Source organism: Cajanus cajan, chromosome 6 (assembly GCF_000230855.2).
Source record: "Cajanus cajan strain Asha chromosome 6, NIPB_CcT2T_4, whole genome shotgun sequence".
Taxonomy (NCBI): domain Eukaryota; kingdom Viridiplantae; phylum Streptophyta; class Magnoliopsida; order Fabales; family Fabaceae; genus Cajanus; species Cajanus cajan.
Genome location: NC_138522.1, coordinates 48,844,627 through 48,915,229, shown reverse-complemented (window position 1 = coordinate 48,915,229; position 70,603 = coordinate 48,844,627). Strand labels below are relative to the sequence as shown.

The 70,603-nt window shown below is 30.1% G+C and overlaps 8 protein-coding genes and 3 non-coding genes across 14 annotated transcripts in view; 6 read left to right on the top strand and 5 right to left on the bottom strand.

Moving 5' to 3' along the window:
* The first annotated feature begins 738 nt into the window (after positions 1-738).
* Positions 739-841, top strand: LOC114915878 (U6 spliceosomal RNA). The gene has a single exon (XR_003804067.1). It is a non-coding gene; the product is annotated as a U6 spliceosomal RNA (small nuclear RNA).
* A 1,716-nt stretch (positions 842-2,557) lies between these two features.
* On the top strand, positions 2,558-4,394 carry LOC109796314 (Protein phosphatase 2C family protein). Its single transcript, XM_020355998.3, has 5 exons — positions 2,558-2,830; positions 2,935-3,270; positions 3,369-3,483; positions 3,564-3,787; positions 3,880-4,394. Exons 1-5 carry the CDS (start codon positions 2,651-2,653, stop codon positions 4,084-4,086), a joined length of 1,062 nt encoding a protein of 353 aa, XP_020211587.1. The 5' UTR covers positions 2,558-2,650; the 3' UTR covers positions 4,087-4,394.
* Positions 4,395-5,253: 859 nt separating this feature from the next.
* Positions 5,254-12,278, bottom strand: LOC109797215 (phosphorylated adapter RNA export-like protein). Its single transcript, XM_020357172.2, has 5 exons — positions 12,115-12,278; positions 11,518-11,794; positions 8,941-9,046; positions 6,121-6,264; positions 5,254-5,723 (listed from the first exon to the last, which is right to left on the bottom strand). The coding sequence occupies exons 2-5, from the start codon at positions 11,778-11,780 to the stop codon at positions 5,466-5,468; spliced, it is 771 nt and encodes a 256-aa protein (XP_020212761.1). The 5' UTR covers positions 11,781-11,794; positions 12,115-12,278; the 3' UTR covers positions 5,254-5,465.
* Positions 12,279-19,682: 7,404 nt separating this feature from the next.
* LOC109798144 (uncharacterized) lies at positions 19,683-26,037 on the top strand. Of its 4 annotated transcripts, XM_083077458.1 has the most exons (7): positions 19,683-19,828; positions 19,931-20,071; positions 20,164-20,380; positions 20,526-20,599; positions 22,490-22,826; positions 24,853-24,930; positions 25,754-26,037. In XM_083077458.1, exons 5-7 carry the CDS (start codon positions 22,512-22,514, stop codon positions 25,874-25,876), a joined length of 516 nt encoding a protein of 171 aa, XP_082933584.1. In that variant the 5' UTR covers positions 19,683-19,828; positions 19,931-20,071; positions 20,164-20,380; positions 20,526-20,599; positions 22,490-22,511; the 3' UTR covers positions 25,877-26,037. The 4 variants fall into 4 exon arrangements, with proteins under 4 accessions (XP_082933584.1, XP_029126763.1, XP_082933583.1 ...); XM_029270930.2 differs by lacking the exons at positions 19,683-19,828; positions 19,931-20,071; positions 20,164-20,380; positions 20,526-20,599; positions 25,754-26,037 and adding exons at positions 21,252-21,305; positions 25,025-25,208; XM_083077457.1 differs by lacking the exons at positions 19,683-19,828; positions 19,931-20,071; positions 20,164-20,380; positions 20,526-20,599 and adding an exon at positions 21,254-21,305.
* Positions 26,038-37,212: 11,175 nt separating this feature from the next.
* LOC109797254 (protein neprosin) lies at positions 37,213-40,897 on the top strand. Its single transcript, XM_020357235.2, has 7 exons — positions 37,213-37,410; positions 38,809-38,895; positions 39,274-39,552; positions 39,638-39,799; positions 39,879-39,932; positions 40,023-40,169; positions 40,265-40,897. Exons 1-7 carry the CDS (start codon positions 37,258-37,260, stop codon positions 40,649-40,651), a joined length of 1,269 nt encoding a protein of 422 aa, XP_020212824.1. The 5' UTR covers positions 37,213-37,257; the 3' UTR covers positions 40,652-40,897.
* A 1,801-nt stretch (positions 40,898-42,698) lies between these two features.
* Positions 42,699-46,612, top strand: LOC109796315 (protein neprosin-like). The gene is made up of 7 exons (XM_083076258.1): positions 42,699-42,824; positions 44,492-44,584; positions 44,960-45,220; positions 45,268-45,513; positions 45,619-45,675; positions 45,752-45,898; positions 46,002-46,612. Exons 1-7 carry the CDS (start codon positions 42,705-42,707, stop codon positions 46,365-46,367), a joined length of 1,290 nt encoding a protein of 429 aa, XP_082932384.1. The 5' UTR covers positions 42,699-42,704; the 3' UTR covers positions 46,368-46,612.
* Positions 46,613-47,060: 448 nt separating this feature from the next.
* LOC109797255 (protein neprosin) lies at positions 47,061-51,857 on the top strand. The gene is made up of 7 exons (XM_020357236.3): positions 47,061-47,781; positions 49,541-49,627; positions 50,109-50,351; positions 50,432-50,593; positions 50,674-50,727; positions 50,823-50,966; positions 51,051-51,857. The coding sequence occupies exons 1-7, from the start codon at positions 47,623-47,625 to the stop codon at positions 51,435-51,437; spliced, it is 1,236 nt and encodes a 411-aa protein (XP_020212825.1). The 5' UTR covers positions 47,061-47,622; the 3' UTR covers positions 51,438-51,857.
* A 400-nt stretch (positions 51,858-52,257) lies between these two features.
* On the bottom strand, positions 52,258-52,337 carry TRNAL-UAG (transfer RNA leucine (anticodon UAG)). The gene has a single exon. It is a non-coding gene; the product is annotated as a tRNA-Leu (tRNA).
* A 78-nt stretch (positions 52,338-52,415) lies between these two features.
* On the bottom strand, positions 52,416-52,495 carry TRNAL-UAG (transfer RNA leucine (anticodon UAG)). Its single transcript has one exon. It is a non-coding gene; the product is annotated as a tRNA-Leu (tRNA).
* A 730-nt stretch (positions 52,496-53,225) lies between these two features.
* LOC109796135 (protein EARLY FLOWERING 3) lies at positions 53,226-57,923 on the bottom strand. The gene is made up of 4 exons (XM_020355789.3): positions 57,322-57,923; positions 56,261-57,099; positions 54,508-54,559; positions 53,226-54,399 (listed from the first exon to the last, which is right to left on the bottom strand). Exons 1-4 carry the CDS (start codon positions 57,535-57,537, stop codon positions 53,407-53,409), a joined length of 2,100 nt encoding a protein of 699 aa, XP_020211378.1. The 5' UTR covers positions 57,538-57,923; the 3' UTR covers positions 53,226-53,406.
* An 11,642-nt stretch (positions 57,924-69,565) lies between these two features.
* LOC109797838 (zinc finger CCCH domain-containing protein 23) overlaps positions 69,566-70,603 on the bottom strand; it is a 1,066-nt gene continuing 28 nt past the window's right edge. The window contains exon 1 of the mRNA XM_029271174.2: positions 69,566-70,603. This exon is cut by the window's right edge and continues 28 nt beyond it. Coding sequence (XP_029127007.2) covers positions 69,829-70,503 — 675 coding nt within the window. The 5' untranslated portion in view covers positions 70,504-70,603 and the 3' untranslated portion in view covers positions 69,566-69,828.

Below are 70,603 nucleotides of genomic sequence, written 5' to 3'. Positions count from 1 at the left end.
CTTGTATATCCATTCATATTCTAAAACTTTAAACCAATTCAAACTAAATTGCGCATTACATTTATATCGATCTTTTTTACAGTCATAAAGTCTCGGTCTTTAATTTTTGATTTTATGACTTTTTGATGGCATATGGCTACCTGCGTATTAATAATTCATATTTTACTTTTTTTACAAGAGATTTATAATAATGTTAATAATAATAATAATAATAACAATAATAATAATAATAATAATAATATTGTTGTTGTTTATCTTTATGCAGATGTTAATCTCAAGGTTTGATGATGACTAAATTAGTTTTTAGATTTTATATTGCGTTATTTATTTATTAGTAGTTAAGTTAAAAAATAGTTTTAAAATTATATAAAATAAATTAAAATCCAATAAAGCATAGTTAATACGAACCAAAATGTCAGAGTTATAGAGTAATAGATAGTGATAAATGTTGTCATACAATTAATCTATATGTATTTATTTAAGTATAAAATGATGTACTTAACAGAAGTTTTTTAGTTCTCTTCCGAAAAATTAGAGAATAAAATATACTAATCTATACCGGTAATTCTGAAGAAAAATAAATTATCAAATTAAATCAAATTAGGGTACAGTACGTTGTGCAGAGTAGGTGTATCTTTGGATTGCATGTTGTTACTGTCCCTTTTCCACTGAAGTCCCACATCGTCTGCAACTAATACAATATTAGTGCTTATAATTAGTTGTGCCACCGATGATGTTGTCCCTTCGGGGACATCCGATAAAATTGGAACGATACAGAGAAGATTAGCATGGCCCCTGCGCAAGGATGACACGCACAAATCGAGAAATGGTCCAAATTTTTTTTTCAATTTCTCCCTTTGAATTTTCTTCCTATTATTTTTATAAGTTTCGTTTTCATGTTTCTTTTGTAGTTCCGGTTCAGTTGAGAGCTTGTTTCAAACGAGTGTATGGCCAGATTTTCAAGCTTGGTTGTGAAGTGAGCGCACCTTTTCCGCATTGTGAATAATGTTTCGCTTCTTGTTCCTACCATTTTGGTGACACAGGGCTATATATATATTTCAAAAGGTCCAAATAAAATTTGCTTAAGAGAGTAGAGGTGTTCATAATGGAGCCACTAAAACGGTGAAACCCCACTAAACCAAGCTTCTTACAATTTATATGCAATTTCATGATTTCTCTAAAGCAAAACAAAAGCGTAAAACACAGACAAAATTTATGGCTACCTACCTTTTTTCTTTTTTTTTTAATATTCCCTGCATCAATCAATTGTCACCATTTCCTGTAGGTATTTTTAAGGTAGAACAAGTAGGATAGGTGTGGTGCAAGCACGGTTTCATTCATTGGATCATCACAATGAGAAGAAAAGTTTGAGTATCTTATCATTTTGAGTTGAAACTTATACATTCTCAAAGCATTCTGTCTTTTTTCTACTTTTGATGCTTAGTAAGTCCAGTTTAGTCTCAGTTTGATCTGTAAAATGATGCATATGTATCAGTGATGCAAAAGTAAAATATATATATATATATATATATATATATATATATATATATATATATATATATATACATCTAGTTTAGCTCTGTATTTCTGTGGGGTCAAAAAGTATGGCCTTTTGTGATGTATAGTGTCCTTAATACAAAGAGAATAAGTTGACGTTAAGAAGCTTCGAAATAAGGAAGTAAAGTTTTACCATATTACAAAGGTTTATGTGATCAAATATTATGAGATAATTGAACTATTTAGCTATGTTTATGTCTCTTTTATACTATATACTATTTTACTGCGGGCAAGGATTGTCCACTCATTACAAGATTTGGAAAAATCTTCATTTACCATCATTTGATAATTGATTGCAGCAGAAAAGAAGAGAATAACCCACTGATTGCAAAATAAAAGAATCTTGATATAGGTTTTGACTATTAATTAAATATTCGGAAACAATTATTTTCGAAGAAAATAATTTTCCAATTTTCAAAAACGTTTTATAAAACTGTCAAAAAGTAAACATTTTTTTTTTCAATCTAAGCTAAACCAAAATATACACTAAATTAATGCGTTGTTCTATTTGTATCCCATAATCACAAATCAAACCCAATGTTAAAATATTAAACAATGATACATGGAGATCTTTATCTTACAAACACCTATTTAATATCTTTTATTTTATTTTTCTCTTTTCTGATCATATTATATTACCCATCATATTTACACACCTCTACCTCTTCCTGTCTCTCAAGTATCCAATAACTTCAAGTTGTACACTGATTTTTTTCCCTAAAATGCTACCTCATCATGACTAGTTCAACAAAATAATAGTTTATGCCCGTGTGTAAGAATCTCTCGTAGTGTTAGTGATCTTAATTTTAAATATAGAAGGTCATACCCATTACATTATTAACAATAGAAGAATACCCTTACACGTCCCTTAAAGCTAGCATTGGGACATCCCAGTTAAATAAATAACCATTAAAAAACCGTCCATTATTGAGTTTACATAAGCTTAAGCTTCCCACAAGAATGAACTACATAAGCGACTCCAATTATTAAATTGCAAATGATTGCTATATATTCGGTCCTTAAATTCGTGAGTGTCAGACTTATTTCATCTCTTGAATATAATAAAGTAGAAGAGAAAAGTCTCCAAGTTGGAATGGGTATCTGCATATCCTCTGAATCTTCAGCGATTCATGAAGCGCCTGAAGAAGCTCGTGATGAAAACGTGATAGTGTTTAAAGCAAGCAAGGTTCTAAGCGAGACTCGGGGACTTTGCTCTGCTTACTCTAAACAAGGTAGCAAAGGACTTAACCAAGATGCTGCTACTATTTCTCAGGTATGTATGTTTGTTAATACTTAATTGTTATGTTCAAATACCCTCAACTAAATTGTATAGCTATATATACTTACTATGAAGCGTATAAAAATTATTGTAATAAGGGTTATGGGAAGGAAAAGGCAGCATTTTGCGGCGTTTTCGATGGCCATGGAAGGAACGGTCACTTAGTGAGCACAATAGTAAACAGCCGTTTGTCTTCACTCATACTGAACCAAAAGAACGTGCATGGAAAGATTGACACGATGGAAAAGGGTGATGATAAAAACATCCTTAACCATGTGGACACGGTTGAAGAAGATTCGTCTCCAAATAAGAATTTTCAGGAATGGAAAGAAGCTATTATTGGCGCTTTCAGGGTGATGGACAAGGAGTTGAAGCTGCAAGAGAATCTAGATTGCTCTTGTAGTGGAACTACTGCTGTAGTTGTCATAAGAGAGGTAAACCAACCGTGAAACTGTTTATATTTTGTCCCTCAGATTTTGCTATTTGTTTCATGGAAGCATAATAAGTAATAACCTTAAGGATAAATTAACAGGGTGAAGATCTTGTCATAGCTAACCTTGGTGATTCAAGAGCAGTCTTGGGCACAATCTGTGACGGTGAAATCATACCCGTTCAATTGACCACAGATATGAAACCTGGATTACCTCGTAAGCCTATTCTAATGACTACTTGGATGTAGCTTTTTAATTTCCATATATCGCCAAGTGATATATATTTTGAAATGCAGGCGAAGCGGATCGAATAAGAAGTTGCAATGGCCGTGTATTTGCACTAAAGGAAGAACCACACATCCAGCGAGTGTGGTTACCTAATGAGAACTCCCCAGGTTTAGCCATGTCTCGAGCTTTTGGAGATTTTATGCTCAAAGACCACGGTATCATTGCCATCCCAGATATTTCGTTTCTCACTCTAACATCCAAGGACCAGTTTATTGTACTTGCAAGTGATGGGGTATGTTTTATTTGTTTAAGTTAAGATAGTTTTATTTTGCATCTTAAGATTTATTTGCTTATTGACTTTTTTCTTTTCCTGCTTTAATTTAGGTATGGGATGTATTAAGCAATAAGGAGGTTTCCTCAATCGTGTGGGAGGTAAACAGTGAAAGGGAAGCAGCAAGGGCAGTAGTGGAAGCAGCAACCGCAGCATGGAAACACAAGTATCCTTCTTCTAAGGTTGATGACTGCACTGTGGTTTGTCTCTTCTTCCAGAAGAAACAACAGCTCTTATCCGTGAAAAGTGGAAATCCCTGATAAGGCCCTTTTTTTTTTCTTGGGAACAAAGTTATTATGTCTGGGTACATCACTTGACAGATGTATGTTAGTTGGGAAGTTAAATGACGGATCAAGTTAAAGAATGCTGATATGAGGTTCTATTGGTTTGCTCTGGTTTCTCTCTTCCACTTTATAAATATCCATGTATTTCTCGTATGTCGTATCATATCATTTAATGCAGAGTTATTTCCACACAACTCTCTTTTTCAGATTTATTGTGACACCAAGTCAATGTCACATGTATTTTCTGATAATTATTAACAAGGCTTTTTTATGTTATATTGTAATCTCAGTAGATGGATTACTTTTGTACAAGTTCATACAGAATTTTAAAAGGAGAAATATAAAAAGGCGATGTAATAGAGAAAAATTAAAATAAATATTATAAAAGATTACTATACAAACAATGCAGCTCATCACTAATATAAGCCATCTGATTATATACGTAAAATATGTTACGATTGTATGGAAAATATTAATCTCAAACTCTGCTTAGTCAGAAAATTCTGGACGGTAGGGGTTCAGTTAGTAATAGATATCCATATGGCATAAGTTCAGCGATTCATAGTAACACTAATTACAATTTTTCTTTTAACCGTGACATACACTAATTTCTTGCCAATGGTATCAATTTAAAATAATTATTTATTTTTTTATATATGAACCAATTTATATAACCTCATTGATTATTTTTTGATTTAAATATTTTTAATTAAAATGTTTTCTTAATTTGATTAAATATATTAATTATAAACTCTTTAAAAGTATGCACTCTTAACATAATAGAAAAAAATAATGAATACTAATTAAAAGAGAAAAATAGTATAAAGTATGTATTCTAATCATATAGATAATACATTTATTATCAACTAAATTAAATAATTTTTAATTTTAAATTAGATAAATGGATCTTAAATATAATAAGAATTACTTTTTTTAATATTACTGATTTATATAAATACAAACTGCTATTAAGGAAGCACGCACTAACTAGCCAAATACTAGCGACAACATTACCCAATCGGAATCACAACACATCCACCAGTAAATATCCTTTTTCTTTCTTTCCATTTTTAGGTTCTTGTTTTTTATTTTTGTCCTCATAACTACATTAGAAAGCAGAAAGGCAAATTAAATCAAGACCTCTTTCAAACAAAAATGCCAGATTTCCTTCAGCAATAAAAAATCAAAATGAAACAAAGCTCCAACCGAGATCTCGTTTCACAAAAGCGAAAAAATAAAAACGAGAAGTACGGGGAGAACGAAATGGAAAAGAAGGGGAATGTGGTATATCGGTAAACCTCCATCCAAGAGGGAAGAAAAACTTGTCAAGTGATAAGGCCACTTTACTTCCAGAGTCAGGTTGCTTCATTGTTTGGATTATGTCCAAGCAGATCGTCATCATATGATACCGGTACCCTTAACCTATCATGAACAGAGACAGGTTTTTCTTCAGAAGTTGCTGGTTCATGTTGATTTGGAATTTGGGATGCAAGAATACCACTGTCCGAAACATTGTCTTTATCCCTGCCAGAAAATGAAAAGGGCACTCCTTGAAAAGAATCCTCTTTCTTCAGCACAGGTCGTTGCTTCACATTAGGCTGCCTGAATTGTTTCTGCATTATGATAAACATGATGCACAATGGCCAAAAAAAAAAAAAAAAACTAGTTATTACAAAACAATGAACAGTTTGAAGAGTGTTGGTTCCTCATAATTAATTACAGTTGAAGGACGGGGTTGCTCCAAACAATTCAGTAATGTTGTTAGAGGTTTGAAATAAATATTTAAATGCAAACTAAAAGATATCTCAAGAAAAAATTATCCCCCAAATTGTTTGCATGTTTTTTGAAAAAATCTCAATCACAAATTATCCCAAAATATTCGCCTGCTATCTGAAAATTGTTCGCAAGGCAAAGTTATTCCTGAAATTTGTTGCCACTTAATAGGGTCCTACCGTCCTAGACAGTTGATACAACACCCTAAACACACAAAAAAAAGGTTAAATTACACACCTCAAACTCCCTTGCCTTTTTCATTATCTCTTTGTAGACATTTGGTTCCCTAACTTTTAAGATGCTCCACAATATGCCACCCCCATTCCGGAATCGTCTACCATCAGCAGTTTTCTGGCCTCCACAAACCTGTATTGCATCCACCTGCAACTTTCACACATCATTATACAAGTATACAATGTATCAACTTGACCAGATTAGAATATAACCAAACAAAAGGAACAAATATAGGTCCCTTTTGGTCTGAAATTGAAGTAAAAAAATCTCATTGATACATAATATGCAAATAGTGATTCTATGCAAAGCACAAGGTATATATAATAAAATATAACACCAAAATTATCAGAAACTAATGAAAGAACTTAATTGTAGCAATTGAAAATTTGAAAAGATTAAATTCACTAGGTGACAAAAATTAGCCATAGTAGAGGAACAAAATGTGCGAGCAAACCACAATACAACACCAAAGTCATCAAGTCAAATAGAAAAAGAAGAAACACAGTAACTGATAAAATTATTGGTTATATAATATTGCAAAACTGCAACCAATAAGTTACCAGTCCTAATAATTGATAATGCTACGTTAGTGCGAAAATCCTAGCACGGTAAAGCCAAAGATTTCTGAAGTGTCAAAGGATTTTCCATAAAAAAAAACTAGATGCACAGTTAAATACAACTTTCAGTGTGATTAGCCCACATTTAGGCTTTAGGGTAGACCCAGTTAAACTAAACTTGCTCCATCAAATAGAATATTTTCATAATTTAAGCATATTTAGTACTTGATTGGATACAAGTTTATAAGTGTTTTTAAAAGCTTCTTTATCGGAAATAACTCTTTATTTTCAGTAAAGAAGCTGTCAAAAACTTTTCTAGCTTATATCCAAACCTAAAAAGCACTGACACGCCTAGCAATAGAGGTTTCAATACTGACTGCCGACATGCCATGGACATGTGTCAGGTACAATTTTCCAGTGTCTTATGTTTTTTTTTCCAACTTTGACACGGCTCAGACAAACCTTAAATGGCTGAACACAGTCACCTTTTTTTTACCAATAAATTAAAAATAGAATTGTAATAAATAAATTTCCTATTTCCCTTTTTAAATATATCTTTATTAAAGATATTAGCATGTTTTTAATAAATTTTTTATGTAAAGTGACAAAGTTCTAGTATTGTGGAATTTTCTTTTCAATGATAACGATGCCTCTTAATTACCAAATGATGATCAATTTAGTAATTTTTATAATACACACACCAAATGTCGTATCCCCCATGTCTTATGTTTTACACTTACACTTTAGCCATGTTGAAGTGTCCGTGTCAGTGCCATGTCAAGTGTCAGTGTGGTGCTTCACAGATCCAAACAGGCTCTAAATCTAATATCATAATAGTACCAACAAATCAACAATGGCTCTTAATGTTTATTTGGCGATACAATTTAATTAAACAAAAAGGGAAAATAATGTTAAAATGTTAAAAAACAGAGATCATGTCTAAGAGATCATTGTAATGAACAAGCATGACTAATGGCTGTTTGTCTGTGCTTTACTACTTTATCTTTAAAGAAAAGACGTTTCCATTAATTAAAACACTTCTTTAGTTATTTTGGTGCCTTTATTTTCAGAAGCCAAAAAAATAGCTTCTGAACAAAAGCTCTAAAAGAAATTGCATCATAGAATAAACTTTTTAACCTTAAACTAACAGGCAATTGATAATCATTAGTTTCCCCTTGAAGAGCACAACAATGCACATGCTTAGTAAATTGGCTATGTGGCCAGAAAGAGAAAACATTTTCCATGTATGCACAATTGACAAAATGAAGCAACATATATTGACATCAACCTCCACAACTAGTAAATAATGAAGTGGATCGGCCAGGAACATCAAAGCTCAAGCAGAGGGTTGGAAGGAGCAAACTAGCATCCGGAAAAAAAATCTGTAAGGTTAGGGACAAAATTGCACACATCAGAGAATAACCAGCTCAAGGCTCGTCCAAATCTTGTAGACTTTTAACCCTACAAGTGAGCAAATATCTGCTCCCAAGCATAAGCACATTCCCGTTTACAAAAGGAAAAAAAATGTGCATTCGAATGGGAAATAACAGAGAAGACCATTAAGCCAGTGAGTGAAGCCAAGATTGGGAATATTCAGAAAGCAGCAATAGGACCTTGTTAACCCAACAACATTAGTAAGATTAGAACCAAGGCTGTGGAAACCACCACATGAGGAGTTTAAGTGGCTAGTATAATAAGACAGATAAAGATCATCACAACAGTGCAGCCTTAACTCAGTGATCCCATCAAACTAAAACCATCATAGACAATCAATCTTAGAAACAAAAACTTAAATATAAAGGGGAAAAAAAAGGGAAGAATTCAGGGTTATGAATCAAAGTAAGGAGGACAGAAACAACTTGTAGGAACTGAGACAAGATGCAAGGGCAGCAAATTCCAGTATGGGAAAGCAATCAAAATAAAGGTGTTTGATTTCTCGTCCAGTTCCATTCAGCGTGAATGACATGTGAGAGGTAGATTTCTGTTGAATGTGGTTTGGGAAGTGAGAAAGAGGCAAACCAAAAACACTCTAAATCCTTGGCTTGGCATATCTTGTGGGCAGATAGTATCATACCAGTCATTAAACACTAATATCAAATATCAATATTATTCAAGTCATATGACAGCAATATCATTGGGTTGTTCTTAAATTGTTTTCCAACTTCCAGGTGGCCATGGTATTTCATAGAAAACCTAAAAGAGATACTAACGTACACATAAGCTGGCTTATTAAACCAAAAATGAGTGCATGGCAGGGTTTCAATACCTCTTTGATGAGATCGCTTAATGCAGAGACCCCAAGGCAACCTACAGCAGTGTATACCATGTATGTCTTTTTCTCTTTAAGCCGTCGACAAGTATCTAACACAAATCTGAAAAACACACAATTTGTTACAAGTTTAATCATATGGACAGGAAGGCTGCTAAAAAATTGTTAAAGGTACAAACAGATAAACAACCTAATATCCATATTACATTCATACAGGGTTGAGGATTGTATATACTATATAGTTATGATAACAAATGAACAATAAGCAATGCTGCATTTAATTTTTTGACTGCGCAAAAGGAAAAACAAATACATAACTCTTGAATACTTAATATTAGAATTCCAAATTGTATTCAGTCACAAAGGTAAATGAATTTATCAAGCCTTCAGTAATACTTTTTTGGCGACACCAAATAAAAGACAGATACTTTTCCATGTTAGCTAATAGAACTTGCATGATTTGAATAACTGTGGAATTGCTATTAAAGCAAAAGACAATCATAAAAATAATAAATAATTATGAATCTATCCATCCTTAATTTTGGGATTCCAAATTCTATTGGGTTACAAAGGTAAACAAGTTTATCAAGCCATCAGTAATGCCAATAGGGCTACACCAATAAACTGCTGATACTTTACCATGTTTATTTATATGGTCTGAAAACAATATCTTAGGAACTTAAAATCCATTTGCAAGGTATGAGACTTGGTTCCCTCATTGTAAGTATGGGGTTGTAGTGCAGAGTTTATAGGGCCCTGAACTATCCAACCATAAAGGCTAGATTTTGTGGTGTGGTTCTGCCAGGGTTTTTATCAATTTGTATCAAAACATTCCACCATGTCTCAATTGTAAATAATTCCCTAGACTATCCAACTATAACTGCTAGATTTTGTGGTGTGGTTCTCCCAAGGTTTTTATCAATTTGTATCAAGACCTTCCACCATGTCTCAATTGTAAATAAGGCCCTGGACTATTCAACTATAATGGTTATATTTTGTGGTGTGGTTCTCCCAAGGTTTTTATCTATTTGTATCAAAACCTTCCACTATGTCTCAATTGTAAATGAGCAGCACAGATGATAATACTGGTATTGCAATGTTCACTTGAGACAAGTCAGCAGCTGGTGCATAGCAAGCCTGAGTGGGCTCCAGGGATGTGGAGCGTGGAGAGATGTTAGCATCAAATTGCCAGGTATGAACATAAGTCTCACATTGGAATTACGGGATTCTAATGTGGGATTTATAAGGCTTTTTCAGCTCTCTAACTACAATGACTAGCTTTTCTGAAGTGATTCACCCTAGGTTTTTATCACACATGGAATTGTTATCAAAGCAAAAGACAATCATAAAATCAATAAATAATTATGAACCAAATCATCCTATACAATAAATGTAATGAACCACATAAACTAGTAAAGTAACTTTTATGTACAAGTACATTGTCAACTCTAATCTGAACTGCAGTTCCCAAATTTTGGGGTTTGGTACTTCCTTGGTGAGCACCACACCAAAAGAAGCTCAACCTCTTCCAAATCCATGCCTTTCCCCTTGGCCTTACCATCCAAGGTTATAAAATTTAGATTCAAATAAAGAAATGTCAACCTAATTTTTGAATCATGAATAATAATTTCTACCAAATTGCAAGATTCAGAAACAATGAAAAATAACTACAAATATATAATATAGGTGATTTATAGTGTTAAAGTAATAATTCTAAACTAGAAATAGATAAAGACAGCTTAACCATAAGTCTCATAAAAAAAATTATTGGTTATTAGAGTTTGTGAAGCTTATAATGGAAATGCAACATTGAAATAGCCGCATATTGAACGAATGAGAGACAAATACAGTAATGGAATAATCAAATAGGATAAGTTCAAAAGTGTTCCTTCAACTCCGATTTATTTAATAACTTAAGTTTATATGACTTTTCAATTTCTTTCATGAGAATTGGCAAAAGAAAAGTTAAAAAATAAAAAATAAAAAATAAAAAATAAAAAAATTGCTGAATTGGGTTGATATTACGAAAATACACAAATTCATTTATGTATTGAAAGATACCAAATCATTTGAGAATCATCTTATCATACAAATTAATAGGTAGTCAAATTGTATTGAATAGTAGGATTCGAATAGTGAATCGTATGATTCTAATAATAATTATGTTACCATCACTGATGCTATATATATATAACACGCACACAACGTTGAAACAAAATGAGACAAAAATCTTGGACAAAGTGTGAGCAAAACAACTGAAAAAATGGAAGGCTGAAGGGATTGGAACTGGATGTTATTATTGTTGCTGAGCTGGTGATTTGGTCTTGGACGTCATGCAAAGAGCTTTGAAATTGGATGAGATATATTGAAACATTGTCTTTTTGGTGTCATTTATATGGATGACATTTGTGAATAAGGGATTCTTAGCTCGACTAATAAATTTTGTGACATTCTACTACACCTCAAAAGTTAGGGGATAAAACACGCATAGACTAACTAAAGTTTAAGCACGTAAATCATATTTAGCCAACATGAAAATTCCTTTCAAAACTCAAATTGAGCAGAATGTTAAACCTGTCTATGTCCATGGCGTTAGATACCGAACCCTTCCTCTTCTTCTTATTCTTCTTCTTGTTAGCTCTACGCTTGCGGTTTTTACTCTGAGGTTCTTGATTTGCTTCATTGATATCTCCAGCACTGCTTTGTTCCAAATCATTTTGGGTTTCAGGCTCCACTAACTCTCCTTCTTCAACATCAACCATGTCAACGTCGTCATCCAAATCATCTAAGTTGTCCCCCTCGAATATGGCATCCAGAATGGTATCCCCGTCCTCCATCACAAACAGTTAACCTGCATTCAAAAGCATTATCAATAAATAGTTGGAACGCAATAAACCCAGGGTATACACATAAGAACACTATCACAGGCACGAAACTATACAAATGACAAAAGAGACGGGAGTGAAACTGAGACTGTATATTGGCTTAGTATCGGAGGAAAAAAAAAATACAAACGTTCGCGTCCAATTCCATCAAACGGAGAAAAACAGTTGCCATCCAAACCCTAACGGTGTATGCATTTGTTTCTAAAAGAGCGATTTAGAAAAGCGGAAAGGGTGAATACAGAACAGAACGAAAAAATGAAATTGAAAGGATTGGAGGTTAGGTTACCTTGGAGTGCAGTGTAGAGGAAGGGTTGAGTGAAAATGAATACCAGAAGAACGATTGGCACTCTTGTCTTGGATGCGAGCGCAAACGGAGTAGGCAAGTGCAGCAAGTCGAGTACTACTCTGTAGAATCATAAGAATCAGAGTTTTCTCTCGATTGTGATGCCCAATTTAAATAAGGGTTGGCTTAAATACTTCTTCGATTTTTATTTCATGAATTTATTTTATTTTATCTATTTTTATTTTTAAGTATATGAAAATTTATTAATTTTAATCTTTAAATTTTTGTCAAGTTTTATTTATTCATTTTTTATAATTTTTTGATCTTTAGTGTCAAAAAAAAATTGTTCATGTAAAAAAAATTTTAAGACGAAAATTAAATAAAATTTATATAATACAAATAAAATTTACAAAAGTTCAAATATTAGAAATATATTTAATTTGTGAAAAAAGTTACTCACAAATTGTTGATAAAATATACCTTTAGTTTTTTATATTCATATTTTTTTGAATCAGAGAAATATAAGATAGACTTTGATTAGAAACAAATAAAAGGGAGGAATTTTTTATAAATTTTTATTGTTTAATTTAATTTTTAAAAAGAAAAAAAATGAAAGGGAGTAAAACATTTCCTAATCTAATTTTAAGTCTCTTTTAATATTGGAAGAATTTGAAAGAGAGTGAAAAAAATTTAAAGGGAATGAAAGAATTTTTAAATATTTTTAGTATAATGTTTAAAATATTCTTTTTTTTATCCTTTTAAATTTATAATTTATATATATTATAAAAGAAATAGTATAAGTATATAATCATTTTTTGTCTCAACTTTTTAGTGAGTCATTATATTTCTTTGATGTAAAAAAAAACTTTTTTATATTTTCTTTGAATAATTACACGCAATCTCTTGATATTCTGTGTATTTATATTTATTAAAGACACGAAAAGGGTCAACTCTTCCTTAAATAATTTGTTTAATTGTTTCACTATTCTAAAATTAACCATACACATATTTAATTTTATCATTTTTATTTTTTATCATTTTTTTATGGTGAGACATGGAGTGTTTCATTTTCATTAGTATAAAATTACAAGGATACAAAAAGTAATTTAACTTTTAATTTTTTCCCTTGTAAATCAAACAAAAAAAAAAGTTTGAGAAATAAATTTATACAAGAATAAATAAAAATAAAAATAAAAATAAAAATAAAAAATATGAGAGAGAAAGTGTTCTAAAAGTTAAAGGTAAAGCATTCAACAAAAATGTGTACATGAAAAATTTATATCACCTTTATTAATGTCTAGTGAAAACGAGATACTCGTGTACCGTTATAAAATAAAATGGAAAAATAAATAAAAAGAATGATTATAAAATCTATCATTAATTTTAGAATAGTTAGATAATTAAAAAAATTAGTTGGGATATATAAAGGCAATTGGTAAAAAAGTAAAAAAAAAATGGATACTGAATTAAGATATTTCCTTTATTAATTAATGTTATAAATATAAATATAGATATATGTTTTTTTAATTTTGAAATATATTAGTGGAGTATAAATATAAATATAAATGCTATATAGATATTTCCTTTATTGATGGCAAACTCAAGGTTAGAGTGCAGGATGATGAGGTGAATTTTAATGTTTTTAAAGCCATGAAACACCCAAATGATAAGACAGGTTGCTTTAGAGTGGTTGTGATTGATGAAGTGTGTTTGGAAGCTCAAAGAAAAATTTCTTCAACTACACCATTAGAAAAAACATTGGTGAATGCAGTAATTGATACCAATGAGGAGGAGGAAAAAGAAATTCAGAAATGTTTGGAAGAGTTGGACAAAGAAAAGGGGATTTCTCCTAATTCTACAAGTGTGCAAGATTTAAAGAAGGAAGAAAAGTCTCACACTCAAAAGCCAGAACTGAAACAATTGCCAAGCCATCTTAAATATGTGTTTTTAGAAGAAAATGGTGGCAAGCCAGTCATAATCAGCAGTTCCTTATCAGTGGAGGAGGAAAAGAAGTTGGTTGAGGTTCTAAAGGCGAATAAAGGAGCTATTAGGTGGACTTTGTCTGATCTAAAGGGTATTAGTCCTTCATATTGCATGCATCGGATCTTAATGGAACATGAATATAAGCCTGTAGCACAACCTCAAAGGCGCCTTAATCCAACAATGAAGGAGGTGGTCAGAAAAAGAGGTGGTTAAGTTACTTGAAGATGGCATGATCTATCCTATCTCCGATAGTGCCTGGGTTAGCCCTGTTCAAGTGGTTCCTAAGAAAAGAGGCATGATAGTGGTGATGAATGATAAGAATGAATTAATTCCTACAAGGACAGTCAATGGTTGGCGAATGTGTATAGATTATCGGAAGCTGAATCAGGCAACAAGGAAAGATCATTTCCCATTACCCTTCATGGACTAGATGTTAGAGAGGTTGGCTGGTCAGGCTTACTACTGCTTCTTGGATGGTTATTCTGGGTACAATCAGATAACAGTGGATCCGAAGGACCAAGAGAAGACAACATTCACATGTCCTTTTGGTGTTTTTGCATACAAGAAGATACCATTTGGACTATGTAACGCTCCAGCTACATTTCAGAGGTGTATGCTAGCCATATTTTCTAATCTTGTTGAGAAATGTATAGAGGTTTTCATGGACGATTTTTCTGTGTTTGGAGCATCATTTGATACATGTCTGGAGAATCTAAACACTGTACTGAGGCGGTGTGTTGAAACAAACTTGGTTCTTAATTGGGAAAAATTCCATTTCATGGTAACTTAAGGAATAGTGCTTGGCCATAAGATTTCAGAAGAGGCATTGGGGTGGATCCAACCAAAGTTGAGGTCATCTCTAAGCTTCCTCCACCAACAAATGTGAAAGGAGTCAGAAGCTTTATGGGACATGCTGGATTCTATAGGCAGTTCATTCAAGACTTTTCAAAGATCGCTAAACTGCTTAGTAATCTCCTTGTGAAAGATGCTAAATTTTAATTTGATGATAATTGCTTGTCTGCTTTTTCATTATTAAAACAAAAATTATGTTCAACACCCGTAATCACTAGCCCTGATTGGAATTTTGATTTTGAACTAATGTGTGATGCTAGTGACTATGCAGTAGGTACTGTTCTAGGTCAAAGGAAAAATAAGATTTTTCATGTCATACACTATGCAAGAAAGGTTTTGAATGAAACTCAAATGAATTATGCAACAACAGAAAAAAAAAAAAAAAAAAAAACTACTTGCAATAGTGTATGCACTTGAGAAATTTCGTTCTTATTTAATTGGTTCAAAAATTATTGTGTTCACTAACCATGCAGCCATTAAATATTTGTTGACCAAATCTGATTCAAAACCAAGGCTAATAAGATGGTTTCTCTTGTTACAGGAATTTGACTTAGAAATCAAAGAAAAGAAAGGTTGTGAAAACCACATTGTTGATCATTTGTCAAGACTAGAGAATGAATAGGTGACCATACTTGAAGGTGCAATCCATGAGGAATTTCCAAATGAAAAATTATTCTCTGTACAAGAAAGACCTTGGTTTGCTGATATGGCAAATTTCAAGGCAGCTGGAGTTATTACAAAAGATCTCAATTGGCAATAGAGAAAGAAATTCTTCAAGGATTCCACTTACTATGTGTAGGATGATCCTTATTTATTCAAGATTGGTGTTGATGGTTTGTTGAGAAGATGTGTTTCAGGTGCAGAAGTTAAGGATATTTTGTGGCACTGCCACAATTCACCTTATGGAGGTCACTACAATGGAGATCGCACAACAGCAAAAATTCTTCAGTCCGGATTCTATTGGCCTACCATATTTAAAGATTCTCATGAACACTACAAAAATTGTGACAAGTGCCAGAGAACTGGAGGAAGATCTAAAAGACATGAGCTACCCTTGCAGAATATTCTTGAAGTTGAGGTTTTTGATTGCTGGGGAATTGACTTTGTAGGGTCACTTCCATCTTCCTTCTCTAATGAGTACATTCTTGTTGCTGTGGATTATGTTTCTAAATGGGTGGAAGCCATAACAACTCAGAAGGTTGATGCACGTACGTTGATCAAGTTCTTAAAGAATAATATCTTTACCAGATTTGGAACACCGAGAGTGCTCATTAGTGATGGTGGTTCCTATTTCTGCAATACACAACTGAAGAAGGTGTTAGAGCATTATGGTGTGAGACACAAAGTAGCTACACCTTACCATCCTCAAACAAGTCGGCAAGCAGAGGTTTCTAATAGGAAGTTAAAAAAAATCTTGGAGAAGACTATAGCCAGTTCAAGGAAAGATTGGGCTTTGAAGTTAGATGATACACTGTGGGCTTACAGGACAACATATAAAACTCCAATTGGACTCTCTCCGTTTCAGCTTTGAGTTCTTGGGCATTATGTTGGAAATAATTTTTTTTTCAGATTTAGTTCATAATATTTCCTGTGCAATACCGCAAATAAATAGTTGAAGAAGGTTAATAAATTAATCTTAATTAAATTTTTTATCTGTGTTTTGACATTGTTTAGAAGTCACTTTTCTTCCAATTTAATTGTTGATGAAGCAATTGCATATTCCTTCTTTACCAAGTAAGTCTTCACTATCTAGTCCAATGAGTCATCTAATGGTAGAAGTGTGACAAGTAGCTTTTATTTAAATAACAGGCTAGGTCTTGATGATGTTGGCAGCGAAGACCTTGCAAGTATTCAACCAAGAGGAAAAATAGGTATTGTACCATTGCCTTCCCATAATGTTGAATTTTTTGGGTTTCCAGGCAATTCTTATTCAAAGTCGATTGTCCTGCCACTTCTATCTCATTTATGGGAGGTGAGTCGTGTCTCTATGAGTGTGTATCTCTCATTCTTTGTGCTTGTATTTGTGTGTGTTCATTGTCTCTATGTTTCTGTTTGCTTAGTGTATGTGTTCTATATGTGTGTATCTCTATCGATGTCCTTGTGTTTATGCTTATGTGTGCATTTCTTGCCAATCAGCAGTGTTGTTTTAGATGTCCATGAATTATCTTTACTCAATTTATATGTTATAATTGTCTCTTAATTCAGGGAGAGAATATTTTTTATTCATCAACATAAAAAAAGATGGTATTTTGTTTATATTTTTGTTCATTCAAGAGCATACAAACTTGTCAAATAAGAATTAGGTATATAAACTCTATATTCCTAATAAAATTTGTTGGCAATTGGGTTTTTGATCGGTATTAGACTTCTCAATTTGAAGAGATTATTGCAGCCAAAAGATATCATTTGGCACATAAGTTTCAGTGGTTCCTGGTTTCCTTGAACAGCCTTGTGGTGAGTTAATTTTTTCTTGATTGCACCTGTGAAATGGCTATCAACATGGAGGAGTTGATATTGCTCTCACAAATATTTTTCTAACATCACTCTCAGTTATGGTGGCTGAGACTACAACTTCCCCATAGACTTGATCAAGACCAAGCTTTGTGTAAGTTCCCTTTTATTCCTTCCTTTTCTTTTTATGCCTAATTGGCTCACATACATTACATTTTTCCCTCATCCAAAAAGAGATTTTATGTATTGGAATTTTTCTTGTTGTTTTGATGTTCTTTTTGTGAGGTGCAACAACTAGTGAATATGGATATTATGGTTCCTCACGTCGGTGACATTGTACTAGTGAAAGGTAGAAATTAAAGTGATGTTATGAACTGCATTTGCTTCTTTGCATTTCATGTCAATTTCTTGTATGATTTCTTTTTTATTCTTGTTTCATTTTTTTTAATTCTTTTTTGTCTTTGTTTTGCACTAGGTTTTTCTTTTTGTTTTGATGTTCTTTTAATGTGGTGCAACAACCGATGGAAATGGATATTACGATTCCTCACTTTGGTGACGTTGTGTTTATGGAAGGTACAAATTAAAGTGATGTTACGAATTACTTTTGCTTCTCTACTTTTCAAATCAATTTCTCGTTTCATTTCTTTCTAATTATTGTTTGTCTTTGTTACTTGCTAAGGTTTTTCTATCTATTTCTCAATTTGGTTACCTTGTGCCAATGGAAGGTAGAAATTAAAGTGATGTAATCAGTATGTGTGCGTGGAGTGGTAGAATGAAACAAATGTCGTTATTTGAATTGATTTTTCTTTTTTTAATTTTAACAAATGTGAATTGATAAAATTTAGATTGAAGTTTAACATAATTAAATGTATAAAGGTAATGTAATTTTTTATATTACCTTTTTTTTTTAGTTTTTTTTGTTATATTTGTTTATTTATTTAAAGGACTTTTTTAGTTAAAAAAAATCTTGTGAATTTTAAAAGACTTTGCAGGATTTTCATGAGTTTTAAGATTTTGTAAGACTTTTAATCAGGAGGATGGTTAGAGGGAGAAAAGAAGAAAGGTGAGAAATTATTGTGAAGAAAAGACATACATTAGAATAAAAGGTTAAATAGTCTTTATAAAATATTAACACTTTTTTAATAGTGAAGTAATAACACTAATAGCAAAAAGTGTAAGAGAAGAGGTAGACAAATCACTCAATAATTTTTATATTAGTTTATCTCAACTATTAATACTATGTTTAGTTCTTAATTCAACTATATTAAATTTAATTATCTTAAAAAAAGTTATAAGTACTTTTTCAACAAATCACTTATAGATTCAACCAAGTATTATTTTACCAACAAACTTTTCCAAGTTCAAATGAGTATTCTTTTAACAAATAAATCCCTACAAGTTCAACTCGAAAATCTTAAAGATATTGTTTTATCTTATAGACAAGATGTGATAAACCAATTGAAAACAATATTTTTCCAAAAAAAAGAATAATAATTTGTATAAAAATTCTTCATTTTTTTTCTTAAGTTTCCTTATACAGTAGCTTGAATGAAAATGATTGTTGCAAAACCTTGAAAGTTCCCTACAAGTTTGTTTTATCCATCTTCATTATGAGTCCCTTGGGATGACACTTGTCAATTGAAGGATTAAATGTTTGCATTAATTACATTTCACCAAATTATCATTTTTTTTTCTAATCAAGGAGGTTATTTATTAATTTTAAGATATCAAATTGTCCTCTTTTACTAACTTTCTCAATAATTTTGGGGATTTATCTGTTCTTATTTATTGTGTATAACATGACTTTATTCACTTTCACGTATTTATGAGTTCGAATAAATTTTCTTTATTCAATATGTTAAGGAATTGATTAGTCATGTACCAAATAATCATTATTCATTTCAGTAAACATGCATTAATTATCAAGAATAAAAATAAAAAAATTAACAAGTCATTAATTTTAAGAAAGTGATAATAAAAAAAATAACAAAATTTGACAAAATAACTATAAAAAAAATGAAAGAAATATGTATTTAAGATTTTATAAAATAAGAGCATATGTTTCATCTCACAACATATCATTTATCTAAAATTTTGTGTTTTATATTTCGTCTGATTTTGTATTTTATAAAAATAGTTTTTCTTTTAAAAAATATTATATTTATTATCATTATTGGAAGTTCGATGGATTGAAGATTTTTTTGACCTAATAATTATTCATCTACCATCATCAACTCTGAAAGTGGACGGTTGGTGCAAAGGAATATATATATATATATATATATAATGTCATTCTCTTCAATGGAAACACACCATTTCGTTTTATCATAACCCTTTCTACTCTTCTCTCCACAACTTTCTGCCGCTCTCCAATTCTCATAACCCAAACTTTAATGTTGAGGATCTGACATTTTTTTTCACAAAGAATGAGGTCTACCATTTACACATCTTTCTTCTCCTTTTGGAGCCTGTTTCTATGCAAATTATTTTTTAATATTTTTGCTTCATTTTGTTTGCAAATGCATGTTCGAAGAGTATTTGTCGGACTTTGTTGAAATTTTCAAGTGAATTTCGTTTCCTTGGTTCATTGTGGTTTTAAAGAGGCGCATAAGATTTCCAGCTTGGAAAACAAGAGAGTCAGAGTTTCTGTTTTGTCCATTTTCCTCTAGCAGAGGTTGGAAAAATAATATTTTCCTCTATTTCCATTTTCCCTTTGGCGTCGGTCTTCTCTTCTAAGTTATTTTTATTCATTTATTTTTTTTGCAGAGTAAAAAAAGGCAGATTTTGGAACTATGAATTTGTGCCACAGGGACGATCGTTGCTTCCCTGAGTTCATAGCCATCGTCGCCGACACAAGTTCCGAAATGTCATTATTAGTTGAATTTTCAAAATAGATTTGCATTTTCCATAGCTTCAGAACTTAAATCCGAACACCACTCCAGTTTTCCCATGTTGAACGGAGTTTTAGCAGAACCAGATTTAGGTGAGAGAAACTCAAACATACTTTATCAAAATTAGAACTTCATAATCGATTGTCATCGCAACCTTGCAGATTCCAATTCAGTTTTGATGTTATTTGTTGTTGGCTATTATTCTCTAATTTCTCTCGGCTTCTTCGTTTCTTGCAGGAAATAAAAAAAATCGGGTCCTTTCCCCTTTGTTTCAAAAAAATTGGTTGTTGGATGAGTGTTAATTTTTCAAGGTATAGCACATTGATTTTCATGCCTCCTTACAATTTTTTCTGGATCTTTTCCCCTAACTCATATTTTTGGTGCTCATAATACAATACCAGTGTGGCTTTGAAAAGAAAAGACGAGCCTTTCAAGAGCAGTTTAATCGAGGCAATTGATCCTTCGTTTTCACATTGTCTTAGCTCTTAACAAAATATTTTGAAAAAAAAAAAAAAATTTCTTAGCGACGACAAGATTACTGTAGATATAATTTGAACCAAGTAGCAACACATGGTTTGTGTCTAATATCTAATGAACTCATTGGAAAAAAAAAAAAAAAAGTGTTGGTGTGTGGAAGTAGTGATACAATAAAAACAAAAGTAGCATAAAAAAGCATAGTGTGCATGGCCATTGGCAGGAGTCAAAAGTGTAGTGAATTGTGGAACTATCCATCCATCCTCATATTTGCCAGCGTTTTTCAATTCGTTTAGTGCCATGCCATGTCTGCAACGAAATTTTGTTCGCATTGAAGGCAACTTGTAAGTAACATATGTCAGGCAAAGAATCTTAAGCATCAAATGTCACTTGTTAAATTTGGGCGACAAGTCAAATGAATTTTTTTCTTCAAAATCTCATTTGGGCTCAATACATGAATAAGGCTTATATTTTGTCCACTTTCTAATTAGGCAGATCCTTGCAGAAGTCTCATCCAAATTAAAGAATGAAGAGGAACTCATGGTAAGTGCATGAGATCCCCATCTTTACTCCCCTCAATTGTCTTTTGAAGATATCATTATGACTAAGACGGGAATAATATCTCATTATAGATTATAGGTTGTAAATTTGGCTTCCAAGTTTGGATTAACATAAAAGAGGACATAAGAGTTGGGCGATGATTCTAGCTTAATTGGTTGGATCATTAACTTTTTATGTCCTCAATTACTTAAGTAGTAGGGGTCTAGTTAATTTTTAATTAAAATAGTTCATAAGCGTTGCTTTACATTTTAACTTGGAATAATTGGTAGCAATTGGCAAGTCTGATAAGCTAAATCAGGTTAACATGGTAATCTAAACCTTCCTTCTGACGTCAAACGGGGAATTTGAGCTTTCTTAGCAGATTTAGGTTGATGTTCGTGAATACTTTTGTCGTTGACATATTTTCTATATATATTTGGTGAGTTTTCCATTTGTAAAAACAAGTATAGATTATGGAAATAACCGCCTGGTATTTTATCTATTGAGAAATTGAATTTCATGGTTTTGTGTTGTTAGCATTTAGATGAGAGGCCATTTGCAGCTTCTGGATGCGGAACTAGAAGCAGCATGAAATTACTAGTTACTAGTTGAAACATGGAATGGACAGATTCCTTTCACGTGTTGAGGAAAAGTGGTTTTCCATTAGGGCCGTCGGATAGAGGGATCGGATCGTAGATCTGGCTCGTCTCCTTTAATATTCGAACACGTATTACCTAATAAAACTCCTCTAAATCCAACGGTTCCAATCCCACCGTGGAACTGGCTGTGTTCGTTACAGGGAATCTGAATCGCACACTTTTTTTTTCTTTCTTTTCTAATAAATTAACTATCCTCCTCCTAGAAAGCAAAACACAAATTACAAAGTGCCGAGAGGAGCCAAAAACCAGCCCTTATTTTACGCAAAAAAAAAACCAGTCTAGATTCGAGCTTCTCCCACCCTTAGATCTAGATCAAACCCCAAGGTTAATTCCGTAAACTTACCACTCCCTAGTTACTTTTGATATGCATATATATTTTATTTTTTACTCTAAAGTCTAAAATAACCCACCTCTCAATTGCGCTATTTATGATGTGATTCACGTTCTTACGATTAAGAAAGACACATAGGATAGGATAATTACGTGTGGGTTGTGGGTTGTGTTTTTAATTTTTGGTTTGCAATTTAGGAACTGAGAAAATTCAAGTGCCATGAGAGGAGGACAAAGCAACGGGGGTGTTAGGGGAATTGCCTCACCGAACAGGGGTGCGCACGATAAGAGGGGGACCCATAACAACCACCTTAATGACAATAACAAGTCCGCAGCCTCGTCGGACACCGCGCACGATAGCAAGAAGGGAGGGTCGCCGTCCGGCAGCGGGGAGGCGGCTCCGCCGGTGTGGCCACCCAAGTTCGTGATTGCCTTGACCAACAAGGAGAAGGAAGAAGATTTTCTCGCCATTAAAGGCTCAAAACTGCCTCAGAGACCCAAGAAGAGAGCCAAATTCATTCAACGCACCCTCAATGTAAGATCCACTTCTCTTCCCCTATTCACTTTTTCCACATAATTATTATTCATTATATCTCAAATCTTAACTAGGATGCTCTACAATGACTATAATAATAATAATTCTCAATGAGGGATCCAAATTTAGAATTTGGACCAAGTACTTACTCAACAACGGATGCTATACTTTTAATTTGTTGCAGAAAATTGGTGTGAAAGTTTGCTTATAATAATAATATTAGTGTGAAAGTAACTAAAGCATATTTTAATTTTAGTATGGGATTTGTGGTGAGTGCCCCTTTTTCCTTTGGTATTTTACTTTGCCCTCCCTTTTCCTGGAAAAGCCAAACGGAGCCATACATGTGTGGAGTGGCTTACACGCGTCAAGGGGAGCTTGGCTCACACCGATTACTGAGTAGTTGTAGTAACCAAGGGTTTCTTATAGCTGTCTACGCTGAAAACATTAGCCTACTCCGCACGCGCACCTACGTACGCTGAAAAACACATCAACTTTAAATATAAAAGAAAAAATGATAGAGAGTAAATAAATTATAAAATTACAAGTTTAGGAACTAAAATATCTATACTAAATTATAAAGACTAAATTTTTTTTAAAAAGAAGCATAAAAGTTAAAAATTATTTTAAGTTATGAAAATTAAAAAGTAAAGTAAGTAATATTATATAAATTAAAAATATTTTAATCTAAAATAAATTTCTTTTAATTAAGGTAGGAGAGAGAGAATATTATAGAATAATTTGATGCCCTTGATAATAATCTGTGAACTGTACAATGTTCTTATTCAAATATTTTAATAATAATAATTATTATTATAATTAAGATTAAGATAGTGACACATAGGTTGATTATTATTGTGATTCGGCCACTTGAGGTGTATTTAATCAGCAGCACATTAGTTGTGGGCTTAGGGAAGAAATAGGAGACGATGTGTGTGAAAACACGTGTGGGTTGCATTCTGTGATTAGAAAGAATGAGTGGTGCCAGTTGTAGTGGATGGTCCTGAATTCTGATACAAAGACCTACTAACCGACAAATTGAAATGGAACCGGTTGAGCTCTCAAATTCTCAATAGCTGGCTGGAGACTAGAAATTCTCGTTTTAATACTACCCCTCATGGTCATGCTGAAAAAATTAAATTTATAACCTCGTCTTCATTCTTACTCCATTTTTTGTATCGCTATTTTAGAAATTATTTAACTGTTTCATTTACTAAATTATTGTTAGTCTTGGTTCTTAAATAATAAAAATGTCTCGCATCACGTTTTTTTTAGTTAATCACCTATAAACTATCTGAGTAAAGTTTTTTTACATTGGAAACCAATTATATATTTTAATTGTGTCATATTACTGTAGATATATTTACTTTTAACAGTGACATGATACAATTAAAAAATATAATTAGTTATCAGTGTAAAAAAAATTTATATTATAGGTGATGAGTTTTTTTTTAATGTTATGTTTGGTAGTTTTTAATGCTTTATTTTATAAATAGGAGATGGTGAAGAGATCAAAGAGAGAGAAAAAATAAGGAAGATTGTTTCCTCCTATAAAAATAAAAACTTAAAAAGTGTGTGTGAAGTGGTTCATGTTTTTTTTCTTCTTTTTATCCATAGAAAAGATTACACGAACGTTGAACCGAATTTAACTTCTCTCACTTTTACTCCAAGTTTTCAACTTTTTTTCTCTCAATCACTAAGCTAACTAATAAAAAATATAAATGAAATTGTTTGTTTTTTATTTAATTGATTAAATAAAAAATTATTATTTAATTTAAAAATCAGTTTGAAAATATTTTTATTTTTTAGTTTACTCCCATTTCGTTTTTTTTTTTTACTTATCTCTATTTTTTATTATTATTTTCATCCACTCTTTTTTTTTTTCCACCTACCAAACTTGGATGAAGTAAAGATGAAAGTCATTTGTTTCAACCCTACATGTTCAATTTTCTTGAGAACTTACCATTTACCATATCCTTTATTCTTATTTTGAAGGTATGCATTGAACTTGGTTTGATTTGTTTTGCAGCTCGTCAGTCCTGGCGCATGGTTATGCGATCTTACCTTGGAACGATATGAGGTTAGGGAGAAGAAAATATCCAAAAAGGTAAATTGAAAAAGAATATCTATCTGTCTTGTCTTATTTTTATGGCATATATTTAAAATGTAAATAAAGAAATATATTTAAAATTTTGATGCAGAGACCGAGAGGTTTGAAAGCAATGGGAAACATGGAGTCGGAGTCTGAATAGAGAGAGAGAGTGTGTGAATGATGCTTTATGTTTGCTAAGGATGTAGGATAATGTAAAGCATGGCATGGCATCTCAGCTGCGTGCAAAAAAATCCAAATCCAAATACTAATATTTTAGCTTTGCCTCCGCTTAATTTCCTCGCCTTCATCATTCTTTTACCTGTCACGAGCGACTAGGTGCCAATTTTACGGTCTAGGATGGGCATTTTCACTAAAAAATTGTTATTTAGTTTAAATTCTCACAAATCTACTTACAATACCTTTTTCCTTTTCTACCTTTTATATTATACTAACTTTTTTTTATACCACATTTTTGTTTCTCATTTTATAAGAATATATAAGTTAAAATAATAATATTTTTTTACCGACTTTTTACAAAATTTGAAAAAATTGACAATGTAACATTGTGAGTTATAGAATGTTATATATATTTTTTTAATAAAATGTTATTGTGGTTGTTAAGTTATTTAGTGTTTAAAAATTCTAGAATTGAGTAATTTCTCATGAGTTGTGTTAGAAGTGAAGTAAAGAGCAAAGATTAAGTTGAATATGTAGGAAAAAAGTATTTAAGACTTTTATTTAGAAATGAGTTTTATTAGTTCATTTCTTCGGAGAAGTTAGTAGGAGAGTAGTGAGAAGAGCTATAAGAATCCTAAAAACATTTCTTTCTTCTTCCTAGATTCCTAAGCAGAGATTCAAACTTGAAGAGGGGGGAAACTGTTTTCAAGGGTTGGTGTGGAGATTTCGTGAAGCTCATTCTTCTTCCTCTTCTCCTTCTCAGTTTGGCTCGGAGTTGAGGTAAGGAAAGTTGGATTTCTGGTTGATTGAGTTGAGTTGATGTATAAGTTGTAGGTTGCTTGAATTCCCTTGAGATTCATCGATATGTTGATCAAATCGAATTGGGTTACAAAGGGGATTTGAGATTTTGGTGATCTTGATGAAAAAGTTAAGAAATTGATGGTTTCCATGAGGTGTTGTTGATGCATGTTTCTTTTCCTTTTATTTATGAGTTGCATGATGTTATAATGGGGAGATTTTTTAGGTTACATGCATGGATTATTGCATAAGTAGAGAGAATTTTGAAATTTTGGTAGTGTTTATAACTGTTGGGGTGTTCTTCATTGATGCAAAAGTTTCTAGGTTTATGAGACTAAGTGTAGGTTTTCATGCTTAGCGTGAGAATTGGGAAGTGCCTCTGAAAGGTTGAGGCTAAGCATGAATTTTCATGCTTAGCATAACTCAGGCTAAGTGTAAATTTTCACACTTAGCATGGCTAAGGCTAAGCATGAGTTCCACACTTACCATGAGAACTAGGTGTACCTTTGGAGGGCTGATACTAAGCGTGAGATTTCATGCTTAGCTTGAGAACTTAGTCAAATTCTTTATTTTTTAATTGAGTTGGTTGTTTACTTGATGAACAAGTTGTATGTTGAACACTTTTTGTTTGAGTTGTTTTATGACTAAATGATGATGAATGAGTTGTAAGGATGGCGTTGCATGATAATGAAATCAATATGTTGAAAGTTGATATATTGTATGACGAGGATTATATTGTGAGTTGCTAATTGAAAATTGAGTTTAGTTGTAGGTTGTGTAGCTATGTTGAATTTGCTAAATGTATAACATTTTTGTATTTTTGAGATGATAAATGTTGAGAATGTTTTAGGAATTTAGGCATGGTGTTGTTGAGTTTTGATAACCAACCTAGGAATACAGGAGAACTTGTTTTAAAAGTTGCATATCTCATTGTATGAATATTGTGTTGTGGTGTTTTGAGAACTGAAATTTGTTGAAAATCCTTTGTGGAAAGTTAACCAACGAAAAGGATTGATGTGTTGAATCTCCTCTATGACTTAGTTGGTATCATGCGTGGATAAGGTTGAGACACATGTATAAAGTGATCAAATTGAGTAAAGTACGAAGTTAGAATTAGTTTCTAAACGAGTATCAAAAAGACATAGTATTTCAAGGATAGTCGGTAGACTAATCCTCTAAGAAGCTTTGTTAAGCTAGCTAATGTTGTGGTAGACTTATACCTAGTTATTCTTCCTTGATAATAATACTAGACTTCCTTATTTGAGTGACAATATTTGAGAAATCAAGTTATTGTGTTGATGATTGATATTCAATTTGTTATTGATCTAATAAGCCCAAAAAAATCACCCTGTATTGTTGCTTTGGTAGGGTTAAGTCACTTAAACTACTTACTCTTTGTTGTAGGAGATATCCTAATAGAAATGTGTGATGACTAGGGATGACAAATAAACTCGTACCTGTGGGTAATACTCGAACCCGTCTCGACTTTGACGGGGAATACCCGGTTTGACCGGGTAAGGGAACGGGTACGGGTAAAACCCGATAAATTAAACCGGGTACGGGTATGGGTATGGGTATATACATACCCGCCCCGTACCCGTACCTGTACCCGATTTAATTATATTTAAAAAATTTAATATTTTATTACGTGTAATTATTTATTATAATGTGAAACATTTATAATTGTGTAATTATTAAGAAATCTCTTGATTAAAATATGAAATAAAGAAATAATCTAATTATAATTATAATATAAAAGAAAAATCATTTAAAAATATTATGTATTTTTTTTTTTGCAAAAAAAAAATAATTTTTTACGGGTACGGGTATGGGTATACCCGGTACCCGACGGGGATGGGGATGGGGATGAAAATCACATACCCGATGGGTACGGGTACGAGTACGAGGATGAGTTTGTGTCGCGGGGACGGGGACGGGTATCATAAAACCCGTACCCGACCCGCCCCGTTGCCATCCCTAATGATGACACATATAATTGTTATATTGTGCTTATGATGCATTGTTTAAACTGTGTTGTTTATATGAAATATTAAATTAAAATGAATCATGTTGAGGTGTTAAATTATGAGATGATGTGTGTTGCCTATGCTAACCTTAGGCTATTACATAGTAAGTTGCTTGTGTTAATAGTGTTGGTTGCGTTATGATGCTATACATTAATAGTGTTGAAGATGCAATGAATAAGTGTTGATATGCTCAATGTTGTTGATGTTTTTTGTTGTATTCATATTTTTTTCTTTAAATTCTAGCTTATCCTTGTGTGTTTCTATGTGATTTGAACTGTGATATCATACGTAGTATATGAGAATAGGACAAAGATAGGTTAGTCTTGGGAGTTGTGCAGTGGAAACCACTATAGGAGGTGTTGGAGCTAGTTGTTCCTTTTGAGGCTACCCTTAAGTATAAATTGTATAATGATGTATAGAAGTTACTTGACCGGTAACATAAGCTATATAGTTTACTTTTAGCTGGATTACTGTATCTATAATGTATATACATGCTTGTGTAATTGATGTATTGTTATATGTCTTATATTATGATACATATTCAAGTATTAGTATACTTAGAATCCTAAGTCATTAGATAATTTTTCATCGCTAATAGTTGTGTCACCTAGTGTAGAGACCATTGAGGAGTCGTTACAGACAACATAAGAAAGTATACATTCATCAAATGGTTAATATGTGACTTTCAAAAAGTAATAATGGTTTTCGAGTTATACCATTTAGACCATAAAAGAAATATTAAGAGAATATGTTTGGTAGAGTAAGAAATTATCACATTTAGTCAATGTTTTTACCTAAACGATAATATGTGGATAAATAAACCCAAATTTATATATCAATGTAAGAAAGATAATATTTAAATGATTGAGCTTATGGCAATGTTTTGCTTTCTCCATTTGCACAAAACACCTTAAATCTCAATACTTACCATGTTTTGTATAAGGTCAGAATGAAAAATGAGTCTTTAAAAGTGTGAAAGAAATCCAAATCCCAGTCTATTATTGAATTAACCCATATTAAAAATCCAACTAGTTTCAATAAAAAGCTTAATTGATCCATTTTACAAAATCGATTTGGTTATCTGATCCATTTTTATAAAATTGATTGATTCAGTTCAATTCTTTTAAAAAATTGACTCACATATAAGTATAAAGTGGATAACCGCACCAAATCGATTCAATTTTTAGAAAATTGATTATTCTAAAATTGAATTGATTCACTTTATAAAAAATGAATCGATTAACCAATCTATTCTTATAAAATGGACTAGTTCGGTTCAGTTTGAATTTTCCAAAAATTCAAACCATAAACACCTTTAATCTTACTTAGTAAATTAATTCTAAAATTTTGCTTATTTTTGCGAGATAGAATGAGATTTAAAACTTGCAAACATTTTTTTTAAAATGTTTAGATAGGATAACTTTTCAAATGATCCTAAAACAAGTAGAGTGTGGGTTAATAGAAAATCAAATTGGTTAAAAAAAATTTCTTCTCAATTCCAAAATAATGTCATATGTGTGACAAGGATATTATTTATAATTTATCACTCCTTTTCATTTGAGCTTTTACACTCTTTGAAAAAAAAAATTGCACACCATCCTAATCTTTAAAAAATAAATAAATTATGACCATATTAATCCTTAAACATCTTATCCAAAATTAGTCTTAAAAATAAAAATGAAATGTTAAAGGATTGATAAAATCATGTTAAAAAACTAATTTAGTATAAGTAGGGATGACAACGGGACGGGTCGGGTATGGCTTTCATGATACCCGTCTCAGTACTCGCGACTCAAACTCATCCCTGTACTCGTACCCGTACTTGTCAGGTATATAATTTTCATCCTCATCTCCGTCCCCGTTGGGTATCGGGTATACCCATACCTGTACTCGTCAAAAATTATTTTATTTTATTTTTGTAAAAAAACACAATATTTTTAAATTATTTTTCTATTATATTACAATTATAATTAGGTTATTTCTCTATTTCTTAATAACTAAACAACTATAAATGTTTCACATTATAATAAATAATTACATATAATAAAATATTAAAATTCTTTAACACAATTAAATTGGGGGTGGGTATTAAGCTGGGGACGAGGCGGGTAAGTATATATCCGTACCCGTACCCGTACCGGTTTAATATATTAGGTTCTACACGTACCCGTACCCGGTCAAATCGAGTATTTTTCGTCAAAGTCGGGATGGATTCGAATATTACTCATGGGTATGAATTTATTTGTCATTCCAAAGTATAAGTTTAAACTCATTTTTGTCTCCATATTTTTACAAATGTATTTGGTCCCTTAATTTTCTTAAATTAAATAATATTGATTTATCAGTAACATGTATTTCAAAATTATACAAAAAAATGCTGACATTTTCATAAATAGCACCGATAATTATTTAACTACATTAACTTTCATATAAGGAATAATTTGTTTTCTAATAAAAAATATTATATTTCTTTTTTTTCAATTAAAATTTATAATCTTTTAAAATGATTTTTCTTTAATTTTAATATTATTATTGTCTCACTTGACTAACTCAATATAGTATCACTCGCATATATTCGTTAATATTTTATTTACTTTTAAATGACATATTAACGATAGTTCAACATTATTTATATAGAAAACGATGAAATTAACTTTTGTTTTTCTTAGTTTTTTGTACAATCATTTAAAAATAAGTGTCAGTTTTGTAATTATTTTGAGAATTGCTGATTTTTTTTTTCATGGGATTGATTAATCTTTTAGAACAACGTTTGTCAACGCCTCTGAGGCTACACTGTTGATGGTATTCTTGCAACAGATTAATGGTGCAAACAAATTGACTGATTATTTTGAATTTAAAAAAATATGAATACAATTTGCAGATTTACACGTTTCTCGTAAATACATCTTCTGGTGTGATTTTACTCCTGTATAGATTATTAATCCTTTAATAAATTTCATGAATATAATATATATTTATTTTAGAATTAAGAAAATAAAAAAATAAATGATGAGACCATTACGTTTCAATTAGAGAAAATCTATTGAAGCGTGTTTCATTCTAATTTGACTACTATGCTCTAAAGATCTTTATTTTATTTTTTTTCACAAACTCATTAATCAATATAAGTGCTCTCCAAGCAAGAATGAATGTAGATCCTCCAACAATAAAAAGAAGGACAAAACACGAGAATGTTCTTGTCTATATTGAAAAACTAAAATAAAATTAGACAAATTCAATAGTCACACAAACTAAATTTATTAAAAAAAAATACTAAATTACTTGATGTTTGTTTGTCCTTTAAAACACTACGATTTAACTATATATATATATAGAGAGATAGGAGGGTTCAAACGACACCGGTATAACTTTTATTAAGTATTACACTGTTCAATAACTTTATATTAAATATGAATTTTGTAAATTTAACCGTTAGATTGAAAATTCATATCACTTTATATGTGCATATCAAATTTTGTTAAAATTGAACAACAACTTGAGGGTAATCAAAATGTTCATATTTTAGTATATTTTGAAATAAATATATTACGTCAATTTTGTTTTATAAGAATGAAGTATCAAATCATCTTGGATTAATATAAAATTTTGTATATATGATCTAAGAGTAAAGAACTTTTAATCTAACGATTGGATTTACAAAATTCACATTTAATATAAAGTTTTGGAGCGGTGTAACACTTGGTAAAAGTTACACCGGTGTCGTTTGAACCCTTCTCTCTTTCTCTCTCTCTCTCTCTATATATATATATATATATATATATATATATATATATATCTCTTTCTCTCTCTCTCTCTCTCTCTCTCTCTATATATATATATATATATATATATATATATATATATATATATATATATATATATATATATATATATATATATATAGAGGAGGGTTCAAACGACACTGGTGTAACTTTTACCAAGTGTTACATCGCTCATAACTTTATATTAAATGTGAATTTTGAAAATTCAACCGTTAGATTGAAAGTTCATATCTCTTAGATCATATATGTCAAATTTTGTTAAAATTGAACAACAACTTGAAGATAATCAAAGTGTTCATATTTTAGTATATTTTGAAATGTATATATTACGTCAATTTTGTTTTATGAGAATGAAGTATCAAATCATCTTAGATTAATATATAAAATTTGATATATATGATCTAAGAGATATGAACTTTCAATCTAACGGTTGAATTTTCAAAATTCACATTTAATATAAAGTTATTAAGCGGTGTAACACTTAATAAAAGGTACATCGGTATCGTTTGAACCTTCTTCATATATATATATATATATATATATATATATATATATAAGCACTAGTCAAGCAAGGCGATGGTTGACCCTTAATGGACAAGCTTCCATTTTGAGCAGAAATTTAACTTAAACACCAGAGAAAAAGGTACAACAGTACAACCGCATATTAGAAGCATAATTTAAAAATAAAATAAAATAACGACCACAAACTCATATTCTATTCTGTTCAAGAAGACTTTAACTACAAGTTTTAAAAAGTACGAATTCGTGCATCACAAAATCAGTGATTATTTATTTATTTTCAAATTTCAATAAAATTCAAATGGAATAAATATTTGTGTTTCGAAATAAATGGCATTCCTCTAAATACTACGATAAGAAATGCGAAAGAAAATGCGTTATAAACTTATGGCAAACTTGTCCATGAACTAATTCCATTACAATTTGCATCTACGCATACACTTATGTCTGATTACTTGTATTTTACACTTTAGTATTTGATAACGTCTGTATTTTATAACTTTAGTTAATTAACCTTGAACACCGTGCTAACATATTTAATGAATTTTTCCCCATTTTGTTAAGTGCAAATTATAAAGAAACTTTAGTTGAATAAAAAAAAAAAGAGAATTGTTACTCTTTTTTTTTTTCAAGTTGGTTTAAAAAGTTAATTCAATTCAATTTAGTATCAACTCTCTATATTAAATAAAAACCGTGCAATACTGTGAATATTGTTAGTAATTGTTGATTTTGTTAATTCAATTGGTATTGTGGTTAGTTGTTTAATAAGTGTAAAATTTTAAGAATTTAGAATTTTTTATGAGTATAGTTGATTAGGAGTTATTTTGAGTTAAAGTCAAAGTTAACTAAATTTAGAGGAAAATATATAAAATTTTCTTTAAGATTTGAATCTCATAAGTTTTTTTCTTAAGAAACTTAGAGAGAATTTCGGGAGAGAAGATCTGGAGGTAGAGGAGAACCACCTTTCCTTCCTCTAAGTGTAAATTGTGTTGTTGTTTGGTGATTTAAAGCTTCAGAGTCAAGAATCAAAATGTTGTAATTGTTGTGCAGAGTTGGTCTGAAAATTCCATTTTCTTCTTCCTCCTTTGTCTTGGGTGATCTGAGGTGAGAGAAACTTGTATGTTTGATTTTTGTTGTAGTGGATGAGTTGTATGATGCCTAAGTTCATCAAAATTGCAGTTGTATTGCTACTTGAGAGGTGAAAATCTTATATTTTGGGTTAACGTTTAGTTGTTTCTTGAACGTGTTAAGGAGAATTTGGTGATGTAGTCAAATTTTGGTTGCATGTTGTTATTCTGCTTGGAAACGAGTTGATTGTGTTGTATAATTGCATTTTCTAGTATTGCATGTTGTCTTGGACTAATTTTCAGGTGACGAGAGCCAAAATCATGATTATGCTTAGTGTACAAATCTTCATTGTTTTAAGGACAGCTTCACAGCGTTAGGTGTAACTCAAGTTAGGACTCTCTGCCTTGACAATGTCGGACGCAAGAATAATAGCGTTGAGTGTAAGACTAATTATAGTGTTGAGCGTGAGTTAATGAGAAACTCTCTAACTTGGTCACACTAAACATAAAATGTGAGACATCGAGTGTGATTGATTGAGGAACTCTCTAACTTAGAGATATCGGGCCCAAGATGAGTGACACTAAACATAATTAATACAAAGACTTTTTACTTGGACAAAGCTAGGTGTTGGCATTGTGACACCGGACATGGATCAAGTAAAGACTCTTTGCCTTTTAGAAGTTGTGTCTAGGTTTAGCTATGCTAGCCGTGATTAACATAGCGACTCTCTACCTCATTCGAATTCACGTTAGACATAAGTGTATTGATGTCGGGCATGCACAAGTCATAGGCTTCCTATCTCAATAGCGTTTGTCGCAGGGAGAATTATGCTAGACGTTGATTGTTGAATGTTGAATGAAATATTATTGTTTATTTGAATAAGTGTTGAACACGTGATTAGTAGATTGAATAACTCACATAATTTATGTTGTTAAATGAATCTAATCCCTTATACATTGATCTAAAATAATATATAATGAGAGATTAATATTTTTTATATAAAACATTATAACTAAAATCTTACTACTAATAGATTTGAAAAATCCAAAATGCATTTAGGTTAATATTTTATTAAAAAAATATAATATACTATAAAAAATATTGTCACAACATTCACCTTATAATGATATAATCCTTATCAATAAAAAATTGTTTTTACATATATTATAAATACAACATTTATTGGTATATTATAAAAAGTGTTGATATATTCAATATATATTATCAAATTTTATTTAAAAATAATAATAAAATTATATATTATTATATATATAAAAAGATTAACACTAACATTTCTTGTAGTGATGTTATTATTATTATTATTATTTACATATTACTTTAATATATCTTGATCTGATTAAATAAATTAACTGTAAAATTAAATAGGAATATCATCGGTCTTGATTATTTAAAATGAGTAATATATGAACATTATAAATAATTGTATTATCTTTATCAACCATTCTAATAAATATTCATAATTCTAATTGATTTGCTACTTAGATCCATTTATTTAGTGTTTTAGTAATCAACATTTTGATTCTTTTTATCCGGACAATCTCTGTTATTTATTAAGAAAATCGAAATCATAATAATTTACTAAAATACATCTTTTAAGAAACAAGAGCCTATTTTGAGTTCGGGGTCATTTAAGTGACTAATTTCCAAATTTATTGATATTCATTTAAATTATTGATTACTTTAAAAAAAATTATATATACTATAAAAATTGAACCTTTGATTATATATTTAAAAATGAGATTATGCATTTAAAAATGAGATTATCTTTTTTTTTTATCCATTAGAAAGAATGAAATTATCTAGCAATCATGTTATACATAATTAGTTTCTAATCATTATTTTAATTAGATTAAAAAAATTGTTGATTTAATGGATAAGTATTCTTTTATATACCAATTTTTTTAATAGAATTAAATCTTATTATCATTTCTTTATATAAAAAAATAGTATTATTATTTTTTAACTCAACATAAGTGATATTGTTCTTACGATGATTATTATAAGGCATAATTTTAAAAAATAATTGTGATCATTTTTATAAAATATTTTATAATTTCTATGACAAATTAATTTTATTTTTTATCTTTTGTTTATATTAAAAATTATGAGTATATATGCTTGTTGTTAAATATTGAGAAGAAGCTTTAATAAATGAATTTTTTTTCTCTCACCTCTATAATTATTCAATTCATCAATTATTATTTATCAATTTATTAATATTAATATATAAATTTTAATATAATAATATTTTCGTTTATTTCATAACAATTTAATAACAAATAAAAAGGATAATATTAATATATCATAATCTTATTTTATAAAATCAACTAAAATAATAACTACTTATATAAATATATGTGATTCTATTAAAAAAAAACATTATAACAAACATCAAACTTATTATTACAATACCTTTTTAAGATATTGTCCAAATAGTGAGTTGTCAATATTTATTGATGGTTGGTTTTATATTAAATGTTTAATAACTTACAAAAAGGGAGAGCGAGAATTATAACTACATATTTAAAACAATAAAAATATAATTAAATAAATAATATTAATTATTTAAATATAATTATATATTTAAGATTTATTTATGGCTCTTTTCACTATAAATATAAGTTATAGTTAGACTAAATTAAATTTTTTTAATCACTATAACAAAATTTAGTATTACTAACAATTATTTAATGGTAATAAATTAATTATCTTTATTTTATTATTTATAAAAATATTAATGACTATTATATAATAGCCACTAAAAATGTATTTACATCACAACAAAATTTACTATTAGCGACAATTATTTGTTAAAAAAAACTTAAGTCCCACATCGACTAGAAAAAAAATAATTAAAGAGTATATAAGTGAATGATAACTCTCACCTTACAAGTATGTTTTATAAGGTTGAGTTAGGCCTATAACTTACTATTCTAAGTTAATATTTAGGAGATAAGATAATTAAAAAATTAAAGAATATATACTTAGAAGATAACCTTCATCTTCTAAGTCCCACATCAATTAGAAATAAGGTAACTAAAGAATATTTGTACTCATCTTACAAGTCCTACATCGACTAGAAATAAGATAATTAAAGAGTATTATAAATCTTTTTAAATGTCAGTAACAAATGACACAAAAAATTATATATTTTTCCCGACCATTATGAGGGTCTTTACCAGCATATAGAATTATTACCGGTAAATATTTTAGCGACACTGCATACAATGACTAATGTGTGAAATGTCAATAAAAGATTTTGTAGCGATTTTTATTGTCACTAAAAATCATATTAAATGCCACTAAAAGTTTATTTTATTGTAGTGACTACAAACTTTGATTGCTAATATATAGAAATTTATTTTATTTACGTTATTTTTAAAATTTTAGACAACATTAATTATCTATTTTTATTATCAATTTTAATCTTTATTTATATTTAAATTTTAATTAATTTGGTTATTTACAACTAATATTCACTTATTTGTAGAATGAAAACAGAAAAGTATAATAGAAAAAGTTAAAACTATTTTATAAAAAATAAAAAATACTATATACAAATAGTTCAATACTTATCGTCATTAATTAAAGATCAAGATTTAATCTCTTATTTGAGTATGTGAGGTATTACTTTATAAAAATGGATCTCATGATACTGAGTTATACTTTTTTATTAAACAAAAAAATATATATATATATATATATATATTTATTTGTGTAAAAAAATGTTAAAACAACTATTAAAAAGAAAAATAAAGTCAAACTTATTAATGATAGTTAAATTGGCCTTTAAAAGAATTAAAATGAAACAAATGAACAAATTTGTTAGTAATAAATAAATACATTATTGATACCCACTACTTTCGAAGGCATGTCTTGTATATATTTTGGTTCGATTTACGACCTCAGATGTCTCCTTTTTACTGAGAAAGAAATCAAAGGAAAGTAGTATGCAAGTTGAGATGGGGAAAAGTAAGGTTGCAATGTTGCTGCTTTGGATCTTGTTTGCGTCGTGTTCCGCAGCAAAAAGATTATCCCTCTTAGAAATTGAAATCGAAGCTAAATTAAAACGTCTCAACAAGCCTGCGCTGAAAACTATTAAGGTTCTCAATTCCATCATCTCCTTTTTATTTACATCTTTCATTTTTGCATATTCAAATGGAAGAATTATATTCTTCATATATTAAAAATAATTAAATTTATATGCACTATAATCCTTTTATACTATTATCTAATTAGAAATTATTATTATGTAATGTTCTAAATATTTAATCGTAAAAGCTAACAAATTTGTCTTATATTATAACAAGTGAATAAAATATACCCTTTTCTTTCGTAATATAAGTATTGTATAAAGAAAAAAATTATAAAATAAATGTTATTTTATTTTTATTATTAATTACTTTTTCCTATTTGTACTATTTTTTGGTATATTTTTATTTACATTATTAGTATGTATATCATTTAATCATTAAAATTTTACAAAAAAAAATGTTGAAAAGTAATTAGTACCATCACAAAATATATAAATTTAGTTAAAATGTAAAAAGCTTTGAGTACGAAATAATGTTAAAAAAATATATTCACTTTATGTACACTCATAATTTTTTTTTGAAGGGGTACACTCATAATTTTTAATAAATATTAATTACTGTTTTCAACTATAAATATTTTGTATTAGTATTATAATTTTTAAAAATATAAATTTAGCATGTATTTGTTATGATGTTTGCACACCTTTCAATAAAGTTGAAAGAAAATAGTGGATTGGTGGTGTATGACTTTTTTTTTTTTAAAAAAGAAAAGAAAAAACAACAACTTTAATATAATACGTTTATTATATATTTTATTAAAAAAAATGCTTTCATGTTTAAAATATGAAAAAGTTGCATTCACCTCCTCTAAAGTCTATTTAAATGATAGACATCTTCTCTTAATTAGTCTTTAAAAACCACTCACATATCTTAGAATAATTTTATTAGTTAAAGTAAAAAAAAGAGAAAAAAAATAATAATTAATTTATATTCTGCCAATTATATATATGTTGATCATGCATTCTTTATATATAAAAAAATTTATTTTTTAATTTTAAAAATAATAATTTCTTAGCTTGTTCTTTAAAATTAATTTTTATAATTGGTATATTTTTAAATCACAACATGTGTAATACTTAGGATATAATTTGAAAATTAAAATTAAGTAAAAAATCAAATTTCATCAATTGTTAATACTTATATTAATAATTTGTTACATGTTAAACGTATACAAATAGTATCATCTTATATAAAAAATTATATGTATCACTTAAATAAATAAATAGGAAAGATTAATATTCTTAAAAATTAGAAGAAAAGTGTATATCATTCAAAAAGACCTCAAGAAAAATTTGTGAATTTTTCTTTAAAATATTAAACGTAAGTAATATTTATGCCTTTAGAAATATAAAAACAGAATATTTAATTATTATATTTAATTGCCATTTTTTTTCTTTTTCTCTGCAGAGTGAAGATGGGGATATAATTGACTGCGTGGATATCTACAAACAACCGGCTTTTGACCACCCTGCCTTAAAAAACCACACTATTAAGGTAAGTCATTTATTTTTAGAATTGAATAGAAGAAGTATTAGCAAAAGATATTTAATTAATTAACTTGGCAGGCAATACCTGATTTTCTGCTAAAAAGCCAAAATTCGAAAACAAAAGGAGCATCGGAGTCAAAGTCAGAGATATTTCATACCCTAAACCCTAAACCTAAATATTTTATGTTTTAGTGATTAGAGTATGCCAAATGATACAAAAAGATTAATAATATACGGAGATCCTCTAATAGTCTATCGTTAATCACATATCATATCCTAATGTTAAATAAGTAATTGAATTAGATTATGATCATTTAATTAATATCCTCTAAAACTTAAAACTAGTAAAGTTGTGCATCTCTAATTTAACGAATGGAAAGCACAGATGATGCCCGATTTTCTGCTAGAGTCCCAAAATTCAAGCACAGAAGAAGCATCGGAGTCAAGGACAGTGATATTTCAGACATGGCAGAAAAGTGGAAGTTGTCCAAAAGGAACAATCCCTATTCGCAGAATCCTAAAGGAAGACTTACTCAGAGCTGCTTCTCTTGATGGTCGCTTCGCCCAGAAACCCCCAGCAGTGTTTAAGAATTCAACCACCGCCTTCAACCTTAATTTCATCAACCCCAATGAGTCCAAAATATATGTTCCAGAAAATCGCTCGGTATACATATGTAACGCAATTAATATTAGTTCCATGATTATGATTTCATGAAATGTAGGTATCTAATCGAAGTTGTTGCATGCAGGCAGCATATCTTGTGACAATGGGATACAATTATATAGGTGCAGAAGCAGATATTAACGTTTGGAATCCACGTGTTCAACTCCCAGGTGATTTCACCACTGCTCAAATCTGGCTTAAAACCGGCAATGGTCCTGATTTTGAAAGCATTGAATCAGGCTGGACGGTTAGTTTAGCAATTCACATCATTAATCAATTAATGCATGCGTACGTGATATTATAAACTAATACATGAAAATGTTCAGGTGAATCCCAATTTCTATGGTGATGCAAGGACTCGGTTATTTGCCTACTGGACTGTAAGTAGCTATTTACGTTAGGATTGTTATGATTTTTGTAAGGGGGAAGGGAAATGAAATGAAGCATTGATTTTGGTTTGGTGGGTGCAGAAAGATTCATACAAGTCAACAGGTTGCTTTGATCTTGCTTGTTCTGGGTTTGTGCAAACAGCGAGCCAAGCAGTGCTTGGTGCCGCTTTTGAACCTGTGTCATCCGAAGATGGCCCACAGTATGTCTTCAACTTTGGGATGTTCTGGGTAATTAATGATGCTTTTGTAGTTTGTAGTATTTGATGGATTTGTCCATTATTAAAAATAGTGACATATACAGCATTTTGATTTTATTTAAACAGGAGGATTCGGGGCGTTGGTGGCTTAGAATAAAGAACAACGTCCCAGTGGGTTATTGGCCAGCGGAGTTATTGGGGAATTTAAAACACAGTGCAACATTGGTGGAATGGGGTGGACAAGTATTCAGTGGACAGGTGAAAAAGCAAAGTCCTCACACGGCGACAGGGATGGGAAGTGGAGATTTCGCAGATGGTAAATGGGGGAACGCGTGCTTCATGAAAAATGTGAGGATAAAGGACTATTCGCTTAAGCTTAAATACCCTGATTTTGTGAATGCAGTGGCTGATGAACCCTACTGTTACAACTCTCTCAATTACATGGAACACTATGGAGAGGAGCCCATCTTCTATTTTGGAGGACCCGGCCAAAGACCTCCCTATTGTCCTTGATTTATATCCCTCAATGTAATCCACACATAAATAAAATATATACATTGTACAAATCTCTTCCTCTGCATTTTGCCTCAGCTCTTCCTCACAACTGTCTCTTAGTTGAAACCACTTTTTCAATTCTAGGTGCTAAAGCTCAAACCTCTCTCTCCCAGTGACCCTATCATGGCACGATCATTCTCCGTTTTAAAATTGTAATTCTTCAATCATTTGCGTTCTTTTGCTAAATAAATTTCACTTTTTTTAAATGAAAATATATAATCATTATAATACAATGTCAGTTCATGAAATTGTAACTCAATGTCATTTTATTTTCTAAATTTTCATTCTTTGTCATTTTAGCCTCTAAATGTGATCATTATTTTATTTTAGTTAAGTAATTATGATTTTAATATTTAGATAACAAAAATAGATAATTAAACTAATATTGTAAATATGTTGATAAATATATTCAAATTATATTAAAATAATATTAGAGGACTATCAAACTAAACAATTAAAAGAGCCTTCCCCACGCTGGGCGCGGGTTAGGCCACGCTGAGCGCACAAGACTCCTTAGAATCTCTGCCTGGCAGGCGCTGGGCGCAATTAGAATTGCGTCAGGCGCGTGAGAACCTTGGACTCTCGGGTTTAGTCTCGCCGGGCGCGAGTACTCTTGCGCTGGGCGCGATGGCCTCTTGGTGCTCTCAGGTTGAGCTGCGCTGGGCGCGACCTTGAGTGCGCCGGGCGCGAAAGGAGATATTGAAATATATGATGTTGGTTGTTGAATTGTGCTGAGATTGTTAATCAATGTTGTTATATGTTGAACTAAGTTGTATTTGATGAATATGTTGTGATGACTAGATGATAGTGCTGAGAAAATAATGTGAGGCTGTATTAGAGGTATATGGTTGAGCTGGAATCGATGAATTAAAATGTAAAATTTTATAGTATAGTGGAACTATAGAGGGTTGGGCTGAATTGTGAAAAATAAGTGTGTTGAATTGTTGTGTTGTGCTGTGCTGTGCTGTGCTAAGTTGTGTGATATTATAGCCGCTAAGTCGGTGCTGTTATTAGCCACATATGTGGTGCTGTTATAGCCGCTAAGTCAGTGTTGTTGTTGCCGCTTTGCGGTGCTATTATAGCCACTTGAGTGGTACTGTTATTGCTGCTAAGCAGTGCTGATATTGCCAAACTGCGGTGCTGATATTGTTGAGTGATATAAGTTGTACAGGTGTGCTGATAACTGTAGCTGTTATTTATCATATTGCCATATATATGTATGTTGATTTTTAAATTACACTAGCTTACCCTTTTTGTTGTTTCCATGATGTTTGGACTGCAATGATCATACTATGTATGGGAGCAGAGCAGGGATAGGTGAGGGACTAGTGGTGAGTCTTCAGCGGACTGGCGGAGCTGATTTTCTTTTGTGACTATTTTGTTGTTGAGCTACTTGGGATAGTAGCATTGGATTGAAATTTTAGTACACTTTAACTCTGTTCAGATTTGACCATGTATATGTATATTCTAGACTCTATATGTATACAGTTGTTCTTTTCTGTGCGGTGTTTCTAGTGTGTTGTGCCATGTGTAGTGACCAGCCGGGTCGTTACAATATTAAATCTATATTTATTATAAAAAAGATATATAATCATTTTTATATTTATTTTTTAGTGAATCATTATGTCCTTTGAAAGATAAAAAAAATAAAAAAAAATCTCATATACTTTTTAATAATTACTCATAACTATCTAATATCTTATCTTTACAATTAAGTGTTTTAACTCCTCTTATATATAATAAAAAAAAGTATATTTAATACTCTATTAATATTGTAAAATAGCAATTAACATAAAATAATTTTTTTATCAATTAAAAGTATCGACAAAAATTCTTCAGTAGAGATTGATGATTAAAAAATTGATGAACATTTTCCAGCAGTCAAATTAAAAATGAATAGAGTACTTTCTTATCTTTTTGTGCACACATGTCGTGTATATATTTTGGTGAAGGGAATCATAGGAAGTTATCAACATACAGTAAGATGGAGAAAAGTAACGTCGTAATTGTAATGTTGGTGCTTTGGGTCTTGTGTGTGTCGTGTACCAAAGCAGGAAAATTGTCACCTTTGGAAATTGAAATCGAAGCCAAATTAAAACTTCTCAACAAGCCTGCGGTCAAAACCATTCAGGTTTGCAATTCCTTCATCCCCTTTTTCAATTACGGTTATCATTCTTTTTATCATTCAACGAGGAATAACTTTTATCCTATCTTTGTGTCTATATATTTTGTAATGGAATTTGAGATCAGAAAAATAGCATAAACATCATACAGTTATTACTGCTTGTTCGCGAGGGTGCTCACTGTATTTGATTGTTTGAATGATACCATGAAAACGAAAATCAAAACAAAAATAATTCATTTTTCAATCCATAAAAATAGCTGTCCCGATCTTTTATTTAAACACTAAATTAAACAAATTATAATTATTTCAATTAACAGATATTATTATTTTTTTAACTCATACCAATTCAATAATATGATCAACTTTTTTTTTTTAAACAAAGTTTTTTGATTAATATATATATATATATATATATATATAGGAGAGATTTATTTATTCTAAAAGTAAGTTTGATTTAATGTATAGATCAAGTTTTCAAACTTTTTAAAAATTTGAAAATATACTTCATTTTATTAATTCAAATCAACATATAAAATAATTTTGTGAGTTTTTATTAATTTAAATTAATGAAATAAAGTATCAAATAATTTTTAAAATTTTTAAAAATTTACAGATTTAATATATACATTAAGAACTTTAAATTCAATTGTTAGATCGTTAAAATTTGATGTAAAATATAAGTTATTAAACGGAATAAGTCTACATAAACTTATTCTTGAAGCTAAAAGATCTCTCCTCATATATATATATATATAATTACAATATTTGATAAAGACATTAATTAGTGAGATATCTTAATTGTTAAGTATTAAAAAAAATAAGTATTAAATTAGGTTAATAATTGACCATTAAAGAACAAAGAAAGAAATTAATTTTTAAGTTTAAATATGCTTCTAATTAGGGATGGCAAAAATACCTGCACTCGCGGGTATCTACGGATAAAATTCGCTACGAATAATAAATGAATAGGCTAATTGGGTACCCGCGAATAATGAGAACAATAATTTTTTACCCATTTATAAACGGGACTGGAGCAGGTATGATGATATCCATACCTGCGGGTACCCATTTAATAATATTTCTTAAATATATATCTTAATTATCCTTGTACCACATAATCCTAAAATTACACTCTCATCTTTGTGATATGAGACTTTCACTTGTGAGATTGATGTATTTTAAGTTATTGATTATCTTGCATTTTTATTATTATTTCAACAAAATTAACGTTAAATACAAGTTTAAAATTAACATTGAATTTTTATTTTTAATATTTTAATGACATTAAATATAAACTTAAAATTATTTGTAATACAATTTTTTTAATTTCTTAAAAAATTTATAAATATTCATGGATATCCGTGAATATTCAAGAAATTCATGAATACATGCTTAATGGATACCCGCGTGTGTATAGGGTGGGCATGGGGCTAATTTTCATCCAGCGGGACAGGGACGAATTTACTATCCCGCTTCCATGGGACTCCATTGTCATCCCTACTTCTAATCTCTTAAATTTACTGTAATTTTATTTTAAAATTTTCAAATTTAAAATAATCATTTTTGCCTTTATAAGTTTTAAAAAAACATGTTTTAGTTTTTCAGTATCATAATTAATCATAAAAATTGACCCTTGCATTAATTAAATATAATGTGATTTTTTTTTCCTACAGAGTGAAGATGGAGATATTATTGATTGTGTGGACATCTACAAACAACCTGCTTTTGACCATCCTGCCTTAAAAAATCACACTATTCAGGTGCGTTATTTATTTTTAGAAATAATTTTTCCCCATAGATAATTAGAAGGATTTGAAAGTGTCGTAGATAAAGTCTTGACACGGTATAATTTATGTTTGAAAAAGGCAAGGGAAAGAAAATAGTATTAGGGAAAAACTAAACACTTGTTTTTACTGAAAACATCTCATCTCAATAACTTCATAAAAAAAAAAAAAAAAGAGTCGTAATACTTGTTTCTTCTTTCATTCTGGACGGACTTGTATGTACATTATGCCAAATTGCCAATGACACCAGAGCCTGGTGGTATCATATAATCCATCTAGCTAATATTTGTTTATTTCCTTTTAAACTAACAGATTTATGCATCTTTAATTTAAACATGTGATGAATGAACTGCGCAGACGGTACCCAATTTTCTGCTAGAAATCCAAAATTCAAGAACAGAAGAAGCATCGGAGTCACAGTCAGTGGTATTCCAGACATGGCAGAAAAGTGGAAGCTGTCCAAAAGGAACAATCCCTATTCGCAGAATTCTAAAGGAGGACTTGCTCAGAGCTGCTTTCCTCGACCAATTCGGGCGAAAACCCTCTGCAGTGTTCAACAATTCAACTAAAACCTTCCACACCAATGACTCCAAACTATATGCTTCACAACGGCGCTCCGTATGTAACGCAATTAATATTAGTTACGTCATTATGATTTCGTCTAGATAACTCGGTGCTTGACATATGAAAATGTAAAAGTTAATGTTATATACTATATAGTTATTACATGTATTATATATGTTGCATTGCAGGCATCATATCTTTCGTCAAAGGCACCCACTTATGGTGTACTAGCAGATATTAACATTTGGAATCCAAAGGTTGACTTGCCATATGATTTCACCACAGCTCAACTCCGGCTTAAAACCGACAATGGTCCTAATTATGAAAGCGTTGAAGCAGGCTGGATGGTTAGTGATAGTATTAGTTATTAGTAAGACTTGCTAGCTAGTTGCTTATTTATATATGGATGAAATATATATATCATAAAATGACATTTAATTATTATGGTTCAGGTGAATCCGATGTTATATGGTGACACAAACACCCGGCTATTTGCCTACTGGACTTCTGTAAGTAGCTGTTTTTATTGAAAAAATCAGTGATTTTGTTTGTTGGTTGTTAATTAAATCGTAATTTGTGGTGCAGACGGATTCATCCAAGTCAACAGGTTGCTTTGATCTTGCTTGTTCTGGGTTTGTGCAAACAGGCAGCACAGTAGCACTTGGTAGCACCGTAAAACCTGTGTCAACCACACATGGCCCACAGTATGTGATCAGCGTTGGAATATTCAGGGTAATCATCACATGTATATACAATATACTAATTTAGTAAACAGTGGTAAAGAAATATGGTTTTAATTATTTGGTTAGGACTTAGGATGATGATGATTGATGAGAATTGGTGGCTTGCATTATGGAACGACAAGACTGTACCTATAGGTTATTGGCCTTGGGTGTTATTTGACAACTTAAGAGAGTTTGCTACGTCAGTTGAAATGGGTGGAGAAGTGGTGAGTTCGAACGTAAAACGTAGGCGCCCTCACACTGCAACAGGGATGGGAAGTGGAGATTTGATTAACGATCTAAAGGGGAGCGCATGCTTCATGCGTCATTTGAAGGTAAAGTACGCTGGTCGTGCGCTTCGGTACCCTTATGAACCAACAGCAGTGGCTGATGAACCCACCTGTTATAATTGCTACAATCAAATGGATGGCTTTGGAGGCCTCCCCGTCTTCTATTTTGGAGGACCCTATTGTCCTTGATTTTTCATTACATATGTATCTTCAATTTATCAAATAATAATAATAATTTTGTAAAGAAGTGTGTTTAACAGAGATTTATTTTTCATCAATAATTATTTTATTTATAATTTAAAAATCATGATTTATTCTTTTTATCTGTTGTAATAAAACATATTTTCATTGGATTCACTTCTTAGATATATGAGATTTTTTTTATATTCTTTTCTCAAATAAATGACTTAACATCTTATTTAATAAAATTTATGTGTATTATTTGTATTTTGTAAAGTTTTTATAAGAGGAGGTTTTATGTTTTGTTGTACAATGAGTATATATTCATCCACATTTCTATATTAGTATAATATATTGTTCACTTTGAACATAAATTTTCAAAAATTTATTTAGTTATCACCTAAAAGATTTTAAATTAATATATATTTTGTGTATTAAATAAATTCATGTCTCTCCTCATATTCTAATGATGTGAAACTTTGTTTATATCCTAACAAAGTTATTCTTAATTAGAAATATTAGATAGATTAAACATGACTTACTAACCTAATTAACCTTTTGTCTTTTTAGGTAATAAGAATGTTATATTTTCTTACTAATTCTCTTAGTGAATGTAAATATTTTATAAAGAAATTAAAATTTAAAAAATTAAAAACATTTTTTTGTAATAATATTTTATATTAATTATGTTTTTATTAGCATTGACATATAAGAGACAACGTAATACAAAAAAGATAATGTTATAAAAGAAAAATAATAACAAAGATTAAAAAGATTGAAAAACGGTAAATATATAAATTAAAAAAGAATTATCTTAAACTTTAGAGATTGAAAAAAATTGAAAAGAATAAGTATATAAAAAAAAAATATTTATTTTATACTATAAAAACTAAAAGATAAAATATATAAAATTATATACACTAAAAAAATATTTTAACCTTAATCTAATATAAATGTAAGTTTCTTTTAAATTATTTTAAAATCATGTATTCATAGTTGGTACTTGGTATTACAAATTCACAAGCAAACCTCTTTTCTTTTCTTATTTTTTTGGCAAATGCAATGAAACTTGGATATGCAATGATAATAAATAGAATTGACCGTGATAACTATAACAATACAAATGGATTAACTTTATAATAAATACATCAATAAATGACGGCCATTAATATTGATACGTCACATGCATGCAAATTTCTAACTCGTATGTATGTATCTTGCGATTTATTAACGGAGAAATGGAGAGAAGATATCAAAACACAGCATGGGGAAAAGTAAGGTTGCAATAATGTGGATGCTTTGGGTCTTGTTTGGCTTGTGCAGCTTGCACTTGCATGCTGAAGCAAGAACATCATCACCTTTTGAAAGAGAAATCGAAGCCAAATTGAAGCAACTCAACAAGCCTGCTGTGAAAACCATAAAGGTTTGCCACTCCAGCTTTCAATTAATTACAGCTATTATCATTCCAGAGATTTTACCTTATTACGAATGCTCTCCCAAATATTTATTCCATAAACAAAATCAACCAAAGATTGGTATATGTGACCATATATATTGAAGAGAGGACTAAATTTCAAATATGTTAAAGAGAACTTCTTGATCATTAATTAATAACCCGTCACGAGAGTGAAAAACTATCACAAATAAAATCCTTACGATTTCATATAAGCGTTTTTTTTCCTGTCCCTAGAAGAGAATTTCAAATGCAATCCGTTTTGAAAACAGTCTTCTTCTGAAAAAAAATATAATAAAAATAAAAATAAAAAATCGTTACATCATCATACTAATTATCATCATCACAATAAAACTCATAAAAGAAGCAAGTGACGAAATTATTTTTTTGCAAGTCATGAGGAGAAAGTGTTAATTTAAAAAATAAATTATCCCGTTTTCATTTCCATTTTAAAACTTATGATTTTAAAATTAGATCCGACCGGCTAGTAACCCCAAGCGTGTGGTTCGGCGGTGAATACTCCAGGGACGAACAAAAAAAAAAAGATCCGACCGGCCAGTTTAACTAAAAAATTTGTAAATTGGTCACTTGACGGTTCAAGTCCCCGAGACAACCAAAAAATCAGTTGAAGAATTGGAAGAAAAAAAAAAGGTCAAAATTCACTTTTTAACGAATCAACAATTATTTTAAAAAAATAAAATTTACCTAAAATATTTCTCATTTTCTTTTTCTATTCTAAATATAATCTTGTTCTTATTAATAAATGTTGATATTTACTGTTAAAACTCAATTAAAATATTATAATGTTAATAAGGAAAAAATCACTTTATGTCTTCATAAAAAATAGATAAAATAATAATTTTTTATGACAATTTTACTATTTTAATATATATGACAATTTTTTTAATAATTATTGAGAAAAAAATAAATATAGAAATTGTGGATACGAAATAAAATAATCTCTTTTATTATTAATATGGGTATATTTGATTTGAACATTTTTATGTTTTGTTTTTAATTTTTACTGTTATAAAGTTATGATATTATAGTTTTTAATATTATTTTATATAATAGTATTATTATTATTATTATTATTTTATTAATATTAACTCAATTACAAATGAATCTTAAACATGTGCCTTAACAGGTTGAATGGTCGTCGGATTTTAAAATTATTAGCTAAAATCCTTAAAGCTAACAACAATTATATTATTGCAAGTGGTGATTAGTTTTTAATCTAGTAAGCTGGGATACCTATGTTAGGAGAAAAATTAACCTATCACAAATATTACAATTCATCTTTAACATTATACTTATGCATTTTAAAATTTTGATAGACTATAAAGTATATTTTGATAACTTAATTTATTAATTATTAGTGAAATATTTTTTTTTAATGTAGGTAGCTGCTAATATTTGCAAATGATTTTGTCAAAACTGGAATTTACAAATGATTATTATTAGTAAGATAATTAATTACTTGTTGTTCATTTGTTTAAGTAAAACTTAGAGTCTGAAATATCGCATTCAACAATTCATTTCTACAAATCTCATTTATGAGAAATTTATATATTATTTGGATATTTTTGCTATATGTTTTGAAAGATATCTTTCAATAATATTTTAAAACATTAAATAGAAAAAATATAATTTTAGATGAAAAAAAAAACTCAATTGAGAGGGTTTTATTTTATATTATTTGCATATAATTTATTTTTTCTTCTTGCAGAGTGAAGATGGAGATATTATTGATTGTGTCAACATCTATGATCAACCCGCTTTTGATCATCCAGCCTTAAAAAATCATACTATCAAGGTCTTCTTCATATTATCTATATTTATTATTATTTATTAGTGTAATCAAGCCACTTCATATTTTTATTAAAAATAAAATAAAAATTAATATCAAGTAATAAAAGTATGTTCATCTAATTAGTGTTGTGATTAGTTGTTGAGTTTCAAAATCTTGAATTCAAATATTAAATTTAATAAAATTATTAATTTTTTAATAATAAAAAATATAATAATTTAATTATCAAATGTGATGATTAGTAGTAGGTTTAATTAATAATTTGTTTTGTATATTTAGGTAATTTTTGGTTTTAATTTCTAAACCCTAAATATTAGAGTATGCCAAATGATACAAAAAGATTAATAATATACGGAGACCCTCTAATAGTCTATCGTTAATCACATCATCCTAATGTTAAATAAGCAATTGAATTAGATTATGATCATTTAATTAATATCCTCTAAAACTTAAAACTAGTAAAGTTGTTAACGAATGGAAAGCACAGATGATGCCCGATTTTCTGCTAGAGTCCCAAAATTCAAGCACAGAAGAAGCATCGGAGTCAAGGACAGTGATATTTCAGACATGGCAGAAAAGTGGAAGTTGTCCAAAAGGAACAATCCCTATTCGCAGAATCCTAAGGGAAGACTTACTCAGAGCTGCTTCTCTCGATCGCTTTGGGAGGAAATCCCCTGCACTGTCCATCCCCAATGCAGGAGGCAGTTTATTTATTCCAGAAAATCGCTCGGTATATAATTAATTAATATTTGCAATGTGACATAATAAATACAAGTATCAAACTAATGTTATGGTAACATGATGATACAGTCATCATATCTTGTGACGCTGGGATACAATTACATTGGTGCACAAGCTGATATCAATGTTTGGAATCCAAAGGTTAAAATGCCAGACGATTTCACCACAGCTCAAATCTGGCTTAAGAACAGCAACAATCCCTACTTCGAAAGCGTCGAATCAGGCTGGATGGTCACTTCACTTCACAATACTTATATATTAGACTTTATGGTGTTGTAATTATATGACTAATGCTTTCAACTATGGTTTAGGTTAATCCCAAGCTATATGGTGACGGAGCCACACGGTTTTTTGCCTACTGGACCGTAAGTACTAAACTCAAGTTACTTTGTTTTTTATCTTAGTTGTTTTGTGACCTCAAATTTGAAAGAGGAAATGAAACATGATTGTGTGCATGCAGAGGGATTCATACAGGTCAACCGGTTGCTTTGATCTTACTTGCTCTGGATTCATACAAACTGGGCAGGCAGTGCTTGGTGGTACCATAGGCCCCATATCATCCCCTTTCGGCCCACAGTATGAAATTAACGTTGGAATGTTCCTGGTATGTGATCACAACATGTGCTATGAATTATCTTAAAGGAAATTTATACTAATGTTTTAGGGTGTGAATGTGATATATATATAGGACCCAAACACGGGAAATTGGTATCTTAAGTTAAAGAACAACATCGCTGTAGGGTATTGGCCAGCTGAAATATTGAATTCTTTAAGGCACAGTGCGATATTGGTTGAATGGGGGGGACAGGTGTCAAGTACAAACATAAAAAAGGAGACTCCTCATACGGAAACAACAATGGGGAGTGGAGATTTCGCAAGTGGTCGTTATTCGAACGCATGCTTCATGCGAGGTGTGAGGATTATGGATTATTCGCTTAAGCTTAAGTACCCTGATCCTGTAACTGCAATGGCTGATGAGCCCTACTGTTATAGCTCCCTCAATGAAGTCAAATATGGGGTCGAACCTATCTTTTATTTTGGAGGGCCCGGACGAAGTCCACCCTATTGTCCTTAAATTATCTGCTTCTTTCGTGTAAATAACATTCACAATTAATAAAAAGATATGTATAAATGTCAAGGACTCAACTATGTTATACTTATGCCATATATTTCTCTCCTTCGAACCAAACGTACATAGCCTAACTTAAAGATGTGATGTATGTGGTTTCATCTGAGTTTTCTTTTAAAAGAAGCTTATCACATACTCTATATAGAATTCAATACAAATTGACAGCCACTAGGCGCAAAAAACATATATAGTCAATTGATTATAAATGCTTTAACTATCATTCAACTTAGAAAAAGCAGTTTTTTTTTTTTTACACAATAGAGAATGCTCACATTTAATATACGTATTTTTTTTTAATAATATTCCATGATTTGTTGATTAGATTCATAAAATTTATTTATTTTAATGACGTCATTATATATATATATATATATATATATATATATATAACTCCCTAAAATTACATTATTTTTTCCTTTTTAAAATAAACTTAAATTCTTTTTGCCTAAGATATTGCATTTTAATTCATACTAATATAAATATAGTTGAAAGTAATATATAGTAGGAGTTTTAGAAGATGAAATATTTAAGCACCTTTATAACCCTATTGTAAATTGTGGAATTTAATATACAGTTTCTATTTATTTTTAAATTATCATAATTGACAGTATGAGTTTAAATTAAAACTAGCCGTTAATTATGTTAAAAGTCACGTATGAAGAAAACAATGCCTTAACATATACTTACAATAATAAAAGTATCCAAAAAATAAAATATAAAATAAAATAAATAAAAATAAATAAATAAAAAAAGTTAACTTATAATATGACAGCTGTGGGATTTGAACCCACGCCCTTTCGGACCAGAGCCTAAATCTGGCGCCTTAGACCACTCGGCCAAACTGTCGTTGATGAAAAGATGTCGTTCTACACTATATTTATTTTAATACAATCATTTAAAAATAAAAGTATAACACCAAAATTATGACAGCTGTGGGATTTGAACCCACGCCCTTTCGGACCAGAGCCTAAATCTGGCGCCTTAGACCACTCGGCCAAACTGTCTAATTCTTCCCTTGGCTTACAAAAATGTATAACATAATTAACTCCAAATTGTTTTCTAACCTCATAAGATTAGCGATTAATAATTTCAATCAAGTAAATTTTTCACTTTAAAATTAAAAATCATTATTTTTAATCTTCACTTTCATATGGCGATCTTAAGTATTTACCGTGTGTATTATCACTTGTCTATGATAAATCATCATTTGACACCTATTCAAAATTTTAAGATATGTCTCTCAAAAAAAAAAAAAATTAGGATATGTAAAATAAATGTTATTTATCTAAAAATGAATATTAAAAACTAAAATTAAAAATTTTACATTTTAGAAAGATGAAACCGAAAGCTATTCATAACAATTTATTTGAATGCAACTTTTTAATACACTCTCGTGAGGCTACATACGGTATTGGGATTTGGAAGGTTGCTGCTGGTGGGTGGGCTACTCCGATCTCGCGTCCAACGTGATTAAACGATGTGTAATTACAAATTACAAATTCAATAAACGGAATGAATGTGAACCACTAATAATTAGAATGGTGTGAACAAGTACCCATGGAATGAAAATGTTGAAAGTTGTCTACATATATATCGCATTCGCATGCAAATTGAGCGGAGTTGCATTTCCACTGCCAAATCAATTACATGAAATTCATGTATGACAATCACGACCAGTCTCCATTAGGGTCAACAACCTCCCAAGCAAAGAGGAAGTAGAGAGCCAACACAATATGTGTCAAAGGTGTGGAAATAACATACAATAAATATTACATTTTGACCAGTTTTGATATGCCAGATATATCTACATACCAATGTTCTGTAAAAAGGTCAAAACCAAAACAAAAAGTATAAAATACAACAGCCCGTTACATGACATACTCCAATGAAGTACAAGAACTACACACTATCATCACTACACCGAGTCATACTGTTTTCTTTCTTCTTGAATCGATTTAAAAATTCTAGCTGCTGATTCAGTTGCAGATCTTCGATTATGAGGCACCACTTTGATTACTCGAGTTTGCTGACCGGTTTCAAGGGACTGAGGAGCAGACTCTGGTTCTGCAGAAACCATAGGGAAAAGGGGAAGTACGTCTCTTCCTTCGGCATGTTGCCCTGTGCTTAATCCTTGTGCCATTTCACCAGGACTACTTGCTGTACTACCCTGCAAATCAAAGTCCTTAGATGTCTGATATTTCAGGGCATGAGACATTGCTCCATTCTTCTGAACTGGTAAATTACAAGAGCTTTGATTGTTTGTGTTAAGATTGCCTTCCCCTCTGGATAAATGACCACGAGAACCTAATGCAGAAAACTGGTTCACTTGTTCAACAGCTGACTCTGACATTGCTGCATTCATAAATGGCATGCCATATGGAGGGAAGTAACCATGACTGCCAGGAGGAGTGTCTCCTTGATGAGAAGTTTGGATTCCATAGGCAGGATTCATAAAAGCACCACCTAAAGGAGCAGGGCCACATCCTCCATAACCTGTTCCTGTGAATCCAGGCCCAGGATATGGCTTGTAGACCAGCCCTTCCGAAGGAGTCATCACAGGAATTAACCATTGGTCCCCAGGTGACTGATGGAAACACCAGGGGCCCATCCCACTATCAGCACCCACATTTGTTTGCTGCGGATTTCCAGGAAAAGGGGTGTAATTTGAAAGGTGGCTACCGTTTTTCACCGATGAAAGAGATGTTTTGCCAACTGCATTCTCTGCACAACATTCCATTTTATGGTTTAGCTTTTCGGAATCATCTTTGTGCTTAAGGTTTTGTTGCCGAGGTTTTACAACATATTCCAGTGGGAGTTTCTTGGGAGTAGATTCCTTCGCAGGAGACTTTCCCAGAAAAGTACCATCTTCAACCAAAATATCTGGTGATCCAGCAATCAGCTGTTGGACCTGCTTGGATAAAAAGAATTAATCAGAATGATAGTGTGTGTGCAGGAAAAGTCAATAAACTTCTCATTTTGGCCAACACAAGCTGCTGAGCAGTGTCAGATAATTTACCTTTATCAATCTATGCAACTCAAACACTTGGACAGCAAACACTCTCTGTTGACTGTAGAGAGGAACAGGAGTTGGATCAAGAAACTTGCACAATACTCGTCCAATAAGGACTTGCGGCATATACAAATAAAATGTTAAATGAAGCAATTGGAACTATATATGATCGTGTTGGAAGCACCAATATAAAAACCACTAACTAATGAAATTAAAGGATCTGCAATCACATAGGTAACTGGTTAAGCAGAATACCTTGCGGTCTGCAATTTTTATATATCACATCTTCATACAAAACTTAATATGATTCTTTCAAGAGGACTGATCATATTGATACGACATAAATTGATAAATATCAGCTTCATAAAGATAAAATGCCACACTTGGGACATAAACAAGCTTTCTCACATAGTTTAAGACAGTAAAAACTTGTATCCAAACCCAATTAAATTAGCACAGAAAAAACGTTATATAATTCAATAGAAATATTTGCACAATTTTACTGTCCCTGTCCAGAATAAAGACTAGATAACAGGGAGCATAGGGGCATACAACCAATTGTGGGAACATTAGCATTTAGCAGTCACAAAATTGTAAAACTTTATAGTAAACTTCTTTTCTGGAGCTGTGGGGAAGCACATATACATCAAAATCGTACAAAAATATCTATGATATGATTTCTGTCAGCTATAGATCGCAGGACACCTAAACTAACTACAGTGTGCATTATTAAAAAAATTCCCAACCCAAATGTCTCAAAAATAGAAAACGAAGACACTAGAGAAGTTGGAGAAAAGGGGGAGAAATCCCATTGTCATTGTAACTTCAATTGAGGACTCATCATAAACTCTCCAAGTGTCCCTACCATATATCCAGGGTCATCCTGCATTACTTGGTCCCCTTCTTAGTACAAGTCCTTCAGTGTAGTGTATGGAAACTTGCCCTAGTGGTGACATGGAGAACCAAGCAAGAGGAAACCAAGACAGGAATATATCCAAAATCCAGTTGCTAGAAGACAGTGAATCATGATGATCTGCTGTCACAAGGGTCCCCTCCAACATAGTATAATATTTAAGAGTGTTCACTGCCCTGTTGTAACCAGTACCCACCATTAAAACATTGTTAAGGACTTTGAATGTACAACAACATCCCACTAAGGACTTTGAATATACCAAAAACAAAAAAATAGAAGGGACCCAAGACTATCAAATTTCAATTCTTTGACGCCACATATACAACTCCTTAATTGAAATGAAAATATCCAACCTATATGCCTAGTATATAACTAAGGATGCATAAAGGATACTTTACATTTGTGGCAAAAGGAGAAAACAAAAATGATATGGAAACAGTTTCTTAAAATTCACATTTCCTGATCCTACATTTTTTCTCTCCAAGGGAATTTTTTTACATATTCTAGCTAATCACACATGGAGACAAAAATAAGAAAGGTAAGAAGAAATTTCACCATTCCACCAAAATAAAGATAATAAAATCAGTGGACATTTCAAGCTTCCACCAAAAACAGTACTTTGGGTTTTTTTATTGTAAAACTTTATGGTTGTCCATGAAAAAAAAATTAAAGATATTTTTACGCCAAAATTATGATATTCACAAAACTCAACAATTAAGATACTGTCAGGTCCAAGCAATTAAAATAATTCACTACTTATATGACAGAAAAATATTTCACAAGGATATACTTCTTTAAGACCACTACAGGAAACGCCAATGCTATTTGGCAAGCAACATGACTTACGTAGCAATGGCTTTTCTAGCTTTCCAGAAATGTTTTTGACCTATTATTCCAACAACATCATCGGGAGAAATTTTCGCAGTTGACAAATTTTCTACCATGGAGATCTTGGAAGCATTGTCACTTTTATTTAAGTTTCCCCTCTGTATCGAACTGCCCGTCCTGGTACCATGATGTCTGGTATCATTGATTGCCTCAGCTGGACTAATTTTGTTTACTGTAGGGGCATTTCCCTTGTCTGTCTCCCTTGCAGATTCAACAAGGCAACCATTATGTCCAATGTCATTGGATTGAGACGCCACTCCACAATCATGCCGTAAGCAAGCATCTCCTTGCCGTAATCTGTTTTGTTTTGATACATGACAATCTTGAAACTCTTGATTCGGAGTGACCTTAGCGTGTTTTACTGTGTCAATATTTTCTCCAGTTGATATGCTTGTGACAGACATCAATGGATGCTCCTTCCTTGTACTTACTTGTGGAAGACCATCAATCTCGCTTCTCACATCTTTTCTCATATTGACAAGTGAGGAGCCAAATTGCTTTGGATCCCTTTCACAATCACTTTGCCCTGCAACAGAACCACCGAAATACCTAAAGCCTGTAGGAGTGAGCTTTTTCGCATCAAAACTCTCAACACTTTTATTATTACATTGACCAATCCTTGAATGAATGTATACAGGAACCCTAAAGTCATCTTCATCTATCTTCTTTCTCTGTTCAAGAGAAGCACTCAAATTTGCCCCTTCTGACTGGCGAGAGATGCACTTTTCAGCTCGACGAATAGGATTTTGCGGTGGCAAGTGAACAGGGAAGACATGATTTCTCTCAGGGACGGTCCCCTGCAAATATGTTAATCCAATTCTAAACATTCAAAAAGAAGACAACCATATCTTAACTTGCACATACAAAAGAAGAATAATACCAACTCTTAGTCAGAACATAAAAAATAACAGAATCATTGATTGGCAAATTAAAGTACTCTTAAGTCTTAACTAAAAAACCACAACAACATTAATTAAGACTATATAAGCAAAGCCACCATAAAAAAATCCAGATATTACCTGACTTGAGGATGCTGGGGGAACTGTATTACTTGAAATATTTGGGTTGAGTGGCAGAACACCTGAATTGAACCTTTGAGATGGAATACTAAACTGCTCATAGAGGGCCATCTTATTCCTGGGTGGTGCTCTTGGACCTCCCCTCTCTGTATCATTGACATGTAGTCTAGGGAACATTGGCCCCATCACCTTTTCATCATCTTTCCCTCTCTTCATCCTGAATCTTCCTAATAATATACAAAGACCTTCCCCTTTTTTATGTTTAATGGCAAACTTGTAACCAAGACATGATTCTCCGATTCAGAACTGAACTTGCGAGTATCCAATCTACCCACTTCTCGATATGATATAAAATCTCAACTTTTCTGAACTGGGTAGCCGGGGAACCTATGCACGCGACCGATCTTGCTCACAGATGCAGTAACTCTAAAAGATCAGAATTCAAATCCAAAGAAGAGGCAAAGAAAAATGGGTAAGAGAGCTTGTGGCTGTGAGAGGTGAGTTTGGAAGGGGGCAGGGGTGATGTAGGGAGGGGAAGAGGGAACAAATTCGAAGAGAGAAAAAGGCAGGCATACGAGAAGGGATTAGATGATGTGAGAGAGATATTTGGGATTCCTCAGAAAAGTGCAAACTTTGTGGGTCCCTTTTGGATAGAACTAGAAGCTCCTTCGTCCGCAATACTAATTTTTAACTGGATTTGCTTCTCCTCGTCTACTCTTTTTCCTTTTCCTTCTGGATAAAATGCATTACATTTATATGCCACTTTATAATATAAACACTTTTTAACCTTTTCTTTTTCTTAATCAAACATCCTCCTACTCACCACCACCTTCATTGTAATCAACACTCTCTCATTAACTTTTTCCAATCATCATTACTGTTCATTCTTTTAATTGGATATATATACATACACATGTAATATTATAAAGTTTATTAAAAATTGTCTATATGAAAAATAGTGTCATTATATTGTTTTTAAATTTATCTCTTTCCGTGGGTGAAATTAGGGGAAAGAAAATTCTGAACAAGTGGAATGCTATCCGAAACCAAGTACAAAAAAAGCTCCATAGTCGATAGTGCGCAATGTCGGATCTTTGATTTCTAATTGGACAAACCAAAAGTTAGTGCAATTTAACAAAAGCGTTTTTTTTTTTTTAATATTCACCGCCGATAGCAATAATTAATCTCCTCACTATGTTGAAGGCACCTCAAAAGATAGGATATTTGGTCCCAAGATTTAACGCGGCTGCATACACAGGTAAGAACTCCTAATCTTACTTAAGCGTGAATCAATCTCTACCACTAAACTAAACACCTGGGGTTAAAAGGGTCTTTATTTATGATACAATCATCTTCAAGACAATTATTAATATATTTAAATTTTTTATTTTAAAATATATTTTAATAAATTATAAAAACATATAATTATAATAGACGAATTAATTTAAATTGGACTGAAAAATTATTTATTTAGTTTATAATTTATAATAACTGTTACTAACGCCGTATAAGTAGTAAGTGGATGGAACTTTTTTTTGTAAGAAAAATGAGAGGAGCATTTTATAAATCCAGGTGTTGGGCTGTGATTGTTGCACGTCATTCTCTGCATTTCCCTTTTGAATCTAAAAATGACAGACTGTGAAAAGCACCAAATAAAGTAGATTCGATGAAATCCACGACCGTACTGCCACTGGGATCATGTTATCTGCTATGTACGACCAGTAGCAGCAGTGGCCAATACGCAATCAAATAACTAAACTTATTAATAGTATTTTTTTTACATAGGGAAAAAAAAGTGAGAAATACATACGAGAAATATAATTGAGTAAAAATAGATAATAAAATAAAATAAAATTCTTTGATGAAAGAGAAATAATATTATATATGATTAATAAGATAAGAAAAATAGGTTCAAAATAATATTATATATTTAAAAAATATAAAAAAAGAGAAGAGAAAGATAAATAGATAATAGATTAAAAATAAATAAAAATAATTTTATTGAATGTTGTTTATTTTAATATTTAAATAAAAATTCTACAAGAGAATAAATAAAAAAATTTAAAACAAAATAAATAAATAACTAAAATTAAATAAATAATTTTTAAATAATATTGTTTATTTGAAAAATAATAAAAATAATAAATTTAAACTAAGTAAATAAAATAAATATTTTAAATAAATAAATAAAAATTTTAACCTCAAACTATGGAGGTTTAATTAAGGATCATTTAAGTGATTAGTTTTAAAGGTATTCGGACTTTTGTGATCATGCCACAAATTTGTTTTCTAAGCTAGTTTAAAATAAGGATATATAGTAATATATAAAACGTGTCATTATAAATATATTATATATAAATATAAATTTATTTGACATATAACTACACACTATTTTAGTATTAATTTTGAATGATATTTAATGATATATATATTATATATCATTATAATTTATATTTATGTTTCTTAACAATATATCAAAATATATTATATCTATAATATTAGGTAAAAATATTTTTTGGTAACAAATATTGTATGTATGTTACTAAATGATAATTTTTTTGTAGTAGTCAGAATATGTGTCTTCTTTCTACCACCCATTTCATGTTGTTATCTTATTTATAAAATTCGTTTTTGTCCCTAAAATTTTTCCTTTCTACACAGGAAGATAATCAATGTACAAATATTTTTGTTAAATATGATTTTTCATCTAAAATTTCGTTAATTATGTGGTAATTATTTTTGTTTATCTTGTATTATTTCCATGTAATAAACACAATAAGTGTTTTTATTCATTCAGTTATAATATTATGTTCTTTTTATTTTTTTATAGATAAAAAAAAACTATATAAAAGCTTCACATAAATATCATACACCTAGTGATGAAAATTAAATTTATGTACATAAAATTTTAGTATTTTTTTTCAAGTGTTGATTAACGCACTTCACGTTAGGTTACAATAAATCATTAATATAAAAAAAATTGTGAGATTGCATATTACATGTTCCATCAATCTTTAATATTAATTTGTATAAAAGAATATAAATTATATAAAAAAATAATCACAAGTATTATTAAATAAAAGTAAAGAAAGTTAACTATCTAGATCGAAAAATGATAGATCTTCCAAAAGTAAATTTCAAAAATCATTCTAAATAATTAAAATATTAATTCAAATTATAAAATACTAAATTAAATAATTATTTTAATAAATTTATTAAAAAATATTAATATTTTAATATTTCAGAAGGTGATTCGAACAGTCTTTTCGGAAAATATATCATTACTCATTTAGATTATACTAAAGTTTTCACTTTAAAAAAAAAAAAAAAAAGTACAGCAGAATATTTATAAAATGAGAAAACTTCACCGACATGTTTCAATACCGATAATTATTGTCTAACTTGAGATGAAAAATATTAATAAAATAATTTTACTAACGATACTTTTTTATTATAAAAAAACTGAAATGTGGATAAGCACGAGTTGTTGTCAATGGCAATGCCAACCGTATGAGACTGACAGTATTAGTTAATAAATATTTTTTATTCATAAGACAACTATATTGATGTTATTTTGTTATATTGCATATGTTGCAATTACGGAAGGATGATGTATGACCAACAAGACAACGTTGGCGTAATTGATTGACATATGAATAAACGCTGAAACTTCAGTGCGTACTTAATTATGTTTAGTTTATGCTAGTTCAATTTTGATTTTTTTTTTTATGAATATGCTAGTTCAATTTTCATTTTTTATTTATGAATATGCTAGTTCAATTTAGTTTATACATGATCAACCTTTAGGGAGGAATTTTTTTTCCCGAGTAAAGGCATATTGGTATTTTAATTATTTATCCTTTGAGATTTTTAGTATTCAAAAACTGTATTTCTTTGAATAATTTTAGTTAAGTGAGTTTATTTAAGTAAATTTCTTCAAACCTTGTGCTACCTGACTAATTGTAAATGGATTAAAAATTTTGGAGGACAATTATTGTTCCACCGGATTGTAATAAATATATAGTTTTTTTTCTTCTTTCATTTAACTTGCACTTAATTTATCATAAAAGAAAACCTTCCACTTAATTTTTTTTTTCATATTTGTTTGTATCTTTTTCCATACACCAGAATTAAGTTTAATTTCGGAATTTTCCAATTTTACCTTCTAATTTTTTTTAGTATAATACGTGACTTGTCTTAGGTTTTATTAATTTTATTTTACTACCTCCATTCCTTTTTCGTAATTTTTTTTTCTTACACTCCTTTTATTTTAACTCTACAATAAATACATATTAATTACATATGTGTCAATTAATCTAAAATTAGACTCAATAAAAATAAAATTGATACAAAAATAATTAATGCTGCCTCGAATCTTAAAATATGACAAGTAAATAAAAACAAAACTATTATAAAAAAAATCGACAATTATACAAAATGTCACGCTATGTATTTCTAGATTTAAAGACGGTGAAATATTTTGAAGAGAGTTATTTTGGTTTTAGGCAAAGTTCATTTTGATAGCTATGTAAAGAGGCACTTAGTTTACTCCTATGAAATGGGACAAAATCGCCTTGTCCGTGGTGGTTTTATTTTTCCTTTTTATTTCTATATACTTTATATCTTAGCTGACTCCCTTTATTTTTCATCTGTTACGTTTAATTAAACAACCATTTAAAGAAAGCATTTGGTTAAGGTTAGAAGTTAATCCATTTAGAGTGTAGAACATCGTCATGGCATTACTAATTATCACAACCACACGCCATTGAAGCTTTGCCACCTCTTTCTTTGCTCCTTCAACACCAATTACCCGTTCTTAATTTCAAAAGACATTTGCAAATTTTCATACATTGGGGCCTCAATTATGCTTTAACTTTGTGTCTTGAAATCGATTTGGGTTGGTCCTTATTTTTTATTTGGGCCTTAAAGCTTATGTGTTTTTGTGGTACTGGGTAAGTACTCTCTCTGTAGACCAAAAAAGAAAAACCTGTACTCTAATTCTCTTGGACTAAGTGGGAGCATTTCTAGAGTTTCACCTTAGGTTTTTTTTATTAATAAATTTGTTGGTTTATAAAAAAAAAATAAAATAAAAAAACTAAAACTAGATGGAAATTGTTAATGTATAAGAAAAAGTAAATATTAAATTTTATCAATTTAATAATTAATTTATAAGATATTATTTTAATGATTATATATATATGTATATTAAATTTTAGATATTAAAATATATATAGTTTAATTAATATCAATAATTTTTTAATATTTTAATATTATATTATATGTTGAAATAAACTAATGTGATATAATATTAAGTAATTTTTAAGTTATATTTTTTTTTTACTTTATAAAACATTATTTTAACATCACTTTTTAAACAAGAGAAATGTAAAATACTGTACGTATTTTCAATTGTAAATATCGTATATTCCTATATAAATTAAATAATTTTCTTTTGCTGATATTACCTTATTGTAAAACCACACTCTGCATAAAAAATATGTATAACAAATAAGAACGATTTAGACTAGATGTATAACTGAAAAAAGGTAGCTAATAACAAAAAAAAAACAGTTATCCATAAAGCAAAGAAAATTACCCATTTAAGCCCTCAAAATAAATATTTAGTTAAAAAAATTATAAAAATGATCTTATCTAATCCCATGTTTTTAATTACTCCAATCCCTTCTCACTTAACTACTAGGTTAATCCTAGTAATTTTATGATATAAGTAGTTTAATAATTATCCTACACCATATTTTATGTAGTATATTAAATTTAAAATGAAATATTATAATAATATATTACTATCTCCATCTTATAATTAATAATATAATTTTCGATTATTTATTTGTCTCTTCATATAAAATTATTTTTTAATATTTAGTTGTATTGATTTTATTTTTTAAAATTGTTGTTAGATAAAAGATAATAAATATTTATAATTAAATGGATAAATTCTCTCTCTCTCTATATATATATATGAGGAAGATTATGATGACAACGTGTAATTTTTATTAAGTATTACACCATTTAATAGCTTTACATTAAATGTGAATTTTGTAAATTCAATCGTTAGATTAAAAGTTCATATCACTTTATATGTTTATATCAAGTTTTGTTAAAATTGAACAACAACACTTAAAGGTAATCAAAGTGTTTATATTTTAGTATATTTTGAAATGTCTATATTATGTCAATTTTATTTTATAAGAATAAAGTATCAAATCATCTTTGATTAATATATAATTTTGTATATATGATATACGAGTAAAAAACTTTCAATCTAATAGTTAAATTTATAAAATTCATATTTAATATAAAGTTATTGAGCGGTATAATACCTAGTAAAAGTTACACTGATGTCGTTTGAACTATCTTTATATATACACACATATATATATATATGTGTGTGTGTTTGTGATATTATTATTATTGTTATTGTTATTATTGTTGTTATCATCATTATCATCAAATTTGAGATATTATTATTGTTGTTGTTGTTATCATCATCATCAAATTCGGGATACTAGTAAAAGACAAAGAAAAAACAAGTGATCCATTAAACTTTTTCATATCATTATTGAAATCAGTTTTTTCGTTTAGTATGAAATAATAAAAATGAAACTTGAGTTTTTTGTTTGCTTCATTATGAAGTCTCTCATTCGTGAAAGTTGGATATTAATTACATATAAGTATTTTTGTGGTATTGGTTGTAACCTTTGGGATATTTTTATTAAATTTGTAGTGTTGAGGATAACATGATAGATTTGTAGATAATGGTGTTGGACATATTTAAGTTTTAATTTAATAAGGTTCTTTTACTTTTTAAAAAGTTTGAATTTTTAATGTTTTAAGTACAACTTTCTAATGTTGATAAACAAACTTATAATATTTAATATTTTATCACTTGATGACTTGAAAATATTTTACAAGTTAATATGATTTTATTTTATTTTACAGATAAATCCAATGAATCGAACAATTCCAAATTGAATATGAAATGATTGGATTGAGGACTACAAAACTAAAAAAATTATACAATCTAATTATAATTGATTAAATCGAATCAAAATATGTTTCAAATATAATTCGATCTAATTTGTGTCCACCCATGTTTATTTCCTTAAATTTTATAATTAATTTATCAATAAAATTATTTTTTATTAGTTTATTTTTAAAAAACAATGAATAAGTATCATTCAAGAGGTCTTTAGAAGTCTTACAAGAAAAAGAGAAAGTTAAGAAAAACCATAATCTCTAGTAATTTTCCATTTTTATGTCAAACTCAAAAAAAATTGGTCTCTTATATCTTGTTGGTACCACGAAATGTAATGCAAATGCAACTTTATTCTTTAGTATTGATATGTGCTTGAGAAATGTTAATGGTAAATTTATGAAAGTGTTAGTGGACCACAAATCAATTTATTCACCTCCTCACAGTCATCAATTGGATTATCAAAGAAGGAAACCCTTTGTTTTGCTTTGAATTCGACTGCAAGTAGATGGTAGTTGAGATTATCAAACCTTCTCCAAATCTTTCAAAATCTAAGGCTATTATGCCTCATTGTAAGAGATCACTTACATAGTTATCACTTACATAGTTATCACATTGTCACATTGTAAAGTTGACTTTATTAATAGTTAATGACTTAGTGAGGGTTTCTAAAAACCCACCTTGCCTCCATTCTATTCAACAAGTAATACCTTATATTGCTTAACATCATTCTCTTTAAGTAACATGAGTTTGTTGCTATATAAAAAATAATAATAAGTATGCATATTTTTCACAAGACACCGAATAAATATTAATATTTTTATTTAGAAACATCTAAACCTTAAACACCAAAACCTTAAAAAAAACTTAAAAAGTATTTTAATATCCTCACTAAATCTTAGTTATCACCAATCTTGCTTTTACATTTAAGTAAATGAACTAAAATTATATGATTTAGTCTAGCTAGCTTGGTGTAAGGATAAATTTTGATGTTATTATTTTGCTATATGAATAATCAGGTTGATATTGGACCTGGATTATAGGGACAATCATCTAGAGCTCATAATCAAGAGGGAGTTGTTGTTTTTAAATAAAATTATATAATTGTGTTGTTATCTTTATATTATTGTAAAAAAAATTTAAAATTATCATCTCTTATATATTTATTTTTTATATTCAAATATAAAATGATATGATTATAATATCTTGTTATCTTTATTGTTAATTTTTATGTATTGCATTTATAAAATGGTAGAATATGTTTTTGATCACTCTAAAATTTTTAAAATTTGGTTATAGTTTTTTAATTTATTTTTGTCCTTCTAATTTGGAGATGCATTACTTTTCATCCTTATTATTTATATAATACTTTATGATAAACAATAGTATAAAAGTAAATTGAATAAAAAAAATATTATATCTATTTATTTAATATAATAAAACATGTTATTTTCAATTAAAAATTTAATGTATTGTTTGCCCTATAAACTTTTTTGAAATATTTAATTAGGTTTATAAAAAAAAAATTGTAATCGAGTCATTCATCCTCTTTTTATTTTTTTTTTAATTTAGTCCTTAAGACTAAATGTCTGTTTACATTTCATAAAATATGACTTTTTTAATATATTTATATTTGCAGAGTCACTTTAGATTATTGTTTCATATATTATTGTATATGTCTAATAGATTTTAATCTACCTATAAATTTTTTTACAATCTCTTTAATCATAACAATGCTAGAATAGTAAGAAATTTTAACCAGTAAAAATTTAATATACATGAATGAAGACATTGAATAATAATTTAATATAATTATTTAAATACAATCAAATAAAAAATATTAAATATCATAAATTATAAATAATTTTATAATCATAGGAACTAAATTATAAAAAAAATAAAAGACTAAATTATAATTTTTTTCAAAATTTAAGATCTAATTAAAATTTAATTTTTAAATAAAATAATATATTAAATCTTAATTATATATGTATGTATTTTTACATTATAAATATTTATATTTTAAATTATGTAAATATAATAGTCTATATTTATTATTTGGTTAATATGTGATCCTATATGGTATGTTTTGCTATAGAAATAGGTAGCAGAACGGGCCCATGACCTTTGTCTCCGGCACCCCCAAGCTGCCGCTCCAAAGACGGAATAACATTTAACACCAAATGGAGAAATGTCATGTTCCTGTGGTTTCCTCAAATTGCTTCAACCCACAGATTACGATTACAAGGAATATTTCTTTTCCTTATTAAGTACACGTATATTCAATTAAAATTAAAAAAAAAAAAGAGTAAATGGATAACATAAATATTTATATATATAAATTATATTATAATTAAAATTTGTAATACACAATATTCATGATGTAATAGAAAAATCAATTTTAATTTTCCAAGTAAAAAATAAAATAAAAATATTTATTATTAAATTATTTCCATCTAATTCACGTTTTCTAATTCCTATAAGAAAACACATATTTTATTAAGTTTTATTATTTTGATAATATTGTAAATCACACTGCTATTTTATTTCATTATTTAGAATCCATCGGAAAATAAAATGTAATTTTTTTAATTATTAAGTAATTTTATAGTCTTTAAAATTTTAATTAGATAACAATTAGATATAGTATAAAAATATTTAAATAATTTTTAGTCTCTGTAAGATAAGATGTTTTTGCTTTTAGTCCTTTATATATTTTTTTGTTCCTATAAAAGAATTTGTTTTATTTTCGTCCTTATTATTTCATTTTAGTTATTGCAATACATTCATTCTTTTCTTTTAGTTTTTGTAATATGTCAATAATTTGCCTTTAATTCCAACTAGTTTTTTTTTTTAAAAAAGGGAGTAACTAAAAAAGGTCAAAACATTATAGGATCTATTTTTTTATAATAAAAAAAAAAGATATATAGTAAAGACTAAAATAAAATAACAAGGACAAAAATGAAAAAAAAATTATAAGAACGAAAATGAAAAAAAATTTTAAAAAGACTAAAAGCAAAAACATCTTATTTCAATAGATTAAAAAGTTACTTAAGTCGCTGGATGATGTTTACATTACGGGTGTATTAATTAAATTATTGTTATTTTATATTAATTTTATCATCTTACAAGAGTTAAAGATTGTTTTGTTAATGATCGATCATATTAAATAAGAGAAAAATATAAAGTAATTATAAATTGTATAATTTCTTAAAATAAATTTATATAACACATAATCAAGTGTTATTATTATTATTTTATAAATTAAAAAAAACTATATATTACATAGAGATCCCATGAGACTATAAATACTTAATAGTATTCAATATAAATTTTCTTTAGTAGGGGTTTGCTTTCTATTTGAGCTCTGTTCTTCACCCAACTTGCTAATTTGATATGAGACCTTATCGAAAGGATACAAATTTTTTTACTTATACTACTACCATGTTGGTTTATAAGAGTTAAGATTAAAAAAAACTTGTAATCATTTATGTAGGATTTCTTAAACTTTAGTTTATGCCTGTTGTTATATTATTTATTCTTACGATGAAATTAAAGATATAGACATGATGAAAGAGGGAGTAAATTTGAGGCACCAAATGAAACTGTCGAACCCAAGCATGGCACTTGGTTGGTGAGAAACCTTTCCCGTGTGGAATGTGATTGTTGATATGGATAATCTCAATGGCATTGTTGGACGCAACACGCCACATAACCTTTCCTATAAAATCAGTCGATTTTCGATGGAATTGAGAAACCAACCACCGTCCATTTGTCTTTTTTTTTTTCTTTTTCATTTATGTACTTGCTTACCAATGGGAATTAACGCTAATTTGTCGCCTAGCATGGCTCCTAATTGTCCCCTCTCTTACCCTAGCAATGAATTACTTCTTGCTTAAAATTGAAACAACCCCATTTGCTTTGTTTGAACTTAAAGGGTCCCTCCATAGAAACCGGTGCATCCTTGACCACATCTTGTCTCTTCCACCCCTAGATTTTCATATGGCTGGATATTATCAACATTATCATATTATTTTGTTCTTTGAATACAATAAAGAAACAGTCAAGTACCAACTGCAAGTGGATGAACTATAAGATTCGAGTGCGAATAGGAGATAAGGCCCGCCATGTCAGCATCGCCATCCACAATCTCGCTTCAGATAAACCCTAGTGCGCTATCAATAATATAATAACCAATTCGTGTTAATGATAAGTCATAAACCTTTCACAAATATTATATTATATATTTCTTCATTATCACTCACTTAAATATTTTAGTAACCACACATTGACACATTTTCCACTTCTAACTCCAAACGAGTAAACTCAACCCTCAAACTAGCCAGAACGAGTATATAGTTTGTCATTTGTGCATCGATCATACTAACATTTTCAAATTTTAATTTATTGAATATTCTAGTCAACGAGATTTTTTTTTGGTGTATGTAGCATATATGTAATGTTTAACTTTTCAATAATATTTAAATATTACCCCCAAACACAAAATAAAATATAGTATAAATTATATATTCAAACTATTCCTTTATTATAAATTTTAATTATATAAGATAATTATTTATTTTATGGCATACAAGTATATTAAAAGTGGTGTAACATCATTTTTATTGATATTCCCTAAGAAGCTTCATAAATTTCAATCATTAATCTGAGTGCTTATCCAAATTCTTTCATTTCAGTACTTATTAGACCCCAAGTTACATCGAGCAAACATTAACCTAGATATCAAAGTGGTTTTCCTTGGGCAAATTGTTTAGCTACGGATAAAGAAATAATTAAATGTCACCATCCTATTCTCTCCCATATATATGTCGCTTACCTTCTATATACAAAAGAAGCCATTACAAAATTCTGTAACACACAGAATTCAAAAACTGCAACAGCGGAATCTATGTTCGATAAACAATTACTAGTTCTACTTCATACAAAATAGAATGCCAAAAAAAGCTCTCAATCCCCTAAATATTTTTAATGATCTGAAAAATCCAAACCAGATAAAATTGACATCAGCTTTAAAAAAAATGTAGGAAAGAACCCAGAACGAGAGTACTTGAAGAATCTAAACTTGGCAACGATTTATCATACATAAATTAATAAGCGGAAAATGAGCAACTAATTGCATTAGTAAAATGAGAAAGTGATTAATTTGGCTTCCAAGTTAAACCAATTTTTGCTTCTAAGTCTCAAATAAAAAATATACTTATGTTACGTTACATTATTGCTCTGCACAAAAAAAAAAAACAAACATTCTTCAAATTAACACCAAAATAAACAATTGATACAATGAAATGACACCCAATATTTGGCAGCCGGTACAAAAGGTAAAAAAAAAGAAAAAAAAGTCAGAATGAAGAAATTAGAAAACAGAGAGAGGCATGCAGATGCAGCTCTAGCATGTTCTCAACTACGTACACAGAATATTTATTTAATTTTATTCCATCCCATTGCATTGTACAACTTAACTATACAAATCCGGAAATTGATTATCTTGGAGTTCATGACTGATCACGAGCTGAGGTTCGAATAGAATTCTCCATACTAAGTTTAGCATAGATTCTGGCTCTAATGTCCCTGCCCGACTCCACCCTCTCCATAGGAGGCTCTTCGTGGCAGTCATTGACGGTCCATAAGGCGGCACGTGGGGAGCGAAAGACGGCACGTGTGAAAGAGTGTTGAAGTTGGACATTCCGCATGGAGGCATAGGGAGAAGGAGAAGAAGGAGGGGAGTCCGAAAAGGAAGAGTTGATAACCGAAGTGGGAGAGGAGGATTCGGAGTGCGTGAGGAGACGGAGTTGGTCGGTGGTGTGTGCGAAGAAGCAGACCCTGCGACGGCAAGCGGTTCCGTCGTTGCAGAGCTGGGTCCGGTAGCGCGAGGGGTGGAGCCAGCATTCGAAAACGCCGTGCGCGAACTGACAGGTGTCGCCCCGGTTGCAGTTCCCCTTCCGGTAATCGGGGCATGCGGTGGCGGAGTAGAGGAACTTGCGGGGGTCCCGGCGGCGGGCCTTCTCGGCGGGGTGGGCGTAGGGACAGTCGGTCCAGTCGTGGGACCTGCCACGTGGACAGTTCCTGACCTTGAATTCGAACATTCTGAAATGGTCGGAAGAGAAAGAGAATGGGGAGAGTGGTCCTCCGTCTGCGTCCCAGTGAGGGATCTCAAGCTTCGGAATCATGGTTTAGGATTTAGGATAGAGTTTGTTTGGTTTGGAACTTGGAACTTGGAATTGGGTTACTACTATAAATATATAGTGAGTCAGAGTCACGATCGTATGG

Excerpts from the sequence above, each read along its gene's own strand:
- LOC109798144 (XM_083077458.1), top strand. The coding sequence starts at position 22,512 with ATGAGAGGAGGACAAAGCAACGGGGGTGTTAGGGGAATTGCCTCACCG. Across the intron at positions 22,827-24,852 it reads TCATTCAACGCACCCTCAAT|CTCGTCAGTCCTGGCGCATG; the intron begins GTAAGATCCACT and ends TTTGTTTTGCAG. Across the intron at positions 24,931-25,753 it reads AGAAGAAAATATCCAAAAAG|ATTCCTAAGCAGAGATTCAA; the intron begins GTAAATTGAAAA and ends TCTTCTTCCTAG.
- LOC109796135 (XM_020355789.3), bottom strand. The coding sequence starts at position 57,537 with ATGAAGAGAGGGAAAGATGATGAAAAGGTGATGGGGCCAATGTTCCCT. Across the intron at positions 54,560-56,260 it reads GCTAGAAAAGCCATTGCTAC|TCAACAGAGAGTGTTTGCTG; the intron begins GTAAGTCATGTT and ends TCCTCTCTACAG. Across the intron at positions 54,400-54,507 it reads AGTTGCATAGATTGATAAAG|GTCCAACAGCTGATTGCTGG; the intron begins GTAAATTATCTG and ends TTATCCAAGCAG.
- LOC109797255 (XM_020357236.3), top strand. The coding sequence starts at position 47,623 with ATGGGGAAAAGTAAGGTTGCAATAATGTGGATGCTTTGGGTCTTGTTT. Across the intron at positions 47,782-49,540 it reads CTGCTGTGAAAACCATAAAG|AGTGAAGATGGAGATATTAT; the intron begins GTTTGCCACTCC and ends TTCTTCTTGCAG. Across the intron at positions 50,967-51,050 it reads TTAACGTTGGAATGTTCCTG|GACCCAAACACGGGAAATTG; the intron begins GTATGTGATCAC and ends ATATATATATAG.
- LOC109797254 (XM_020357235.2), top strand. The coding sequence starts at position 37,258 with ATGCAAGTTGAGATGGGGAAAAGTAAGGTTGCAATGTTGCTGCTTTGG. Across the intron at positions 37,411-38,808 it reads CTGCGCTGAAAACTATTAAG|AGTGAAGATGGGGATATAAT; the intron begins GTTCTCAATTCC and ends TTTTCTCTGCAG. Across the intron at positions 38,896-39,273 it reads TAAAAAACCACACTATTAAG|ATGATGCCCGATTTTCTGCT; the intron begins GTAAGTCATTTA and ends TGGAAAGCACAG.
- LOC109797215 (XM_020357172.2), bottom strand. The coding sequence starts at position 11,780 with ATGGAGGACGGGGATACCATTCTGGATGCCATATTCGAGGGGGACAAC. Across the intron at positions 6,265-8,940 it reads TAAGCGATCTCATCAAAGAG|GTGGATGCAATACAGGTTTG; the intron begins GTATTGAAACCC and ends TGAAAGTTGCAG. Across the intron at positions 5,724-6,120 it reads AAAAGGCAAGGGAGTTTGAG|AAACAATTCAGGCAGCCTAA; the intron begins GTGTGTAATTTA and ends ATCATAATGCAG.
- LOC109796314 (XM_020355998.3), top strand. The coding sequence starts at position 2,651 with ATGGGTATCTGCATATCCTCTGAATCTTCAGCGATTCATGAAGCGCCT. Across the intron at positions 3,271-3,368 it reads CTGTAGTTGTCATAAGAGAG|GGTGAAGATCTTGTCATAGC; the intron begins GTAAACCAACCG and ends ATAAATTAACAG. Across the intron at positions 3,484-3,563 it reads TATGAAACCTGGATTACCTC|GCGAAGCGGATCGAATAAGA; the intron begins GTAAGCCTATTC and ends TTTGAAATGCAG.
- LOC109796315 (XM_083076258.1), top strand. The coding sequence starts at position 42,705 with ATGTTGGTGCTTTGGGTCTTGTGTGTGTCGTGTACCAAAGCAGGAAAA. Across the intron at positions 42,825-44,491 it reads CTGCGGTCAAAACCATTCAG|AGTGAAGATGGAGATATTAT; the intron begins GTTTGCAATTCC and ends TTTTTCCTACAG. Across the intron at positions 45,676-45,751 it reads TATTTGCCTACTGGACTTCT|ACGGATTCATCCAAGTCAAC; the intron begins GTAAGTAGCTGT and ends TTTGTGGTGCAG.